We start from the raw sequence: 72,089 nt of genomic DNA, 5'->3' as shown, positions 1-72,089 counted from the left end.
CTCATTGTGCAATAGCAGACATGTCTGAAATTATTGCTTTTCTCTATTTTAAGAGCTCTGGTAAAATGTTTTGGGGTCCTGAGCAGATCAATATCCCTGAGACCTTCATCTTTCTTTATTTTCAGATATTGTATGATGGATGCAGTTTGCCGGTCATGTTTTGGCTCATTTTGTATCTCATTATTGTTGGGATGCCAATTAAGGAAAAAGAAACAATTAAGGAGTCCGAGTCTTCAAGAGCAAGTCAATTAAAATAAATTCAAAAGAAGTTAATTAGCAACAAAAGCAGGTCACCAGGGTTAGAATGAAGACCTGCAGCCACCGTGGTCCTTGGGAACCCCTACATTAGAGCAAAGTAACTGGGGTCAGTGCCTTATGGTACAGGCTCCTGGACTACTGCACTTCTGCTTTCAGACCCTGCTCGTGGTGGTCTGCCACCTTCTTCTGCCGTTTCAACGTTTTAATAATAAAAATAATAATTCTTTACATTTATATAGCGCTTTTCTCACTACTCAAGCTCTCTCCACTGAAAGGCAACAGCAGCACTACCACTGTGCCACCTATAACTCTCCCACGTTCCAAAAAAACAACTCTTTAAATTAATTAGCAATCCGAATTTGCCTAAGTAACTGTGTGAGCCTGGCGCTCCGTTCAGGGTTTGTTCCTATATTTTTCACCCCACCCTGCAGGGATACGCAACGACCCCAACACAAACCCGCAGAGCTAGAAATAGCGGGTTTAAGAGTAATTTTGTAACATCTGAGGGTCTGATGAGAGAGAGAGAGAGAATCTGGGGGCTGTCTGAAGGCGGCAAAGCTGATCGCAGCACCAGTCTGAGCGGCGTGGCTCGGTGTTGGGGGGTCGGAACACGATCACAAGTAATAATAATAATTCTTTGCATTTATATAGCGCCTTTCTCACTACTCAAAGCGCTCAGCAATTGCAGGTTAAAGGCCCAACAGAGCACAGTCTCTTTTTGGCATTTACGGGATTCGAACCGGCAAACTTCCGATTGCCAGTGCAGATCTCTAGCATTTAAATGCATCAACCTGGGTACTTGGTCACCTGTTAACTTCAGGTGGAATCCTGGATTGGACCATCTCGTGGAGCAGGGGAGGCTGCAGGAGTCCATCTAGCCGGGCTATATGTCCACAAAGTTTCATGTCAAACTCCCACACCCATACTGACTGGCTTGATCGCCGCGTAGGGTGCAGCGACTTGGCGATCGCCTCAGGTATACAAGGCCGGCATTGTCGTGTAAGTTTTATTAGAGAAAAAAGTGAAGTGTGAACCTTAAGAATAACACAGACAATCTATAGTGTCTTATTTATATACTTCTTGCTTAAGGCACTGGAGCGCAGTGAAGATCGCGATGATAAAAATGTAACTGTGAAGAGTCGAATCATGAAAGCTACTGATGCTTAGGAACGAATGAGGACGGGCTAGAGGAGTTGTAGCGCAGGTTTTATTACGTCTGTTTGTGAGACACTTTGGAATTAAATCTTTAGCAATGTATTAAATGTCTACCGCTGCCGATCATTTAACTTTACCTTTCTATGTCTGTGTCTCCGATGCTGTGCCAGTTTGGGAATTATTAATTATTATTATTATTATTATTATTACTGTTAATTTCCTCCCATTCTCCAAAGACATGCCGGTTAAGTGGATGTGTGTGATCGTCCTGTGATGGACTGACGCCCTGTCCAGGGTTTATTTCTGCCTTGCGCCCTGCTGGCCGGGTTAGGCTCCGGCTCCCCCCGCGACCTTCTTCTTCTTCTTCTTCTTGTTCTACTTCGAGAGAGAGAGAGAGAGAGAGAGCGAGAGAGAAAGAGCGAGAGCGCGTATGCGCTAATAAGGCGTTGCCGCACCCACCACACTAAAAAATACCTGAGTGACTTAGAAAATGACTGACTGGCTATTACCATGATTTCTTCTTCTTCTTAGATTATTATCGATGCTGTGGCCTCTAAGTTTTGCCCACTCATCCCAGCATTAATGACGGGTCGGTGCCCATGCACGTCACATTGCACTGTTAACGTATATTGGAGGGAGGCGCTACTGAGGTTCGGACTCAGCGATGCTATTCTTGTAACTGCGCAACTCAGACTGTCCTGCATCTCCCAACGGCCTCGGCGGTATAACGCTATTGGATAGCACAACTTCGGCGGGAGCAGTGGCTGCTGGGAATAAAATTCAGTAGGCAAGCCTTTAAAATACGAACTTTAAATATGCTGGGGTGTGCGGATCGTGATCGTCCGTCTCTTTGTTAATTCGTCTCTATACACGCAACTGGATTAAGGCTCGACCACCTTAGATTGACTTACAGTTTCCACCTGTGCTGTCCTGTTCCCGCCTGTCCGCTGATTGGGTACATCTTCGTCTTAAAGAGCGCTCCCAGTCACCTCAAATCCTTACAACAAACCTATAAAGCTCTTCACAGGGTTTTTCGTTCATACATCATCATCTGCATTCCGGACTCTTTTAGACATTATGGCTAGTGTTTATTGTTTTCTGTTGGTGTTGTAATTTATTATCACCGACAAGAAGCTACGGTAGAAAGAGCCTATGCGCCTTATGTTATACTGTGTTAGACTAGTGAGTGTCTCTGTGTGTGTGTGTGTGTGTGTACTCCAAAATCTGGCGGGGTTCACACAATAAAATGAACAATTCACCATTGTAAAAATAGACAAGAACAAATTGAAAGATTGGGGGGGGGGGGGGGGGGGGGATTTTGGGTCAGCTCCACCCCGTATATTATCACAATGCAGCAAAAAAGCACAAACTACATAAGGACTGAGTCAAATTTATGACTGACTGCATGATGAAGGGTTCGGGTTTTTATAGAGGTTAGAAAAAAGCCAAGCAAAATGACCCCTTTTATTGGCTAACTAAAAAGATTACAATATGCAAGCTTTCGAGGCAACTCAGGCCCCTTGTTCAGGCAGTATTTGCAACCCAAGTTTTCATAACAGTTTTAATCGTACTCCCCTAAATGTTTTTTTGAAAGGAGCCCACAAATACCAATTTATTCTTTTTTAGTTAATGATATATCATAGATGTATATTTTATTATACCTACTTAACTTTTATCGACATTTATCTAACTCTGTATTTATTTTTCTAGTATCAGAATGTAGTTTAAGTTAATTTGTTTTGGTTTCAATAGATGTATTTTTCATATTTTCGATTCTTTCTTTCTTTTTTTCACATCTTCTACCCCCCCCCCACACACACACACATTTTGTTACTTCGTGCCCCGCCCCACAGATTGAGAACCACTGGCTTACAGTAAGTGCCTATAGTGAGTGTAATTACCTGCCTCTCCAGGGGTTGGCGCTGTGTCCCAATGCCTTTTTTCTTAATCCCTTGGCAGACCAGATGATTGACAGCTGTAACACCTCTGATGTCACTTCCTGGACCCGCCTCCTCCTGCATGGAGAACATCCATCCATCCATTATCCAACCTGCTGAATCCGAACACAGGGTCACGGGGGTCTGCTGGAGCCAATCCCAGCCAACACAGGGCACAAGGCAGGAACCAATCCCGGGCAGGGTGCCAACCCACCGCAGGACACACACAAACACACCCACACACCAAGCACACACTAGTGACAATTTAGAATCGTCAATCCACCTAACCTGAATGTCTTTGGACTGTGGGAGGAAACCCACGCAGACACGGGGAGAACATGCAAACTCCACGCAGGGAGGACCCGGGAAGCGAACCCGGGTCTCCTAACTGCGAGGCAGCAGCGCTACCCACTGCGCCACCGTGCCATCCTGCATGGAGAACATATGGTACTGAAATCAGTTCACAGTGGAACTCCTGATTGAAAAGACGTTTTTTGCTTTTTTTGGCTCTGTTGCTTCCCAATTATATGGGGTCACCGGGCGGTGCCCCCAGTCTGTCTTATTACCTCAACCTGAAAAATATAATTTTGCTCATCACAGCCACTTTGGTAGAAGTCTTATTGACCATCAGTTTAACTGAAGAGCCAATTGACCACATCATACCAGTGGTCCTCTAGTCGGTGGCTGCCTATGAAGGGGGGGGGGTCACTTTGGTGCCTGACCTCCTGTCCATTGTCTAAAGTGCTGGTGCGGGACCCTCACACTGTTAAGTTAACTGGTGGGGTCTGACAGAGTGTGGGTGGACATGGGCATGATGCTGCCTTCTGATGAATAAAAGCCCATCCCGGCCGGGCCTTGTGTGTGATGAAGTCTTGGGTCCTCAAATCCTGCCAGTGGGTCCCCTAACTGATGGGAAAGACGTAAATCGAGAAGAGCTGGCACACTGGGCAGCACTGCTGGCCTCACTCTGCTCAGGCTTTGGCATAACTATGGAGTGGGTGGTCGTGCTTTCTCAGTGGAGGTCTTCCCACATTTCGGAGGGGGTGTCCTTAGCTTCCTCTCACATTCCTTTCAAGGCGTTTGACTCTGGTGGGGGCGTCAGTGAGATGGACAGGTGGGCATGTGAGCTCTGAAGTCAACGCCTCTCTCAATTATTTCTGCTCTTCTTCTTAAAAAGTCACAGATGAGCGGGGTGAGCGCCTTCAGCTGGAATCTTTAATATTTAATGCACCTTCACTTCTGGGACTCATTAGGAGGAAAACTGCAGACGGGTGAACATCGCTGGCTGTCTAAAAATACTTTAAAGACCAAGAATTTCCTCCTCCTCCTCTCCTTCTGTGTCTTCATCATCAGCCCTCATCTCTCAAGGAGCTTCACTTCAGTGGGGAGACGTGAGGGTCCGAGGTGGAGGACCATTAAGAGACACAAAGGCTTTGTGGAGGCCGCTTACTGGGCTGAGACGTGCAGAAATTTGGAAAGTGAAAATTACAATCGTAGTGAAGAAACACAATTAGAATGATGACGATATCAGGGTAACATTAAGTGACACAAATTAGAATCAAACACCGTGCCATTCTTCAACGGGCCATCCCAGGTACAGAAGCTGCTCCTGTAAAGGACCTCATTGGCTTCCGCTGAGTCCATCTTGTCGACAAAGTTCTCCTCCTCATCGACTTTAGGGCTTCTCTTGAAGTTGTCCTGTCTTCAGTCCCACTTGGGGGTAGTGTGACGCTGCTTGAGGCTCTGCTCCTACCTCACTGACAGGACACACGTCACCTCTATTGGTCTCGCGCGGCTCCCGTTTCTCAAGGCTCGCTTTCAGGTCCTCTTTTGTTTACCATCTCCTTGCTCCTCTGGGCTCTTTGATTCGTTGGCCGAGTTTTTCAATTTCATTTTTGTTTTTTTGCCCAAATGTTTCTAAGCATCCGTCCCCGCGGTCCCCTTCCACCATCTTGTCTGATAAACTGCCTCCAGGATGTTAAGCAGTGGATGGCACCTCATTTTCTGATGGTGAATGAGAAAAGTCGAAGCTTACAGCTGATTTACGGTGGTCATTACTAAGACCTCACAGACTGTGTGCCATTTTTTATTTCTTGCCTATTGATATACTTCTAAAAAAAATGAAAGGAACCCTTTGTCATCCGAGCATCGCATCAAGTCAATGACACTTGTGGGTTGTTGATCTGCTCAGTGAAGTAGCGGAGGGGCTTGTTCATCAGTTTCAGCTGCTTTGGTGCACTAGAGGGGCGACTGTGAGACGACCTACAAAACAGGAATGAATGGGTTAACAGGTGGAGGGAGGCCACTGACATTTTTCCCTCCTCATCTGTTTTGTCACTCGTTTTGCATTGTCAGTGTCACTACTGGCAGCGTAAGGCCATACCTGGACTCTACAGAGGTGGCACAGGTAGTCCACGTTTTCATCAGTACCACATGCCATTGCCAGAAGGTTTGCTGTGTCTCCCAGCACAGTCTCAAGGACATGGAGGAGATTCCAGGAGACAGACAAGCAATTGCTCTAGGAGAGCTAGAGAGGAACCCTCATAGAAGGTCCTTAACCCATCAGCAGGACCCACCGGGCAAATAGGAATAGGATGAGCACTGGCAGAGCCTACAGAATGACCTCCAGTAGGCAGGCAGGACACTGGTGTGAATGTGTCTGACCAAACAATCAGAAACAGACTTCATGAGGATGGCCTGAGGGTCCAACGTCCTCTAGTGGGCACCGTGGAGCTCAATTGGCATTTGCTATAGAATATCAGAATTGGCAGGTCCAATTCACAGATGAGAGCAGGTTCACCCTGAGCACATGTGGGTCTGGAGAAGCTGTGGAGAACGTTATGCTGCCTGTAACATCGTTCAGGTGGTGGGTCAGTGATGGTCTGGGGAGGCACATCCATGGAGGGTCGCACAGACCTCTACAGGCCAGACAATGGCACCTTGACTGCCATTAGGTATCTGGATGAACTCCTTGGACCCATTGTCACACCCTATGCTGGTTCCTCCTGGTGCACAACAATACCCGGCCTCATGTGGCAACAGGATTAAGGAACTCATACCATTGACTGCCCCCCCCCCCCCCCCCCCCCCCCCCCCCCCCCCGCTCACTCGCCTGACCTCAATCCAATAGGACACCCCTTGGTGGGACATTGTGTTTCGGTCCATCCGACACCTCAGCCTGTCCAGGAGCTCAGTGATACCCTGGACCTGATCTGGGAGGAGATCCCCCAGGACAACATCCGTCGTCTCATTAGGACGTTATCAGGACGTTGGCATATAAGCTACTGAGTACAATTTGGAGTTACTGCAATGAAACTTCAGCCAAACGGACTCGCCTGCCTGCCAGACGCATAATTTTTTTCCCTTTGATTTTCGGGGTGTCTTTGAATTCAGCCCTCTCTCTGTTGGTTCATCATTTTAATTTCCATCCTTTTATTCTTAACACATCACCATATCTGCGGTGGGTTGGCACCCTGCCCAGGATTGTTTCCTGCCTTGTGCCCTGTGTTGGCTGGGATTGGCTCCAGCAGACTCCCGTGACCCTGTGTTCGGATTCAGCGGGTTGGAAAATGGATGGATGGATGGACATCACCATATCAGTCCACATCAGTAGAGAGAGCCAGCAGGATTTTTTTCCCATTGAAATCTGAGTTTTCAAAGTGTGCCTTTCATTTTATTGAACAGTTTATTTATATTTATTTTGCCTTTTTATATTTAGTTTTTTATTCTCTTTCTTTATTTTCTATATTCATGCATGTGCACCTTGCCAGCTCCGATCAGGTATGCACTACCACCTGGAGGCAGGAGGGGGCGCCGTCATTCACTGTCTTGTCTCTTCCCTCCACAGCTCAGAGAAGACACTCCCCCATCACTCTCTTAAGCCCCGCCCCTTTCCGGACTAAAGCGAATAGGAGGCGTCTCACTTACAATCAGAACTCTCAGCAGGGCGGAGCTCCCGGTTAGACGCAAGCCGAAAGGAACGCTGCTTAAGCTCCTGGTTTATGTTCTAGCGCCCCCTAGCAACTGTTTATTTCTTTACCTTTCGATCATATTTGGTCAACATACAATTAAATGCGGTGATTCTTCTGGCACACCTACTAGTTTTGGAATGCTGTAAGTCACTCTGTTCCACATTTGTCATCTGAAAAATTTTGGCTTCTTTGTATGTCTTAGTGAATTCTCTTTTATAGGTCAGAGATAATGCATGTGATGGATAGTCGGGCTTCCCAGCCAGGAGTTAACACCTGTTCAGTTACCTGGCCAGGAGTCCAGTATAACGGAAGGTCAGGAAGGAAGGTATGATGTTCTCTCTCTTGGCCAGTAGGCAAGCATGGAAGGGGGCTCTGTGGTGCACCGAGTGTGGCATTCCAGCAGCCGTGGATAGGAACTTCTCAGCCGGCTGGGGAACCAGCATTGTGAAGTGAGTGACTTGAGTGTAAAAGCATCCTGACCGGGACGGCCATTAATTTCTTTCCTGTTTGGGAGGCTAGAAGAAACATGGGATTGTGGGAGAGAACCCCAAAGCCTCCAAACATACACTGGGTGGCAGCATCCCTTTTGGTGAGCCCCTATGAGGATGCCTGCAGATCAGTAATGGAGTTGTGGTCCCATAGGGGGCTGCCAGGGGGAGATATTTGGAGATCCATGTCCTGCTCCAGGGTGGTTCCCCCTGCCCATCCTGGACACAATGTGTGTTTCTGATCACTGGAAGTGCTCCCATGCAGGGTGTGTTTGAATAGGAGCCTTTCCACTTTGCCTGGGTTGGGTGGTGGGGTGTGTGTGTTTATGATGACTATTTTCATGTATTGCCACCAGCGCTTCTTGCTCTGCCAGCATAAAGGAAGGAAGGTGATCCATCCATCACGGCACCAGCCCACCAAAGCTTTTTATCTTATTGATAATCGCACGCAGACACGGGCAGAACATGCAAACTCCATGCAGGGAGAACCCGGGAAGCGAACCCAGGTCTCCTAACTACGAGGCAGCAGCGCTACCCCACTGCGCCACCGTGCCGCCCTTTAATGTTATTAAGATGAAAAAATATACGTTTTTATATATATATATATATATATATATATATATATATATATATATATATATATATATATATATATACGTTAAATAAATGTTTAATAAAAATTTTGATCGCAGAAAATCCATCGTTCTGGCCCCGGATACACCGCTGGTGCGAAATTGCGCTAAAGAAAAGCGTCGTTTGTTTTGATTGCCTAATGTCTCTTTTTGGAACAGACCCCTGGAGCAAGAGGCAGTCCATCACATGGTCCAATAACAATAATAATAATATGGCCAGTGCACTCCAGGAAACAAGCTGCCGCTGCCGATGACATGGAGGAGTATAACACAACTAATGTGAGTTCCCTGATACTGTGGGACAGTGAGGGTGAGAGGGTACGACAGGCAGATGCCAACACATGACCGGGCACAAGTGGTCCACCTCAAATGATGCCCTGAAGGTGTCGGACGAGCATTTGCTGCACATGTTGATTGTCTAAATAAGGGAGTCAGTGTGATCTTTGTGATTTTCTTAGGGCGACCTCTGTCTGTTGGTGACGGAATTGCAGGCAACAGTGAACTAAAGAACTAAAAACTGCGGGTGGGCCGCAGTTCTTGCTAATTTCCGAATGACGTTAAGCACTCCTTTAGTTATTTAGTTATAAGGATTTGTGAAACACTCGCTAATTAACGAGCGACCTGAAGTGCAAGATAATGAAGTATTTAGCGTTATAAAGCTTTCGGGAAACGCACCTCTGAATGGCTTCAATGAGTCATGTCCAACATTTATTTTTACAAGAGAAATAATTAATAATGCATCGAGTTAATGCAAATTACTCGGAAATATTTCAGGTCTACTGACTGATCAAGTAGTGATCGGCCAGTAGTGAACAGCGGCTCAGCAAGAGATGGTCTTCAGACGATTCACTAATCAGAAAACTGTCGTCTCCAGACCCCCGACCTTTCAGCATTGACAAATGGACAGGAACAGTTTACATTTCAGGGCTCAGCTCATGTTGTGTGCAGCGACACAGAAATAAAACAATAAAAAAACAACGGAGGAATAATGAAAGATGTACATGAAGAAAGCAGCAACAAAAACATTCTGTGACACATTTAATTATTTACACTTGCATTTTAAGGTTGTAATCTTGCATTTATTAACTGTGACTTTGCACAGTACTTTATTTTATTTTCATATTTATTTATTTATTTTTGTGCAAAGTATTCCTCTAAAGTAGCCACTGTTTGTCCACGTGTTCACAGCGCAGAAGGGCATCCTATGGCGAGGCTGGTATGTGCGAACGCTGACGTGGATCACGTGGACAGGACCAAAGCACGTGACGTCTGTCGATCACTGGTGGAGTTGATCGTTTACCCCTGCAGGAAAAATAGATTAATCAATCAATATATCTTCAGTTTTGCCTTTGGCAATGCCAATAACTAATTACAACAATTAACAAGATGCCCACCCAGGGACGCCAAATTAATGGAGGTTAACTGTGAGATTTCTGTTTCACTTTCCAGTATAGATGGCAGAAATAATGAAGAGATGTGTACAATTTATGCATGAGGTTTACAAATCATCAAAAGTCCATATTAAACACCTTCACTTTCTCTGTTGTGGTCTCTGGGATTCACAAATAACCCATACACACTCTTGCTGTAAAAAAAAACAAACATATATATATAAATTAATAATAACATTAAGATAATAGAAAACATAAACATGCAAGGATATACAGTAGATAGATAGATAGATAGATAGATAGATAGATAGATAGATAGATAGATATTTTATTGTTTTGTTTTCTCATTGCAGAGCACTTCATTCAAATGGATTTGGACCTGTATAATACATTTATGATATACAGATGGAGTATCAACACGACTGCTGAAGTTCTGTGTGTTGGACTTCTCTAGCGCCTTCAACACCATCCAACCTCTGCTCCTTAGGGACAAGCTGACAGAGATGGGAGTAGATTCATAACTGGTGGCATGGATCGTGGACTATCTTACAGACAGACCTCAGTATGTGCGTCTCGGGAACTGCAGGTCTGACATTGTGGTCAGCAGCACAGGAGCACCACAGGGGACTGTACTTTCTCTGGTCCTGTTCAGCCATCGGACATCCAATACAACTCGGAGTTCTGCCACATGCAAAAGTTCGCCGACGACACTGCTATCGTGGGCTGCATCAGGAATGGGCAGGAGAAGGAGTATAGGAACCTCATCAAGGACTTTGTTAAATGGTGCGACTCAAACCACCTACACCTGAACACCAGCAAAACCAAGGAGCTGGTGGTGGATTTTAGGAGGACCAGGCCCCTCATGTACCCCGTGATCATCAAAGGTGACTGTGTGCAGATGGTGCAGACCTATAAATATCTGGGAGTGCAGCTGGATGATAAACTGGACTGGACTGCCAATACTGATACTCTGTGCAAGAAAGGACAGAGCCGACTATACTTTCTTAGAAGGCTGGCGTCCTTCAACATCTGCAGTTGTATGCTGCAGATGTTCTATCAGACGGTTGTGGCGAGCAACCTCTTCTATGCGGTGGTGTGCTGCGGAGGCAGCATAAAGAAGAAGGATGCCTCACACCTGGACAAGCTAGTGAGGAAGGCAGGATCTATTGTAGGCACGGAGCTGGACAGTTTAACATCTGTGGCAGAGTGACGGGCACTGAGCAGGCTCCTGTCAATTATGGAGAATCCACTGGAGCCACTGAACAGGATCATCTCCAGACAGAAGAGTAGCTTCAGCGACAGACTGCTGTCACCGTCCTGCTCCACTGACACACTGAGGAGATCGTTCCTCCAACATACTATGTGACTCTTCAATTCCACCTCGGGGAGTAAACATTAAAATTATACAAAGTTATTGTCTGTTATACCTGCATTGTTATCACTCTTTAATTAATATTGTTTTGTTTTTTTTTTGTATCAGTATGCTGCTGCTGGAGTATGGGAATTTCCCTTTGGGATTAATAAAGCATCTATCTATCTATCTATCTATCTATCTATCTATCTATCTATCTATCTATCTATCTATCTATCTATCTATCTATCTATCTATCTATCTATCTATCTATCTATCTATCTATCTATCTATCTATAGTGTGTCCACCAGGGGGTGCTGCAGTTTCTCAAACCCCTGACACAAATGCACAGACACAAATTCCAGTATGAACAAAGAGTTTAACTGTGTGAAACTCTTACACACGAGTTTCCCACACCACAAGCTGTAACTCCAACATTCAGCATCTCTGCCGTCTCTCCTCGCTCCTTCAGGCCAGCTTTGTCTTCCTCCTCCCGACTCTGGAACCGTGTTGAGGCAGGCTGCTCCTTTAGTGTAAAACCTGGGAGTTCTGGTGTCCCGTGACTGTGGTTCGGCAATAAATCTGAGTGAGGCTCAAGTCCAATAAAGTAGGGCTTACTAGTCCCCTCAGTGTCCCTTGGTGCCACCCATGGAACCCAAAAGGACTGACCCAAAGAACGACAAATCCCCATGTGGCCTGTGGGTATCTGTAGTGGTACCCTAACCCAGGTTGATTGGGGAAGACAAGTCCGGCTGGGATGCTGGTCCCAGTGTGAAACCTTTCACAACAGCATAATATACAAATACAGTATGCAGACAAAGGACAATAACAAAGAACAAAAAACGTAAAATTACAACAGCTTTGTTGAGTATTTTCTCTCTTATTGGAAAAGGCACATAACTTATGAATTCTGATCTTTCAATTCCTGTGCTCAAGGTGGACCAGTTCTCTAGCTAGTTATTAAGCTTCTAGCACCTGCAGGCCTTACAGATAAATGTCAACTGGCTGACCCTCCTCTGACTCACAGATGATATTGTACTCCTTACAAAAAGCACGGCAACTACAGACCATGCTGAATACTCAAGATCACAGAGGATCGGCTGTCAGTTTGTAAGTCAGCCATACATGCAGTCAGATGATGAAGCTCCCAGTCACATTACTATCAGAAACAATGAAACAGAAAAGGAGGTGAACATGAGGCGGATCATGAAAAGGAGATCTCATGGAGAATAAGAGCTGGATGGAGGGCAGGGTGTTCGACTCGATCAATAATAATAATAATAATTCATTACATTTATATAGCGCTTTTCTCAATACTCAAAGCGCTATCCACACAGGGAGGAACCGGGAAGCGAACCCTCAATCTTCCACAGTCTCCTTACTGCAAAGCAGCAGCACTACCACTGTGCCACCTGTGAGGATGTGTTGAAAGTGAAGCTGGACAGGACCATTGGCTGTGACCTCTCCAACAGCACAGTGTTGCCTGCTATGCTATATGCAAGCAAAATCTGGCATACAGTAAAGAGGGAAGAGCAATCGAACAAAAAAAACACACTGTGGATTAATAAAGATTTAAAAAAAAACTGATGATAAGGCATTAGGAGACAGCTAAAGGGCATGGGGAATTGTAATACCACACCAGACCAGCGGGTGGCAGAGTGTGCTGACTGTCTCTCTCTCTCAGTTTCTTGCAAACCAAGTGATGATGTCACTTCTGGTTCCAGTGCCTCTGATGATGTCACTTCCGGTTCCGGACTAGATGACATAATTCCCTTCCCCAGCCCTTAAAACCACCATCTTACCACCAAAGCTCTGTTTTGGGCTCTGCCTTGTGAATATCTCTGATCAAGTATTACTAAACTTCTTATATACGGGTGGCTGCCCAAAACGTTTATGATGTCTGAAGTCTCATTTCTATCACAGCTTATAAGACTAAGGACTGCAAAGTGAATCGTAAAGCATATGAGAACATGAGAGCAACCATTAAGAAGGATATCAGGGAGGCTAAAAGACAGTTGGAGAGGAATAGAGCAGATAAGGCGAAAGACGACCCTAAGGGATTCTTTAAATAGTAAGACAACAATCAAGGAGGACGTGAAGGGCAGCAGGAATAGTAAAGGAGGATTATAAAATACAGACAGTGAGATAGCAGACGCCCTAAACTTACGTTTTTATGAGGTGTTTACAAGTGAGCAAGTGGATAACCTCAGAGCAGTAACAGGGACTACTAAGGAGGTACTGAGGGATTTTAAAATTGTAGAGGGAGAAGAGCTGTGATGATTAAACAACCTGAAATCAAACAAATCACCAGGACCAGATAATATTTACCCTCATGTTCTTAAGGAGGCCAGCGAGTACAAATATAAACCCTTGACACGTATTTTTAGGAAGTCACTGCACACTGGAGAGATTCTGAAGGACTGGAAAATGACAAATTTCATCCCATTATATAAAAAGGGTGACAGGGCAGATCCAAGCAACTACAGGCCAGTAAGCTTAACGGGCATCACAGGAAAATTAATGAAAGGAATTATTAAGGAGAAGATTGAGCAACACCTGGCAAGTACAGGACAGTCAGCATGGGGTCAGAAGAGAGGATACGAGCAGAGTGGAGCAGATGAGATTATTGATCAAGACTTTCAGAAAGCATTTGATAAGGTGCCACATGAGAGGGTGGGCATCAAACTAAAAGAAGTGGCAGTTCAGGGTGTGGAGTGTTGATGGGTGCAGAATTGGCTCAGACACAGGAAGCAGAGGGTGACGTGTGAGGAAGTCAATCAGAATTGGGTGATTTTAAGAGTGGTGACCAGCAGGGGGCAGTGCTGGGGCAGCTGCTATTTTTAATATATAGAAATGATTTAGATAGGAATTTAAGGAACAAGCTGGTGAAGTTTGCAGATAATACCAAGATAGGTGGATTAGCAGATAATTTGGAATTCGTTATATCATTACAAAAACTCCCATGAAGCCCTGCACCATTGCAATCTAGGGGGGCTGCTATCTAGGTAACGCTCTGGCTATGCTTGCTCACCCGGTTCTTCCAGCATGGAGGCATCCCAGCTTGGCAAGGGCCCCGGCCACACGCCACAATGCACACCCACAATTTTTTATTTATTAATTCTTATTATTTTCTGAGTTGCGGACTTACTATGCCACATGTATGAGTGCCCAGTTGGCTGCAGACAGGGGTTCCTCTCTGCCCAGGACAGATACCTGCCTTGTGCCCAGGGCTGCCAGTAAAGGCTTTAGACCCCGTCTTAGGTGAAGCATGCTTAAAAATGGCTGGCTGATTGTTTCTTTTGATGCCAAGCTGTTGGGGGTCGCCAATAATAAGAGTGTGATTTTCAATTGAAATTGCATCTCACACTTACTGCGCCCGGCTCTGCACGTCCTCGACGAAAAGCAGCTTGACATGAAGGTGGCACCTGCATGACTCTCTTATAATAAAGAGGCGTCATTTTGCCAAAGCTGCCCATTTGCATATTTATTGAAACAACGTCTTCCATAAAATCATTATGATAACAGCAGCGGTGGCCTTGGATACGACAGCCCTGACTCCCATTCATTTTCCTCGTGGAGGGCTTTCTCATTCTCTCAAATAAAAGTGAATCACGCATAGATCCAGCAAAATTCATAACGATGAACGCAGCCTTTCATCCATTTCAATAACCCAGGAGGAATCCCAAAATGACTTCCTCAATCGGCAATTGTTCTTACAGCCCCGCTGCGAATGGATTTTATATTCAGTCAAATAACAACAATGAAGCCCTGGATCCTCTGAGCGTCGATCTCTTCAGCCTGGAGCCCCAAGAGTGCAAGTGTTGGCTCCGAGTGTTACAAGAACAAGCAGGATGGGATGCCAGTCTGTCTTTGGGCAGTGCGTACCTGATGGGCACGGCCAGGAATACAAGAACAGCCTAAAGAGACTCACTCACCAGGGCATCGGGAGTATGCCAGGGAATCTACTGAAGCTGAGAGTTTAGTGCAGTAGGGCAGCGGTGCACACCACCGGACCACCTTCTCACTTTTAGAACAAGGCAGGGGGCTTCCATTTGGCCAATTTGGTTAGGGTCACACTTGACGACTTTTCAGTTGTAGACTTCATTTACTTAACCTTAGCAAGTTGGAGGTGGCGTGTGGTGTGGTGGTTAGTGGGGTCTGACATCCCCAGCGACTCAACGAAGCTAACCCAGGACTTGCCCCGATACAATCAGGCCAAAGAACTGGTGAAGACGCCCCGTTTATATATTAAACTGCCATATTTATAATACATGTTAAGCATGAGGATTCATTCTGAGAGAAGATGTGAAATACTGTACACTGCATTGAGACCCCTTGACTAAATCTGCTATTTCTGCTCATCAGTCTGTGCTCAATAACCCATAAGTGACAAAGTGACAACATGGTTTCAAAAATCAGAAACTGAAATCTCTCATTTACAGAAGTACTCAGACCCAATGCAGGGGCCCTCCAAATTGTGCTTCCTGATTGCTCTAATTCTCCTTGAGATATTTCTAGAACTTGATTAGCACCCACTAGTGTCAAACGGAATTGACTGGACATCATTTAGAAAGACACACATGGACCTGTGTGCAGAAGATCCCACAATGTGAGTCAGGGCAAAAACCAAGCCACGAGGTCCAATGAACTCTCTGTAGACCTCCACCATGAAATTGTGGTGAACCATAAATGAGGGCAAGGGGATCAAATCATTCTTAAAGCTTTGGGAGGAAGAAGAAGAAGAAGAAGAAGAAGAAGAAGAAGAAGAAGAAGAAGAAGAAGAAGAAGAAGAAGAAGAAGAAGAAGAAGAAGAAGAAGAAGAAGAAGAAGAAGAAGAAGAAGAAGAAGAAGAAGAAGAAGAAGAAGAAACCAGGACTCTTCATAGAGTTGGCTGTCTGGCCAAAATGAATAACTGGGTAAGAAGGGCCTCAGTTAGAGAGATGACCAAGAACCCAGTGGTCACTCTAGCAGAGCATCAGACGTCATCTGCTGAGAGGGGTGGTCCTGTCAGAAGGATAACCATCTCAACATCACTACATCCATCAGGTACTTATGGCAGAGTGGACAGACGGAAGCCACTCTTGAGTAAACAGCATATTACTGCCCCTTTGGAGTTTGCCAAATGGTATTTCAAAGATTCTGGTCTTATCAGGCAAAAGTGAACACTTTGGGTAAAACTTCAATCACTATGTCTGGTGAAGATGAGGCACAGCTAATCACCTGCCTAATACTACCCTCATGGTGAAACACTGTGGCGGTAGCATCATTGTATGGGAGTGCTGGTAGAGAGAGACTGGTCAGAATTGAGGCAAGGATAAATGCTGCTAAATACAGAGCAGACCGTGAAGAACACCTGTGACCTCAAACTGGGACAATGAGAGAATGACCCAAAGCACGCAGCCAAGACATCACACAGTGGCTTCAGGACAAGACTCTCAGGGTCCTTGACTGGCCCAGACAAAGGCCAGACTTAAACCAAATGTGAGAGACCTGAAGATGGCAGTTTAGAGATACTCCCTATCCAACCAAATCGAGCTGGAGAGAATCTGCCAGGAAGAATTGGATCAACTGCCTAAATCCAAATGTGCAAAGCTTGTGGAGACTTACCATGAAGACCAGAAGCTGGAACCGCAGGCAAAAGGGTCTTCTACAAAGTACTGAATGAAGAGTCTGAAAACTTCAATGAAGGAGAGATATCAGCCGTTGATTTTTAAGAAATATACAAACCTCTCTGAAAACATCATTATGGGCTGTTGAGTGAAGACTGATGGGCAAACACTGCAAATGAAATATACAGCACGATAAATTGTACAGGAAATGATGGGGTTTGAATACTTTCTGAATTCTCTTTAAGTACATTTAAAAGAGACGCAGGTCTGCCTTACACATCTATCTATCTATCTATCTATCTATCTATCTATCTATCTATCTATCTATCTATCTATCTATCTATCTATCTATCTATCTATCTATCTATCTACAGTGTGTCCACCAGGGGGTGCTGCAGTTTCTCAAACCCCTGACACAAATGCACAGACACAAATTCCAGTATGAACAGAGTTTAACTGTGCGAAACTCTTACACACAAGAGTTTCCCACACCACAAGCTGTAACTCCAACACTCAGCATCTCTGCTGTCTCTCCCTGCTCCTTCAGGCCATCTATCTAATCAAATCCTGCTGACTACACTATCTATCTATCTATCTATCTATCTATCTATCTATCTATCTATCTATCTATCTATCTATCTATGATGCCTTTCAAATCTATCTATTATATAGTGCCTTTCACATCTATCTATCTATTACATGATGCCTTTCAAATCTATCTATCTATCTATCTATGATGCCTTTCAAATCAATCTATTATATAGTGCCTTTCACATCTATCTATCTATCTATGATGCCTTTCAAATCTATCTATTATATAGTGCCTTTCACATCTATCTATCTATCTATGATGCCTTTCAAATCTATCTATTATATAGTGCCTTTCACATCTATCTATCTATCTATCTATCTATCTATCTATCTATCTATCTATCTATCTATCTATCTATCTATCTATCTATCTATCTATCTCACTGCACTAAGTGAATTCAATTCGATTTATTTGTATTTACTCCTTTATTGCGCTCAGGTTTTGAGAGCTTATGTGGAAATGTAATGAAATCGGGCAAAATTACTGAAGCACTGAACATTTATATACATAAATAAATTTTAAGTTAAACACACTTTGAAGCATAACGAATTTTCAATTATTTGCATAAGCAAATGATAACAATTTAAAATGCCCCCCTTAACATAATCATTTTTGTAAAACCAGTTGACAACGGAAGATAGGACATTAAGAACCCGCTCCACGGTCGATTACAACAGACAAAGCGACAGTTTTGAAGACCTTAGCCAACTGTCAGCGCACCCCCTCCTTGGTGGTCTACAATTCTTATCTCATCACAATGAGATATGTCTCTAATAAAGCGGAGATGCTATCCCATAATTCTTAATACCCTTTCTATGTGATCAGATATTTACGCCACAATATGAAGATTCATAGTTATTATCGTGACGCTCGGTAAATGAGGGCGAAAACAAGATCGTCTACTCGATTAATAAGTGGAGGCGGGCAAGTGCTGCAATGTCATGTATTTCACCCAATCGGCTGTCTGCGTCTCTGCGCGTGTCCAGCTGAGCCAATCAGCAGGGTGGCGGTTTACGAGAAGCTCCGCATTTTCTAACACGCGCGCCGTGTAAAGCACACGGTATCTCAAATAGCAAGAACATCTCCTCAGTGAGACTTTTGAAAGTTGAAGTAAGTGGTAATGTAAGTAGGGTTACGGTGATTTTCCAGCGATGCTGAGACAGAATCATTCAAAGAGCTGAAAGTGCGTTTTAACAGCAAACAACTCGAACACGCCGAAGTGCCACTCGTGAAATGTTTATGCTGCAAACTTTTTCTTTCTGGCAGGCGAATGTGACAGCTTTCAACCTTCACGTACACGATGACCGGCGGAGCGCTATAAACTTGTGTGAGCAGTAGTTCATATTAGAAAAAGTATTAATAAAGTTTATTGATTTATTTAAAACAGCGAGGAGGATCAACTATAGGGAGGAAGGGAAGTGGAGAAGTGCTCGGAGTAGCTCAGCATGTACAGTTTTCTTATTGAAAGTACTCCAAAAAACTGGTGTGACCACCTCTGTGTGCTTTTCTACATATCGAGAACTTCTCTGCAAAGCATTAAAGTCATTCAGGAGCGAAGGAACCGACGCCGGACTCTGGTTAGACGCAAGTAGCGCACTCCATTCAGCCGCACTTACAGCCTGCTGGCATCCAGAACACAGAGCTGTTAATCTATAGGCCTACATTTAAAAGTGATTCATTAGTTGAAAAAAATATTCTGTTAAATTAAACCTGCACAGCGAGTCACATCGTAGGCCACCATCTTGTTAAGGGGCAGTTGGGTATTGCCCGGCCACTCGTTGGTACAATGGCCACAATGAATGACAATTGGTACAATGACACACTAATGACAAGGACAGGCAGGAATCAACATAGTGAATAAATCAAATTAATTAAAGAAAATATCACAAACATAGGAAACACAGGGGGACTGCTGCGTTCAAGCTAGCAACTAGCAGTTGTCCTGTGTTTCCTCTTTTTGTGTTTTTTTCTATATTAATTGGATTTATTCACATATTGCATCCTGCTTTTTCCTGTCATTAGTGGTAAGTGTCATTATACGCATGCCGTTGATTGCCTTGACGCACATTTTCATGTCTAATTAATGAGCCTAACTGTGATTTTTAAGTGGCGCTGTTACAGTTGTATAAATTATAGTCGAACGCCATTTAGCCCTTTACATTGCCCATTACACATCGCAGTCAAATCCCATTCATTAGATATGGAAGTGTGCCAACTCTGCCAGTCACTTTCACCCTGCAGGTCCCCACGCTTGGCCGCGCAAAACTCAACTGCATCGTCACAAAGGCATCTGTCTTGTCACAAAATTGTCAAAACGAATGGCGGCCCGACATGACGTAGGCCTACCACCTTTGTACCGATGCAGGCAAGAGCGGCGTTTCGGGGTGTCCCCACGCCTAAGGCGGCCCCGCTTTTGAGGTGTCGGGTTTGAGCGGATTTGTCAAGTATTTGAGATGCTTCAAAGAAGAACCCTTTAATTAATCCTTTTCAAGGTCTAATTCCGTATATGTACGACTTTGAAAACATTCCGAAGTCCACCTTCATCGCCCGAAAACGGTCGCCAGTATAATCCCTTCCTAAAATAGGTGGAGCCCATTAGTCACTGGGTTGGCTTCTCCTATCTATAGAAAAAGACACAGCAGATCCCGATTAGACTCATAAACGACTCTTCCAATCGGAAGGCATGCAAGTAAGGTGAATTTTCGTCTCTGAATCTGGAAACTGGTAAGAGATTTCATGACGATACCTCTTCGTTAATTTCACAATTCCGGTCGAAACGCTGAAGCTCACATTTTATTTGTAGGCCATAAACATGTCCGAATATTAATGCAGAAAAACACGATAACCGGTCAGCGTGAGTTACGACTACGACGTCCTGCATATGGACACTCGGAATACCTACAATTTGGGTACTTTTCTAGACGAGGCTCCGCTACTTTTTGCATGACATCGCATTTCGCACTGTCGTGGTATTGTCATGAATTATGAATTGCACTTTTTTAATAGATTATATCCAGGGCCGGATTAAGACGAAATTGGGCCTGATGCTGCAGCGGAAAAAATGCCTATTTTTTTCTCGGCATTAGTGCCTGTGCATTCGACACTCACCGCACATGCGCACTTAGACCGACCAAGGAGCCTTAATTGCTTGCGACGCAACCAGCCAGCCTTTATTGAACATGAATAGTAAAAACGACGTAGTATCGTAATGTAACAACTCGAGATTAACCTCAAACTATGTAACATCAATATTCAATATCAATTGTCTGAAAAGTGCACTTAATGCAGAAAAGGCTAAACCAGATCAACTTAACCTTGGCATATTGTCACCCTAACTACTGCGCTAGTGCTGCTTATACTTATTGCTGTTTTTCGAGCCTTAGCAAGCGCGAATTCTTCCATCGTGTCAGTGAAGTCAAGGCTGCGCTGCAGCTCAATGCTCATAAGCGCCAGCATTCTTAGCCTTTCCTGCCCCATTGAGGACAGCAGCTCTCCTTTGACTATTCCCGACTTTGAGAAGCTCCCCTCGCCGGAGGCATTGGACACCATCATGCACAGATAGATGCGCAACCCAATCTCGACATTTGGAAATGTCTGAGAAAGATTCAACGATGACCAAAGCCTGTACATAGTAAGCTCTGCTGATTCGTTCACAGTCACCGGTTTCTGAGTGCGCATAAACGCGCAAAGAACAATAGGAACTGTATAATAAGTAACGCTGTGTCTAGGCGTCCGAAAGTCGGACTCCAAATTTCATTCTAAGAATTATTTTGAGGTTAATATAGCAAAGGAAAACTGTTCAGCTTCCAGAAAATTCTCGTCTGTTTTCATCTGGGCCTATTTCAGGAATGGGCCTAATGCTGCAGCATCAATAGCACCCACCTTAATCCGGCCACGATTATATCGTTATATTTTGATCAAGTCTAAGTGTTATCTTGCAAAAAATTAGCTGAATACTGTAATGAGAAAATCCGGTGTATGTTAACATTATTTTTTATTAAATTCGCGCGCAAGTTTATACAGTCCACACATGGTGGGTAGTGGGGTTGGTCAGCGCTTGGCCCCGCCTACCCCTAAAGCCGCCTCTGTGTGCAATGCTGGAGAGTATCAGTTGCTCCAGTTAAAGGATCAATTTTAATGATGCAAATTAAAATACACATTACAAAATGTTTTTGTCTTTCTGTTAACGTTGTGAATAACAAGAGGCGTGTTTTAAATGAGGACACTTTGAGTAAATGTCAGTGGGTGTCAGTTTTATTAAATACATCCAGCAATTTTTTTTTCAGTGATGGCATAAAGCAGTCTGTATGAGTTAAAGCAAATACAACGGAATAAAACTGCGTGGCGTGATTAACGGTTAAGGTGGGCTTTAGACCAGTTCTCAGGGTTTCAGCTCCTGATTATTGCGAGTTTCTCTCCCCACCTGTGACTTCTATCCCCCTAACGACCCCCACCAACCACCCCGTTCGCAAGCCCCCTCTTCCTTGCGTTTCGGCGTTACAGTATATGGTGATCGATAGCGAGGAAACTAGCTGACAGAAGTTAATTCAGTGGTTGGATTATTTATTTATTTATCCATTCATTATCCAACCCGTTCAATCCTAACACTGGGTCACGGGGGTCTACTGGAGCCAATCCTAGCCAACACAGGGCGCAAGGCAGGAAAGAAACCCCGGGCAGGGCGCTAGCCCACCGCATGGCACACACACACATACACCAAGCACACAACAGGGACAATTTAGGATCTCCAATGCACCTAACCTGCATGACTTTAGACTGTGGGAGGAAACTAGAGCACCCGGAGGAAATCTTTTATTTATTTATTTATCCATCCATCCATCCATTATCCAACCTGCTGAATCCGAACACAGGGTCACGGTGGTCTGCTGGAGCCAATCCCAGCCAGCACAAGGCAGGAACCAATCCCGGGCAGGGTGCCAACCCACCGCAGTTATTTATTTATCCATCCATCCATTATCCAACCCGCTATATCCTAACTGCAGGGTCACGGGGGTCTGCTGGAGCCAATCCCAGCCAACACAGGGTGCAAGGCAGGAAAGAAACCCCGGGTAGGGCGCCAGACCATATTTTTATTTATTTATTTATGAGTGGAGTTTGCACACGAGCTGTGTCAACAAGTACAGGTGACTGGGCGCGAACAGGTCGCCATCCGAACGAATCCCCATTCAGCGTCGTATGTTAGGCTCCGTCTGTAAAGATGTCGGGTCTCGAGTGGTGCCTCTGGGGGACAGGTAAGCCCTAGATGATGTCTCCCGTTTGTTGTTTGATCAGCCAGGCAATTGAAATCTTGGGATATGCTGCACGACGCTGCGCTAAGGCTTGTCATCGCAGTCTTTTCTCGGGGGTATCGCACCCGGTTTAGCCCCTTCACGTGTTTGCCGACTTTTTTTTTTTTTTTTTTTAAACACACAATGCATTGCGATGAAATCGAAGACCTCGGACTTTTATGGATGCATAGTCAACTGCTAAGTGAAAAATAACCTCTGATAACGAGCAGAGTTGAGGAAAATCTGACACCTTAGGGAATTCAATAAGCCCCCACGCACATTTTCACATCATTTCTTATGTAGGCGTTTGATTATATTAATTTTAAGTGTAGTTGCATTTTCGCAACATACGATTGATACTGAAAAAAGACTTCACACAAACGGAATAGCATCACCATCAAATGCACCGTTTCTTCGTTTTTTGCCCCCCCCCCCCCCCCCCCCGCCTTTCTTCATTGCGAATGGACGACTGTTGCCGTCGAGGTTGGGTTTTGTTTTGTGAATGCAGCGCTCGCCTGATTGCCTTGTCGCTCCGCCCCGCTGCTGGCTGATTGGTCCGCTCCGCATCGCGTCCGCCGCCTTTATAGCCTCCTCTGCTGTCTGCACGGAGAGGCTGCTCAGCGCCCGTCTCTCTGGACTCGATCGCCGTCGTTAATTCCAGCACTCTTTGCCTCCTCTGACGTTAAATGTCAAACTCTGAAGTAGCCCAAAAATAATTCATGCAAGTATAACGTTTCATTTGTGTATCCTTCAGCACGGGCTTGGCGGCTGCTGCGCTGCTCATCCTTCACTTGCTGTCTTCGCTGAGACGCCTGTCTGTATTTGGTAAGTCTATCTTTATAATGCGCATCTATCTGAAAAACGCGATTTGTTTTGAAAATAAATAAATAAATAAGGTCACAAACTCACGTTAAGTTTTCATTTCCTTTCATCACTATACATTGTGCGCATGCACACCGCAAAATCACCAAAATGAATCAATATGGAAATACTGTATGCGCTATTAAGGATTATTTTAACACTGGAGGAGTTTAACACTTGGTAATTTTGATGCGAAAAGGTGTTTTTTAATTTCAAATTCATTTTTGCTCTTACGATTTCTTTCTTCCACCCTTCCAATGACTCCAATGACCCCCCCTTCTCCATTATCATTTCGGCAGATCTTACCATTTGTTTGTCTATCTGCGATATTTAATGATGGCTTAACTTTCTCGTTTTTAAAACTGCGCAACTACATCCATCCATTATCCAACCCGCTATATCCTAACTACAGGGTCACGAGGGTCTGCCGGAGCCAATCCCAGCCAACACAGGGCGCAAGGCAGGAAACAAACCCTGGGCAGGGTGCCAGCCCACCGCAGGGCACAACTAAATTGCTAATGATATCTTCATCACTTCAATGAGGGGTTGACGAGCCTTCTCCATGCAGGTTGGTCCTTCTCAGCCGGACCTTTATCCTTCATGTCGTCTTCTCCTTTATCTCTCGACCTCTGGTTTGATTTCCTTGCACTTTTTCTTTCCCTTTCCCATCACTTTTTTGCCCACCTATTTATTGTCTCCCCTTATCACATAACCATGCTGTTCCAACCTACTTTCCTGTAGTTTCTTGGTTACTCTTACAGTAAATCATTTGTCTTCCAACATTTCTCATTTTCTGCCACATCCATCTTCTCTGGCGCTCCCTTTATTGCCTATCACTCTTACAAATGCGCGTTCTTCAATGGCACTTTACTGAGTTGTGTGGCTCCTCGTAGAGCCATTGCTCAACAAAGCACCATTTCATTGTGAGACGAGCTCTTTGCCTGTGAAGTTGTCTCTTGGTGCTTCCTAATACATAGAAAAAATTCTAAAATCTATAATGTATGACAGGCTACCTAGCGGGGCACTAGCAGAATTAGAGAACTTTGCCCATGTTGCTATATGTACGCAGCAAAAACCAGGAGCCATTGGTATTTCACACATCTGTTGCCATCTATTCTCAGTCATTTACTGTGTAAGTTTAAGGATCTAAATAGATAAATAGTTCTTTCTGGATCCTTCACGTGGATGGGTCTTTTGGGAACCAAAAACGGTCCACCTATGGTATCGCTCTCACAAGCCATTCTGGCACCTCCATTTTTAAGAGTTGTAAGTCCATACATCCTTATGGCTTTCTAATGGTGTTTTACTGGGTTGGGTGGTTCCTTGTAGAACCATTGCATAACAAAAAATATACTTATGTGAATATGTCTTTTGCATATCAAGATGGCTCATTGGGGCTTTGAAAAGGTTCCTAATGTGTGGGGAAAAAGTGAAATCTTTAAAGTACAGTTGACTACCTATACACACTTAACAGTTCTGGTTCCTTCATGGCATTTTACTGTTTTAACCAGTGACTGACAAAAAAGAACCATTTAAAATCTGAGAAGCATTCTTTAGATATGTAAGAAGTTCTTTGGGTTTTCATAGAGTTTGTATTTGTAGGCCGCCTGAGTCCATTTAAGATCAGGAACCCATTGATATTTCACACATCTGTTATCATCTGTTCAAGGGTATTTTAGGGACCCTTTTACAGATGTATACAAATTAAGGTTCCTTCTGCGACTTTCACATGGATGGTTATTTTGGGGACCAAAAATGGTTCCCCTAATTCATTGGTCTGAAGAACCACTCTGACACTTTTTATTTCTAAGAGTGTGTCGCAGGATGCAAAGAATTATGAAAAACTGAACTCCGCCTGTGTTATTTTAACCAACGAGAGTCTGCTTAAAATCAGGATTCCTGTGGGATTTAAATCTGTTATCATCTGTTTATGGTTATTTATAGACCCTGACATGGTTCTTTCAGGAATCTTCTTATGGATGGTTCTTTTGGGAACTAAAAATGGACCCTTATGAAATTGCCCCGAAGAACCATTTTACTACCTTATTTTTAAAATTGTGCATCATTGCAAGTTTTATCACAGTCTTAAAACTAAATTTTTCGGTTGCACAATACTAACGATACCTTCTATTAAAGCTTAAAAGAGCATTGAAAGAATGGACCCATATTTATGTTTAAAATGTGTTCGCTTTGCTGTGTGGAGACAGAAAATTAGGAGCCGTCATCTGAGGGGCGCCATTCATGAAAGTCAAGGGCAGCGCGCTGCGGAAACCAAGAGGGACCAGCCTCCCAATCCCGAACCACCATTTGTCGAACTCTGATGATACTGAGGGGGCGCTGTTACCCTTTTGGCATTAGAAAAGTAAAAATGCGCACGTTTCGTATACTAAGAGGCGCGCGCTCCTTTAAAGCCCGCGGCCTTTGTGCTACTGATAGGACACGCGCTTTAGATAGTATGGGGAACTTAAGGGTCGTTGATGTCTTTAATACCGACTACCCGCTGTGGACAACGAGGGGCGACGTCCGTACACCCCGCCCAGAGCTCCAAACCGGCACTGGGTGTGTGTGTTTTTTTTTTTATCAGAAACGTGTTGTGTTCTGATTATGCTCGCCAGATAAGGCTAGCGATTTTATAAATCATGAATTACTCTAAATAGAAAGACATTTTTACAAAGTGTATGTAAAGTATTTCAAATAAAAGTTCTTATTGGTGGAACGTTTTATAAAATAGAAATAAACGGTGATCGAAGTACGCTGTAACAATTGTAGATAATGCTGAGAAAAATAAAAGATTCTTTTACAATAATAACAATAATTGTTGCAACAACATCAAATAATTATTTACACATTGATACAATCATAATGACACGGTCATGGTAAGCGTTTTACAAAAAGCGCAGGTTCAGTCATGGCGGGGGTTGGGTTTGCATTTGAAGCACGGAATGATAATTCACAGAAAGGACTGAAAAGAGCGCAGCGAGTCGTAAAGAAACAAAGCGCATTTACGATTTCAGCACCACGAGGTGAGGACAGCTCCGGGCGCGGCGGCTTCCATTGCTCCGCCAGATAACGATGACTTCTAACAGCCTTATCTGTATGGTTTGTATAAATCCCGTTGAATAAAGATGCGTGCAGCTGATGTAGACGCTGCTTCCGAAAAACAACATAAAATGTCATTTTGGGGCTTCTCGGGAATTATTGAAAGGTTGCTTTTTCCAGTAACGAGATGAAGCATAGTCATATCACCTATGTCCATATGTTCTATCTCTTTTTGCTGTTCCTTTATTTCACCGAGTAATAATTTCCGTTTGTTTCCGCTAATGCGATCTTTACTGTCAGTTTATTGAGACTTTCGAACTTTAGTACTTTCATAATCTGTAACCTGCTCCACATGTGTATCACGCCAACGTTGTTGAACCTCTTTACGACGTTCTACTTTGTCTTTTCTACTTCTACTGTTTGTCTATTATTTCCACCTCCGCTTGGACCCGTTAGGTTTTCAGTTTTTCTCTTGGCACAATGTCTCGTGTATATATATATATATATATATATATATATATATTTAATATGGTTGAAAATAGTTTTACTGTCAAATAATGCAAAGAGTACGCGACACATGTTTCGCCCTAATTCTGAGCTCATCAGGCATACGCACTCACTGCACCCCCTTTCGGGAATCGAACCTTGGACGTTAGCACTAGAGGCGAAGCCTCTTAAGTTGCGCCATGGTGTGTGGTTCGTTTATTTGACAGCATGTAGATCGGGGTAATTACATTTACGGCATTCGTAGTCTGAATCACAATCTGATTGTATGGGTGGTTACCTACCAGGTAACGCTTGTGGTTGGTCAGCAAGTCGGCTAACATCCGCCATGGTGCCTCTTTCAGTTACGAGAAGCAGATCATAGAATGGTTGAAAATAGTTTTACTGTCAAATAATGCAAAGGTAACCACCCATACAATTAGATTGTGATTCAGACTACGAATGTCATAAATGTAATATATATACAGTCATATGAAAACATTTGGGAACCCCTCTTAATTCTTTGGATTTTTGTTTCTCATTGGCTGAGCTTTCAAAATAGCAACTTCCTTTTAATATACGACATGCCTCATGGAAACAGTAGGATTTCAGCAGTGACATTAAGTTTATTGGATTAACAGAAAATATGCAATATGCATGATAACAAAATTAGTCAGGTGCATAAATGTGGGCACCCCAACAGAGATATGTTATCAATACTTAGTTGAGCCTCCTTTTGTCCTCTAGACGCTGTCCTCCTATAGCCTCTGATGAGTGTCTGATTCTGGATGGAGGTATTGTTCACCATTCTTCATACCAAATCTCTCCAGTTCAGTTCAATTTGATGGACAGCCTGCTTCAAATCATCCCATAGATTTTCTATGATATTCAAGTCAGGGGACTGTGACGGCCATTCCAGAACATTGTACTTCTCTCTCTGCATGAATGCCTTTGTTGATTTCGATCTGTGTTTTGGCTCATTGTCTTGTTGGAATATCCAACCCCTGCGTAACTTCAACTTTGTGACTGATGCTTGAACATTATCCTGAAGAAGTTGTTGATATTGGGTTGAATTCATCTGACCCTCGACTTTAACAAGGGCCCCAGTCCCTGAACTGGCCACACAGCCCCACAGCATGATGGAACCTCCACCAAATTTGACAGTAGGTAGCAGGTGTTTTTCTTGGAATGCGGTGTTCTTCTTCTGCCATGCAATGCGCTTTTTGTTCTGAGCAAATAACTCCATTTTTGTTTCATCAGTCCAAAGCACTTTGTTCCAAAATGAATCTGACTTGTCTAAATGAGCATTGGCATACAACAAGCGACTCTGTTTTGTGGTGTGAGTGCAGAAAGGGCTTCTTTCTCATCACCCTGCCATACAGATGTTCTTTGTGCAAATGGCGCTGAATTGTAGAACAATATACAGATACAGCATCTGCAGCAAGATGTTCTTGCAGGTCTTTGGAGGTGATCTGTGGGTTGTCTGTCACCATTCTCACAATCCTGCTCATATGCTGCTCCTGTATTTTTCTTGGCCAGCCAGACCTGCTGGTTTAACAGCAACTGTGCCTGTGGCCTTCCATTTCTTGATTCCATTCCTTACAGTTGAAACTGACAGTTTAAACCTCTGAGATGGCTTTTTGTAGCCTTCCCCTAAACCAGGAGACTCAACAATCTTTGTTTTCAGATCTTTGGAGAGTTGCTTTGAGGATCCCATGCTGTCACTCTTCAGAGGAGAGTCAAAGGGAAGGAAGCACAACTTGTAATTGACCACCTTAAATACCTTTATATCTCATGATGGGACACACTGGTCTATGAAGTTCAAGGCTTAACAAGCTCATCACACCAAGTCGTCAGTATTGAGCAGTGACAGGCATTCAAATCAGCACAATGACAAGGGACCCACATTTGTGCACAGCCAGTTTTTCACATTTGATTTAATTTCATACAACTAAATACTGCGTCACTAAAAATGTTTGTTCAGAAAGCACTGCAGTGCTCCTAGGAAATGAAAGACATGCCACTGATATCTTTATTGTTGAAAGGAGAGTCAATTATTATGTAGGCTGAGAGGGGGTCCCAAACTTTTTCATATGACTGATATATATAGAGTGAGACTTGCCAGGACACCACCAGTTGGAAACCACATCTTTATAAAATGCTCACGTTTATTATGCATGAATACACAGTCCTGCACAACACACAGTACTCCCAGACACCAATCACCCCTGATTTCGACTCTCTCAATGTCTTTGGCCGCCTTTCCTCTCCTCCTGGGAGCTTCGTCCTGCTCCCGCTCCCGACTCTAGCTCCCCAACTGTAGGAAGGCAGCCCCTTTTATTCCTGCCCGGATGTGCTCCAGGTGTCTGATGACGTCCTTCCGGCAGCACTTCCTGGTGTGGCAAAAGTGCTGCCCTTTGCACCGGAAGCACTCCAGGCGTCCCTGGCAGGTTCTTCCACCATCTTGCGGAGTGTGGCGGAAGTAAAGGTTTCCTGGGTTCTACGAGGCTTAAAGCGCCCCCTGGAGACGGCCACGGGTCCCAATGAGTTGGAATGTCTCTCCTCCTCTCCCGTGGTCCTCTCCTGCTCCAGGGCGGTTGCCCCCTCATGTCCCGGAAGACATAAAGGTCATCTTCCGGTCCCTCTAGGCGTCCCGGCCGGGTTAGAACCCCAGCCATCTGTGACAATATATATATCCTAACTACAGGGTGTGACCCTGAATTGGCTTCAACAAACCCCTGTGACCCTGTAGTTAGGATACACACTGTGTGTGTGTGTGTATATATATACAGTGGTGTGAAAAACTATTTGCCCCCTTCCTGATTTCTTATTCTTTTGCATGTTTGTCACACAAAATGTTTCTGATCATCAAACACATTTAACCATTAGTCAAATATAACACAAGTAAACACAAAATGCAGTTTGTAAATGGTGGTTTTTATTATTTAGGGAGAAAAAAAAATCCAAACCTACATGGCCCTGTGTGAAAAAGTAATTGCCCCCTGAACCTAATAACTGGTTGGGCCACCCTTAGCAGCAATAACTGCAATCAAGCGTTTGCGATAACTTGCAATGAGTCTTTTACAGCGCTCTGGAGGAATTTTGGCCCACTCATCTTTGCAAAATTGTTGTAATTCAGCTTTATTTGAGGGTTTTCTAGCATGAACCGCCTTTTTAAGGTCATGCCATAGCATCTCAATTGGATTCAGGTCAGGACTTTGACTAGGCCACTCCAAAGTCTTCATTTTGTTTTTCTTCAGCCATTCAGAGGTGGATTTGCTGGTGTGTTTTGGGTCATTGTCCTGTTGCAGCACCCAAGATCGCTTCAGCTTGAGTTGACGAACAGATGGCCGGACATTCTCCTTCAGGATTTTTTGGTAGACAGTAGAATTCATGGTTCCATCTATCACAGCAAGCCTTCCAGGTCCTGAAGCAGCAAAACAACCCCAGACCATCACACTACCACCACCATATTTTACTGTTGGTATGATGTTCTTTTTCTGAAATGCTGTGTTCCTTTTACGCCAGATGTAACGGGACATTTGCCTTCCAAAAAGTTCAACTTTTGTCTCATCAGTCCACAAGGTATTTTCCCAAAAGTCTTGGCAATCATTGAGATGTTTCTTAGCAAAATTGAGACGAGCCCTAATGTTCTTTTTGCTTAACAGTGGTTTGCGTCTTGGAAATCTGCCATGCAGGCCGTTTTTTGCCCAGTCTCTTTCTTATGGTGGAGTCGTGAACACTGACCTTAATTGAGGCAAGTGAGGCCTGCAGTTCTTTAGACGTTGTCCTGGGGTCTTTTGTGACCTCTCGGATGAGTCGTCTCTGCGCTCTTGGGGTAATTTTGGTCGGCCGGCCACTCCTGGGAAGGTTCACCACTGTTCCATGTTTTTGCCATTTGTGGATAATGGCTCTCACTGTGGTTCGCTGGAGTCCCAAAGCTTTAGAAATGGCTTTATAACCTTTACCAGACTGATAGATCTCAATTACTTCTGTTCTCATTTGTTCCTGAATTTCTTTGGATCTTGGCATGATGTCTAGCTTTTGAGGTGCTTTTGGTCTACTTCTCTGTGTCAGGCAGCTCCTATTTAAGTGATTTCTTGATTGAAACAGGTGTGGCAGTAATCAGGCCTGGGGGTGGCTACGGAAATTGAACTCAGGTGTGATACACCACAGGTTATTTTTTAACAAGGGGGCAATTACTTTTTCACACAGGGCCATGTAGGTTTGGATTTTTTTTCTCCCTAAATAATAAAAACCATCATTTAAAAACTGCATTTTGTGTTTACTTGTGTTATATTTGACTAATGGTTAAATGTGTTAGATGATCAGAAACATTTTGTGTGACAAACATGCAAAAGAATAAGAAATCAGGAAGGGGGCAAATCGTTTTTCACACCACTGTATATATATGTGTGTGTGTGCTTTACTGAAGCTTTTATTCAAGAGACGCACAAAAGGGACTGTTTAGGAACACGTGTTAGAGGACAAAGTCACACAATTGATCACCACAAATGAAGAACTCAGAACAAAATGTCATTCGAGTTTCACTTTTTACTTAAAAGAAGCAAACAAAACAATTATTTGTTAGACAATAAATTACCAAACAGGAGTCTTCAAATGCTTCTTAAACAGTTTGAGGGACTTGACATCTCGGATGGAGGTGGGCAGCTCATTCCACCAGCTAGGAGTTAAACATGAAAAGAGCCCGAATTGAAATTTGATAACATCCAGAGGTGGCGTCACCATGCACTGTATAAAAATCCACTAAAATGATTATATTTACAGTATATTTTCTCAGTAAAAAACTGTAATACAATAAATGGTTAAAAACAATGATTTTCCATCCATCCATTTTCCAACCCGCTGAATCCGAACACAGGGTCACGGGGGTCTGCTGGAGCCAATCCCAGCCAACACAGGGCACAAGGCAGGAACCAATCCCAGGCAGGGTGCCAACCCACCGCAGGACACACACAAACACACCCGCACACACACTAGGGCCAATTTAGAGTCGCCAATCCACCTAACCTGCATGTCTTTGGACTGTGGGAGGAAATCCACGCAGACACGGGGAGAACATGCAAACTCCACGCAGGGAGGACCCGGGAAGTGAACCCAGGTCCCCAGGTCTCCCAACTGCGAGGCAGCAGTGCTACCCACTGTGCCACTGTGCCGCCCAAAACAATGATTTTTAAATACATAAATGCATGTAAACTTACATTTAAGCAGTCTTTAAGTCAGTCAATATCAATTAATTGTTTCATTGTGCAAGACTATTTTATGGATAATTGTTGCATTGCCGTATACTCACAGTAGTACAGCATTCTAAATTTGCATGAAGTTTGCATATTTGCATAAAGGAACGCCCCTTTCAAGCAAAACTGCAAATTCTTCCTAATAATTCCCATACTTGTGCACTGGGAGAAACAAAAACTTCACGATAGTTAGCCAAATAATGTTTCAGTGTGTTCTAAAGTGTGTGATTATGGAAGCTGATTTATGCTGAGTTACGTGTGATATGCTGATGAGACTGTTGCATACCCTACATCAGAAAAGCAATCTTTCATTTTCCAAGGACAACATGAATTTGTGCATTTTGTACACCCAATAACACAAATACTGTTAACTGTTTTTTATTATGTCAGAATACTTAAGTATAACTTTTAGTCTCTGCATATGAAGTGTGTGTTATAAATTAGAAATTGTGTTGCTGAGCTTTTTACCTTAAGTTGTTTTGAGCTGAGGTAACCATAAGGTGTACATTTTAAACATGATGAAGTAATTTCATATTAATGAAGATCTAATTCTAATTGTTGACTGAATTGGATTTCCTGATACAAAATATGCACTGGTCTATGCTGGACAGTTTTTTGACAGCTCAGCTGCTAGTCATTTAACCTTTAAACTTCAGCCACCATTCATCAGCAGACCTGAGAGGTCAAGAAGGACCTCACATACAAAGAGGTGCAGACCAATCTTCTATTCTGTAATTGGGCTTCGAGGATCTAAACTTAATATGTGCCACTATGGATATCAATGGTAGTGATGATGTGCCCACCACAGCTATTGAAAATCAGATGTGCTGCTGCCTTCCGAATCCTCAGCGACAGCTTGGTGGCACAGGCCAGTTCTCCTGCCAGCATGACACTTGTGGTAGTCTAGATGTGACAAGACCAAAGCCTGGACCAGGAGTTGTGCTGCATATTCTATTATGTATGGTCTGGTCTTGATAATTTTGGATAGAATGGATCTGCAAGACAGAGAGGCCATTGCAGCATGGCCAGTGAAGGACCCGAAGGTAGTAGTCAGACTCAGCAGGTGCTTGTGATACTGAGCCAAGCTGAACAGAGATGATGGACAAGCTGGTATGACAAGTTGGTGTACTGTTGCCAAGTTGAGCTGAAGGTGGTGCTCCTTCATCCAGGTTGAGAGATCAGTGAGACATGCCAAGATTTTAGCTGATACTGTATGGGTCTGGTCCTGCCTTGTGCCCTAAGCTAGCTGGGATAGGCCTTACCCCAACCACAGTGCTACTGTATATTCTCCGGTCTGGATTGTTAAAAAATGATATAACATGACTGTGTGGTCCTCTGGAGGGAAGGACAGTTGCAGCTTTGTGTCGTCAGCAATGGAACTAATAAGCTAAACAATGGGACTGGATGATGGGTGGCCAGCGAGATGATATATAGAGAGAAGAGGAGAGCAGAGGACTCCACACCAGTCCTTGAGACACCCTTGACATCTCTTCAGGACAGGACACATGGTAGGATCTGTCTCAGAGGTAGATCAATCACCACCGTGTTCCCATGTTTAATAACAGGCTTTAACTCCTATCATCATGAAAATTATATCACGCATACTTCTCAGTATTTTGATTGCTCAGAGAGCTGTAATATCACGAATGTAATGGATTCTGTGTCCTGTCGGAGAAGAGAAAGCCCGTTTAAGACGCACGTAGTGATTCACACACAGAGCACGTAGAAGATCAAATACAAAACACAGCTAAATGTAAACTAAATGTGCTACTTTAGTTATGATGGGATTTGAGAAACTAGTAAATTAAACGGTTTTAAGATGAAGTTTATGATGTTCTACTTTAATGAAAAAATAAACTACGTGATTAAAGTGGAAATTTTGAGATTAAAGTTGACATTTCATGCTTTTTTCACAGTGTGCGCCTTTTTTTTTTTCTCTGTACCCTAATAAGCTTTCATATGACACTCAGACGATGGGCTATGACTCTCCTTTTCATGGCGACTTTGATACGTGACAACTTCTTCTTTATTTCTGGCACTGTGCAACTTTGTGCAATTGAGCTTTCGAGTTTCTCCAACACTCTATATGACTCAATCAACTTCCTTTTGTAGTTAATATCACTGTTTAAACCAACAACTAGTACGTTTTTCTTTGCCTCCATTTGGTATTCGCTGAAATTCTTCTATTTTCCCTCGTGCTTTTGCCATCGTCTTTTCACAGAGGGCTGAGCTTAAGGGCTATTTATATTGATTTGCATATTCAAAGAGGCGTAATTCTGGGAGGAGTTGGGGCGGGACCGCAGACGCGTGCACGTGCGTTACTTTTCACACTGACCGGGATTTATGGAGCTGAAGAATATGGAAGTTGGCGTTCGCACAAGTTTATGCATCTGGATTTTTTTGTGCGTAAGCACATTTCCACTTTTGTGCTGACATCATGTTATAGTGCGAATTCTACACACGGTGTTATACATGAGGCCCCCGGTGTTTTGTTTTGCCTGTGTAGCACAAGTCCGGCATTTAAAACAAATGCTCATACCCTTATAGAGTCATCTAACTTTTATTACAAACAACAAGTAACTAGATACAATACAATTCGTCAAGGCTTGTATGAATACAAATGAACTTCATAACATGCATGAAAACCCCAAAAACCACGAGTGAAATAAATTAAAAAAAAAATCTATAAACAAACACTGCGCCAATAACACAAAGTAAGTCAATCTAACAATACGTTTTGAAAAGAGTAAAGAAAAAACGTGACAAGCCCCCTTGTATCTAAAAAACAAAACTTACAACATCCTGACTCTTAGTACACACCTATACAAAATAAATACTTTAAATTCCCCATTCAAATCCCTTTAAAACCCAACAGTTAAGGCGCGGATTTCACTTCCTTACTACGAACAGCCGGCTCAACGTCACTCTCCTCGCACACCTGCCTTGAGACGGCTACGGGGCCGATTTCTACAGGTGGGTGCGACTTCATCTCTTAAAGAGACACTCACACTATTTAGGCCATCCATCTTTATTAATCCTACACCTGGGATCGCTCATTTCTGACAGCCTTCAGAAATCGTGGGGTAGATGTCTTAATGAAGCCTCTGCAGGGTATGGTTACTATCTGCCACCCTAATTTTTTGCCTGTCTCAGCCAAATCTTTCGACTTCTCGCTTTTCCTCGTCCTCCCCTCCGCAGTGATCACAGTCCTGACAAAGACACCACCTTTAAGTGGAAACTTCTACTGCCGGTCCAGATGGGCTGTCAGGTTCTACGCATTTCCAGAAGTCAGTCCGGGACCATTCCCTTGTGGCCCTAGAAGTCTGGTTTATAGTTGAAGCCTGGCGCGTCGACAATGACGTCAGACGCAGAGGCACGCCCCCCGGGTGCGCCGAGCTATGCGGATAAGGCGCCGTGCATCCAAAGTGGTGAATTTGGATAACAAACTGGTTACGTCGGCGCCAGAACGACTGAATGTGACGCAACGGTTTATCAAAGTTCAAGACAGACCTGCAAAAGTATGTGCATCACGTAGGTTCTACACGCACGAGAATATTATACTCGCTTTTCCTTTTACGGCTTTTGGTTACTCCATCTTCTATGTTTTTTTTCTCTGTGATAACGGGAATAACTCTCCATCAGCAAAGTCTGACTTCCTGGACTATGACATTGTTAGCCATGCATCACTGACCTCACACTGTCACCCACTGACCACAAAGATCATCAATGCGATAATCAAAAGCACCACAATAAGTACGAATGTGTTTCGGCCGTGCGCGCGCTTTGTCTTGCCGTCTGAGCGCAGACTTCACGAGGTAAACACAAACGAGCCCACGAGTACCGTAGTTTATTTATGGAAATGTTAACATTTCTCAATTTATTCTATATGCATCATTTAATGCCCGAAAGAGACACAGCCTGATGCAAAGATTTCACAAGACGGTCATTAGTCGTGCATGGATACAATGGGCTGTACAAGATTAAAAGTCACACATGCAAAATATACAACTTATAAAATGTTGACAGTAAATACCTATGCAGTAAACTGTAATAAATGCATTAATGTCGGCCTATGTGATCGGCAGTGCATTTTGATTCATTAGATTCGCTGTACGGGCTGCCTCTTCTTAGTGCGGCGGTTCTCAAACTGTGGGGCGCGCCAATCCCCCGAAGTAACAAAAAAGGGGGCGCGAATGTTGCCATATGTGGCGTAATTTGTCTATTCGTAGGAAAATGTTAAACTTGTAGCGGTGTATCAGCAGCAAAAAATACAGGAATCAATTTTATTAGGGTTTCAAAAAAAACGTTGTTGGCGCGATTAAAACTGTTATGAAAACTCGGGTCGCAAATACTTAAAGGTTGAGAAACGCTGTCTTAGTGATTGACCATACAGATGGAGAATTGCTGACCAATCTCCTGTTTTCAAGATTAAACATTTAGCAGGCCCGCACATGGATAGAACTTCACGGGAATTCTTATTAAACCACAGAAATTCAGTATGCGCATGTGCAGAATAAAATAGCACATGGCAAAAAGGGGAAGTAACAGACATTACACGATAAACATTTACCTGCTCTGTCTGCTTCTGCCCTGCCGCGTCTTTACATAACGGTGAGGACAGCTGCTGTGACTGCCCAGCGCAGCCATCTCAGTCCCCTCCGGCCCACTTCTGCTCTCCTTCCTCCGTTACTCCTCTCTCACTGCCAGTAATGTCTGCCAGTGGCTGAAACTGCTGTTTTAAACCTCCTTACTGCGGGGTCACAGTTGTAGTGAAGGCTTTGCCACCTTACCAGAGTTTCACCTTACTGGCTGTGGCGAAATATGTCCAGGGTCCTTGGCAGAGCGGAGTGGGTGCAGGGTATATAATCTGAAAATTGTGCAGCTCTGACGAGCGGTCGCGGAGCACTTAATGGGGGAACGGAGCGATTATGATCGGCTCAACTGTCCCTCACTGACGATCCACGGATTGTTTAGTGCTCCTGTCTTCACAAAATGGATCAAAAGTCTAAGTAGTCTGGAGAAGGAGGAAGAACGAATATTATTATCAGTAGTAGTTTGATCATTATTATTATTATTATTATTAATACTATAGCGACTTCAACAACAGGTTCGAAAAGAAAGAAAGAAACGACGAAGTAGGGATCACAGAACAGTTTACTGGAACAATAATACAAATAAATACAGGATTGTAACAGCAAAAACGAACGACTATGGACTTTAACTATTTATAATTGACTATACGCATGACTTCGCTTGCAACAACGCCTTCCTCCTCGAACCCTTTCCTCCCCTTTCAGCGTCAATCACACCCCCGCTGGCGCCGTACAACAGTCACTTCCTCCCGCCGGGCTTCAACCTGGCCGGGACGCTACAATACTACTATAGGGTGGTCCAGATCTCATTATGCAATTTTCATTACGCTGTAAGCAGGGCCGGATTTATATGAAAAGAGGCCCTAGGCTATTCCACTTATGAGGCCCTTTCACCTTCCATTTTTAAGTTTGTAAATTACATGAGAGATAATAAAATACGTAATACGCGTTGATCTTAACCAATACATTTTTATGTTTGTTTATTAGTCATATGCGTAGAATTTCTCCTTATTTTCGGTTCAGTGTTTTAGTGTTCACTGTTTTTAGAATAGTGTAATTTTAATTTTGCTAACAATTTGAATGTAGGCCCCTTTTGATCTTGAGGCCCTGTGCTGAAGCCTAGTTAGCCTATAGGAAAATCCGGCCCTGGCTGTAAGTTATTAAGTTTATTACATAGAGAATTCACAGCATCTGCCCTGCACAGAGAGATTTCACTTCAAATTCTTTTTCTTGCCGATAGATGGCAGCACCTGCACTGCATTCCAAAATGGCGGAGAGACGGTTGTCAGTCGAACAGTTGCATAATTAGATCTGGACCACCCTGTACTATACTACTACTACTACTACTACTAATAATAATCCTCTTTAATAAAATCTCTGTGTGCGTCCAGGTTTCTGTGTGTGTGTGTCTTCTGGTGAGGTGCGCATGCGCTGGGCACAGTGCAATGTACGATATTACTGTCAGAGAATGTTACAGGCGTTTTACAGAAATACAAACCAGTATTACTGCGAGAGGAAATTAAAGGTACACAATACAGTGACGCATATTACAGCCACATACAAGCCAGTATTACTGTCAGAGAAAATTAAAGGCATATTACCGACGCGCACGCCTATATTACCACCAGAGAAAATTAACAACAACAACATTTATTTATATAGCACATTTTCATACAAAAAGTAGCTCAAAGTGCTTTACATAATGAAGAGAAGAAAAATAAAAGACAAAATAACAAAGTAAAATACATTAATTACAACATTAATTAACATAGAAAGGAGTAAGGTCTGATGGCCAGGGTGGACAGAAAAAACAAAAAAAAACTCCAGAAGGCTGGAGAAAAAAATAAAATCTGTAGGGGTTCCAGGCCACGAGACCACCCAGTCCCCTCTGGGCATTCTACCTCACATAAATGAAATAGTCCTCTTTGTAGTTCGGGTTTTTCACGGAGTCACTTGATGCTGATGGTCATACAGACTTCTGGCTTTTAATCCATCCATCATTGTTGGAACATCATGGTGCTTTGGGTAGATGGTGGCGCACGCCACCACCAACAGGACACCGGAAAAGGAAACAGAAGAGAGAGTAGGGGTTAGTACAAATTTTGAATGAATAGTTATTATAATGAATTGGATATACAGAGTGTCAGGATTAAATTACAGTGAAGTTATGAGAAGGCCATGTTAAAATAATGTGTTTTCAGTAGTTTTTTAAAGTGCTCCACTGTATTAGCCTGGCGAATTCCTACTGGCAGTCTATTCCAGATTTTAGGTGCATAACAGCAGAAGGCCGCCTCACCACTTCTTTTAAGTTTTGCTCTTGGAATTCTAAGGAGACACTCAGTTGAGGATCTGAGGTTACGATTTGGAATATAAGGTGTCAGACATTCCGATATATAAGCCGGGGCGAGATTATTTAAAGCTTTATAAACCATAAGCAGAATTTTAAAGTCAATTCTGAATGACACAGGTAACCAGTGTAGTGACATCAAAACTGAAGAAATGTGTTCGGATTTTCTTTTCCTGGTAAGGATTCTAGCAGCTGCATTCTGCACTAGTTGCAAACGATTGATGTCTTTTTTGGGTAGTCCTGAGAGGAGTGCGTTACAGTAATCTAGCCGACTGAAAACAAACGCATGAACTAATTTCTCTGCATCTTTCGATGATATAAGAGGTCTAACTTTTGCTATGTTTCTTAGGTGAAAAAATGCTGTCCTAGTGATCTGATTAATATGCGATTTAAAATTCAGATTACAATCAACGGTTACCCCTAAGCTTTTTACCTCCGATTTGACTTTTAATCCTAATGCATCCAGTTTATTTCTAATAGCCTCATTGTATCCATTATTGCCAATCACTAAGATTTCGGTTTTTTCTTTATTTAATTTGAGAAAGTTACTATTCATCCATTCTGAGATACAAGTTAGACATTGTGTTAGCGAATCAAGAGATTTGGGGTCATCAGGTGCTATTGATAAATACAGCTGTATGTCATCAGCATAGCTGTGGTAGCTCACGTTGTGCCCCGAGATAATCTGACCTAATGGAAGCATGTAGATTGAGAAGAGCAGCGGACCCAGGATAGAGCCTTGTGGAACACCATATAGAATATCATGTGTCTTTGAGTTATAATTACCACAACTAACAAAGAATTTTCTCCCTGCCAGGTAGGATTCAAACCAATTTAAGACACTGCCAGAGAGGCCCACCCATTGACTAAGGCGATTCTTAAGAATATTATGATCAATGGTGTCAAATGCGGCACTCAGATCTAAGAGGATGAGAACAGATAAATGGCCTCTGTCTGCATTTACCCGCAAGTCATTTACTACTTTAACGAGTGCAGTTTCTGTGCTGTGATTTGTTCTAAAACCTGACTGAAATTTATCAAGAATAGCATGTTTATTGAGGTGCTCATTTAACTGCATAATGACTGCCTTCTCTAGAATTTTACTTAAGAAAGGCAGGTTAGAGATGGGTCTATAATTTTCAAGAGCAGAGGGGTCGAGATTATTTTTCTTAAGTAGGGGTTTAACTACCGCAGTCTTAAGACAGTCTGGGAAGACCCCCGTATCTAATGACGAATTTACTATGTCAAGAACATTATCACTAAGCACGCCCGATACTTCTTTGAAAAAATTTGTTGGTATTGGGTCAAGGACGCAGGTGGAGGGTTTCATTTGAGAAATTATTTTATGTAAATCAGGTAAATCTATCCTAGTGAAAGACTTTAATTTGTTTATTATGGGGTACTGGAGTTTAGGAGGATCCTTAGTGTTGGGGAGATATACTATGTTATTTCTAATATCATTAATTTTTTGATTGAAAAATACAGCGATAGCCTTGCAGGTTTTACTGGAAGTACTTAGGAGGCATTCCTTTGAGTTACCTGGTTTAACAGATGATCAATTGTCGAAAATAAGACTCTGGGATTACTAGCATTGTTATTTATAATCTTAGAGAAATAGCAGCGCCTCTCAAGACGGACTGTGTTATTGTATTCTGTTATTTTAACTTTTAATATTTCATAGTCAATAGTTAGTTTAGTCTTCCTCCATTTACGCTCAGCTCTACGGCATGTTCTCTTTAAATCAGACACTCTTTGGGTCTTCCATGGTATAACAATGCTAGAAGATTTTTTAACTGTCTTTTCAGGTGCAACTAAGTCAACAGCAGCCCTCACTTTAGTATTAAATCTTTCCACCTTACTATTTACATTCTCCTCGCTATTATAGTTGGCACTATAAACAGACTGATTGGTTAGAATGTTTGAAAGTTTTAAAGGTATATTACGGACGTACAAGCCAGCGGACATACAAGATGGTATTACTGTCACAGAAAATTAAAGACACACAATACACGGCGGCAGCCCACGAAGAACGGTCAGCTCAGCAAGTAAACATCAACAAAAGAAAGGCAGAAAGACAAAGAAAAATACGACCAACAAAAAGAATGAGGTCAAGGTCCCTATAGACTGTTCCTACTAATGTTTATGCACTACTGTTCTAGCGCCCGTTATTGTAACGGTCTTAATGACTAGTAATAATAATAAATAATAATAATAATGATGATCATCATCATTATTATCCTCATTATTATTATCATCATCATCATCATCGTCATCATCACCATGACAAAGAAAGAATCGGGCAGTTGAGCTAGTATTAGCTGAAGGAGGTGCGCGTTCAGAACGTCTCGCGGTTCGGTGACTGATTGGCACTCCAGCAGCAAACTCCTTTACTGGTGCAATCGTGGACTTCAGGAATCTTGCGGGTAACCGATGGAGGTGCCGAACTCAAAGAGTCGCAGCGGATGCCCAAAGAAGGTGGCTGGAATGTCAATCAGTTAAGGGGCGCATTCGCCAGCGTCTAAAGCCCTGACAGGCATGCTTGGGGTAGAGGAGAGTGAGACGGGAGATGAGGAAAAAGCAGTTTGATCCTTGATTTTAACGTCCTCACATTTGCACCATACATTGTTTTGGACACTTTTGACTTTAATAAAAGCATTATGTGCTTTTGCCCCTTACTTGTGGGTTGTTGTGTACCCTCATTAGCCCTGTTCCATCTGAGCTAAGACTATCCATGTGCTGGGAAAAGGAAAAATGCCCAAGGCTGCAGGCAGCCACACTGGCCAAGGGGAAAATGGCAGCCTTGATCCCCGTAATGTAGTATTCTTGTGCGCTTATCTGCCTTCTGAGCTCTTACTGACTGTGGACTTACAACAAAAAGCACAAATTCTCCACAATGTAAGGTGATCCACCTGCATAGACATCCTCAGGAATGTATTATGGATCGCTGATCGTAAGATAAATACGAGTCTGACCAACCTGCCTAATCTTCGGTCTACCTTGTTGTCTGTCATCTCCTTCTCTTTATCAGATCTCTTGCCTTGGACGCAGGTGATGTGTTGTTGTGCCAGTGGCCATTGGTGTCTTGGCTGACGTGCCAGGAATCTTCACCTCTGGCAGCTCTCCAGGGCACTGGTTGAGCGTTTGATGAACTCGTGTTTTATATCTCAGTCGATGGCATTATGAATATGTGGTATGGATAACTGGAGTAGGGAAGCTCAAGTTATTTTAAGATACTATTATACTTTGTATATCCGTTATATAATGTCTTTCATATATCATTTCTCTATCCATCCATCCATTTTCCAACCCTCTGAATCCGAACACAGGGTCACGGGGATCTGCAGGAGCCAATCCCAGCCAACACAGGGCACAAGGCAGGAACCAATCCTGGGCAGGGTGCCAACCCACCGCAGGACACACACAAACACACACACACACCAAGCACACATTAGGGCCAAATTAGAATCGCCAATCCACCTAACCTGCATGTCTTTGGACTGTGGGAGGAAACCAGAGCGCCCGGAGGAAACCCACGCAGACACGGGGAGAACATGCAAACTCCACGCAGGGAGGACCCGGGAAGTGAACCCAGATAGGTCTCCTAACTGCGAGGCAGCAGCGCTACCCACTGCGCCACCGTGCTGCCCCATTTCTCTATTATATACTGAATTTTATATCTATCTGTCTCTCTATCTGTTGCAGTGCGTTTCACGTCTGTCTCTGTTATATAGTGCCTTTCATATCCATCTATCATGTGTTAAATCTTTCAATTACAGAGTGGCTTTAATATCTGTCTGTATATAATGTAGTGCTTTAAATGTTTCTATTTTATAATTTTTTCATATCTTTCATATCTATCAGTCCATGAAATAGTGCTTTAAATTTGTGTATCTTTCCATTATATAGTTCCTTCATTTATAACAATGCCTTAAAGTTTTCAACTATATAGTGTCTTTCATATTTACCTATCCATCTATAATATAGTGCCCTAAATCTTTCTGTCTTTCAATTATGTGCTTCCTGTCATATCTACTTAGTGCTCTATGAAATACTTCTTTCAATGCATCTGTCTTCCAGATATATATAGTGCACCTATAATAATTTAAATCAATCAGTATAGTGCCTTTAATATCTAGCAATTTATATATAACTTATGTGGACACCAGGGGGCATACCAGAGCCTGCCAACACACAGCTCTGGGTTCAAAATGAAGTTGTCTTATTTGGACAGGCTTCCTTGCAATTCAATAAACAATTGTCCTTTCCCTTCTCCTTCCACACCTCTCAGGTGAGCCTTGTCCTTCGCTTCCCAACTCCAGCTCACCAAATGATAGTAGGAGGTGGGGGCTTTGATGCAGGACCTGGGAGTCTTTCTGATGTCGGGACACTGCATGGAGGAAGCACCTTTGGTTAAGGTGGAAGCCCAAAAAAGTAGGGACAGTCATTTCTTACAGCTCCCCCTGGTGCCACCCATGGAACACACAGTAGGACTGCCACATGGGACTACAATTCCCAGCATGCACTGTGGGTGTCCAGTATGGGTGTGCCAGTCCTGGAATGCTGCCATGTAGTGTATCAGGTGAGCACAGAGGACTGTCTACCTCTGTCCATCCCTGCCAGATAAGGGTTTGGGGGTTCATCCTGGTTGGGATGTCAGTCCACCCCTGCCGTCCATCACATGAGCCAAGGACAGGTAATAGAATACATTTTAAAACATTTGGCATCTCCTATTTTATGTTTGTACTAAGCTTTGCTTCTGTGCCCTCGCATGTCTCAAACCTTCTTGCCATTCATCCATCAGGTTCTTCACTCGATCGTATTCCTGTAAAGCCTTCTTCTTAGACTCTATCATTTTGAGGCACGTGGCTTGTCTCCTGTCCACTCTTTGAGTACCACCAACACTACAGGAGACCCCATAACCCACTATGAAAACCTCATTCATATTCTTGCAAATACTTCAGATGTCTGAAGGTGACTCGCGGAGTTCCTCCTACATCTTCCCTTGTTATCTTCATGTGTGTGTGTCTACCTTCACTGCCTGGTGTGTCCCACTTCTAAATCAGATTTACCTGAGCAACCACAACAAATGATGACCAAGCAGACCAAAGCCAAACTAACCAATCAGATTGCTTCTCAACAAGCAGACCAAATTCAAACTGACCAATCAGATTTCTTCTGGGGGAGAACCAAACAAGCAGACCAAAGTCAAACTGACCAATCAGATTGCTTCTCCACAAGCAGACCAAAGCCAAACTGACCAATCAGATTGCTTCTCAACAAGCAGACCAAAGCCAAACTGACCAATCAGATTGCTTCTCAACAAGCAGACCAAAGTCAAACTGACCAATCGGATTGCTTCTCAACAAATAGACCAAATTCAAACTGACCAATCAGATTTCTTCTGGGGAGAACCAAACATGTACACCAAAGCCAAACTGACCAATAAGATTGCTTTTGGGGGGACTGAACAAGCGGAGCAAAGCCAAACTTACAAATCAGATTGCTTCTCAACAAGCAGACCAAAGCCAAACCGACCAATGAGATTGCTTTGGGGGACCGAACACACACAGTGTTTTATCATGAAAACAGAAGTGCCATGACTTTTTCTGCCTTTCAGTTATACAGTGCCTTTCATATATTTGTATGTAGCATTTGAATAATAATAATTAAAAAAATAGCAAAATCAGAAAAATCCTTCATATGCAACTCGGCAAGCACGCTGAAGCCCCCACTGTATGTTTTGGATTCCGGGCGAATGTCTGGATGTTTTGATACTGCAGGTTGATTTTAAATGCAGAAACCTGGCAGAAACGAAATGAAAAATACGGCATTAGTCAGAGCATTTGATGAGGAGCAGTAATTAGCCTCTGATTAAGAAACTGATTTTAATTACACCCTCACGGTCGAGTGCTGCTTTAGACAACAATGGGTTTTCATTAATAATGATAGGACTGGAAGGAAGCCAGCAATGAAAGCCCATCACTCACCTGAGGAGGCCGACGTGATGTGAGTCTGACCTGCACACTGCGCTAAGCTGAACAGCTGGCCAAAAGAATTAAAAAATGGCAAGATGGGGTTCGTTCATTCATTCATTCATTCATTCATTCATTCATTCGTTCGTTCGTTCTTTTTCCACTACATATCTAAAACCATCAGACTTAGCAGTGTGACCCATACGTCCTTTTCTTCAGCCTATAGTGTCCTCCCAGCAAGCCCTGTGTTCTCCCCGGGGGTCTCCTCCCAGCTGGCTTTCACAGGGAGGCATTTGTATCAGAGGCCCCTAACCCCCTCACTTGGCTTCTCTGGATGTGAATGTACTCCAAGCTTCTCTGGGATCTCCATATCTCTGATGAAGAGCCGGGCCACCTTGTGGAGAAAACTCACTTCAGCCTCTTGTACCTGTGATCTTGTCCTTTTGGTCATTCCTCAAAGCTCACAACCATTTGTGAGGGTAGGGGCGTAGATTGACCTGGGGGGAGGTAATCATATACCCGAGGACCCCTAGTGGAAATGAGGGGGACTAAAGCTAGAAAGCACTTGCTGGAATTTGGACCAAACTATCAAGAAGAAGCAGAAACCTTGAGAACCTTCAAGAAGGATCTGGATGAGATGTTGGGACAGTTTAGCTATTCACTAAACAAAGGGGCTTGATGGACTGAATGGTCTCGATTCTCGTTTGTCCAATGCATTATGTCCTTAATGAGGTGTAGTTCTATATAATATCAACCAAAGAAAACATCTGGAGAAAGCACACGACCGAGTCCCTTGTCATGTGCAGTCAGCCCTACAGCAACAGGGCCGCTCTTGTGCTCTGTTCGTCCCCTACGTGGATTTGTAGTTAAGTTGAATTCATTCACTGTGGGTGTTGGACTCCATCAAGAAGTCCTGCGCCTTCCGGTCTCCTCTGTTACCTGCAAGGGGTGCTTCCTTGAGGTTGTGAGGTGGAAAAAGGAGACAAGACTGATAGCAACAGCACCCCCCTCTCATCCCAGGGTGGTACCACATACCTTAGGGGAGCCTGCAAGGTAGTTATCTGACATATATGCCTGACAGTAGATAGATTTGAAAGGTCCTGTCTCTTAATATTGTCACAAGAATGGACAGGAGACATAAAAATAGGTTTGGGGCAGCCACCCGTGTGTTATGCCCTGGCTGCAAAATGGTTACATTTTGAGGCGTTGTGTCTGGTTCAAAGAAGACCTGTGGCTAAGATGGCAGCTTTAAAGGCCTGGACTGGAAGTGATGTCGTCGGAACAGGAAGTGACGTCAATGTTGATGCCAGAACTGGAAGTGACATCATCATGAGCGCCCCGGGACCAGATGTGAACTCATCGTAAGCAATGGGACTGGAAAGTGATGTCATTGCAAGTTCTGGGACCAGAAGTGATGCCATCACAGGCACCAGAACCCTGTGGGATTTCCTGTGAATGGTCTGCAGTGGATTGAGAGAAAAAGTCAGTGCACCTCGCCAACCTCTGGTCAGGCATGGAATTGTCACTATTTGGACCCTTTAGCTGCTTCCCATGCGCACGTGTGTGACAATATATAAAATCCAACATCTTCTGTCTGTCTGCTTTTCACTAGAGAACTACTTAGTGGATTTAGATCTATTTTTTTTCTAGAATTTGCTTGAACATTCCAGTTGATTTTGCCATTTCTCTCATTGCGCTCAGTATCATAGTTCTCTTGCACGAGTGATATTTTCATGCTAATCCGAGAGAGAGGCTGAGGGCCGAGGGGAGGGGGAAGCGTGACGTCAGGCGGAGCTGGGCGGGGCCTCCTCACTGTCCTGTTTTACTACTACGTAGGTGAAGCCGTGGGGGATGGCTAGTGTGTGTATATATATATAATATATATATAAATGGGTAGACAGATGAATGAAAGGCACTGTATAATAAATAAATAGATGGATGAACAAAAGGCACTACATAATCAATAGACAGACAGATGAAAGGCACTATATAATAAATAGACAGATAGATGAAAGGCACTATATAATCAATAGACAGATAAATAGATAAATGAAAGGCACTGTATAATAGATAGATAGATGAAAGGCACTATATAATTAATAGACAGATAAATAGATAGATGAAAGGCACTATATAATAGATAGATAGATAAAAGGCACTATATAATCAATAGACAGATAAATAGATAGATGAAAGGCACTATTTAATAGATAGACAGATGAAATGCACTCTCTATCTATCTATGTAATCAATTGACAGCTAGATAGATGAAATGCACTATCTCTCTCTCTCTCTCTCTCTCTCTCTCTCTCTCTCTCTCTCTCTATATATATATATATATATATATATATATATATATAGATATATAAAATCCAATGTCTGTCTGTCTGTCAGTCTACTTTTCACGAGAGAGCTACTTCATGGATTTAGATTTTATTTTTTTTTCCTATACTTTTCCTGAACATTCCGGTTGATTTTGCGACTTCTCTCATTGCGCTAAGAATCACAGTTCTCTTGCAGGAGTGGTGATACATTTGCACGAATCCGAGAGAGAGGTTGTGAGCTGGGGGGGGGGGGTAAGTGTGATGTCATCAGTGGGGGGCCAGGCAGGGGACGGTTTCAATTCTACACAGGTGGAGCCACAGGGGACGGCTAATATATACTAGGGGGCTCCGCCCCCTGCTCACTTCATTTGCCCACCCCCAGGTTTGGTATACCGGATATACAATTTAAAGAGACTGTTATTTTCAGGGGAATTGTTCCATATGCATTATTTTCACTTTTACTTGAAAACTTTTGTACAAACAATAGTAGTCCTTTATTTCCGGCCCTGGACATTGTTAAATCTCTTTCTCGCAGGACATATAGCATTTCTCGCGTTATGAAGGGGAGGCGGCTGAACTCACGTTAAGGAGAAGCGGTCGGATCATCTGCTGGCTTGTTGCTGCTGCTGCCGGCGAGCTGCGTGTTCTGCTTGTCGTGGTTTGCGTCGATCATTTCAAAGCCTGTACATCAGCTGTCCTTTTGCCACTTTGCGTTTCTGCTGCTCGCATTGTGGGGTTGGGGGGCTGAGCGCACGCTAAGGAGATGCGGTCGGATCATCTGCTGACTTACTGCTGCTGGCGAGCTGTGTGTTCTGCTTGTCATTGTTTTAAGAGCTGGGAGGACATGATGTCTGACTACCAAAAGCATTCCAACAACTGCTAGGTTAGATGTCCGTGAACTTACTTTAAATGTTGTCTGACTGCCTTGTCTCGCGTGATGTTAAATTGTCTTCCAAGAGGATCACATCTCGTCTCCCTTGTCTCCCTCCCAAGATTTTTTTTTATAATAGAGAGATATATATAAATAGGAAAATCACTATAAAAGAATGATAGATAGATAGGAAAGGCGCTATATTACAGATCTTGATGAGAAAAGAAATAATAAGTTGGTTAAGTCTGACAATAAAACCAGAACTTGACAGTGGGGCAAGATAATGGAGGGTCACATTAGAACAATCTGGACGAGAAGAGGCCACTCAGCACAACAAAGCGCTCCAGTCCTTTCCACTTAATTCTAAAAAAATATCAAGTTGAGTTTTGAAAATCCCTAAAGTCCTCCTGTCCACCACACTACTTGGTCACTTATTCCATGTGTCTGTGGCTCTCTGTGTGAAGAAAAACGTCTTTATGTCTGTGTGAAATTTATAATTCGCAAGTTTCCAATGGTGTCCCCGTGTTCTTGAGGAACTCATTTTGCAGTCACCATCTCAATCCACTGGACTCATTCACTTCATCATGTTAAACACTTCACTCAGGTCTCCTCTTCATCTCCTTTAAAGGCTCAGCTCTTTTAATCTTTCCTCATCACTCATCCCCTGCAGTCCTGAATCAGCTGAGTTGCTCTTCTCTGGACTTTCTCCAGTGCTGTTATGTCTTTAAGGAAACCAAATCTGCACCCAGGACGCCAGATGAGGCCTCACCAGTGTGTTATACCGTTTGAGCAGAACCTCCTGTGATTTGTACTCCACACATCAAGGCGCTATATAACCTGACAGTCTGTTAGCCTTCTTAATGACTTCTCAACACTGTCAGGAAGTTGAGTCCACCATGACTCCTAAGTTTTCCTCATAAGGTGGACTTTTGGTTTTCAGAGCTCCAATTGTGAATTCAAACCCAAGAAGACCTAAACCTAATGCCAGCGTTGAGCTCAGCTCTTCTGATCTTTCCCCATAGCTCACCTCCTGTAGCCCCCCATGATCAGCCTGGTCGCTCTTCTCTGGACCTTCTCTTGTGCTGCTATGTCTTTATGGAGACCCAAACTGCACCCAGGACCTCAGATGAGGCCTCACCAGTGTGTTATAAAGCTTGAGTGTCACCTCCATGGTCTTGTACTCCACACGTCAAGGCGCTATATAACCTGACAGTCTGTTAGCAACTTGAATGACTTCTTCACACTGTCTGGCAGTTGATAGTGTTGAGTTCACTAGGACTCCTAAATCCTTCTCATAAGGTGTACTTTTAATTTTCCAATCGCCCGTCGTGTATTCAAACCTCACACTTTTACTGCCTACGTGTAATTCTTTACATTTACTGACGTTAAATTTCATTGTCCACAAATCAGCCCAAGCCTGTCTGCTTTCCAAGTCCCTCTGTGATGTTTCAATGGCATTTCGATTATCTGCCAATCCACCTATCTTGGTACCATCTGCAGACTTCACCAGCTTGTTCTTTATCCATCCATCCATCTATTTTCCAACCCGCTGAATCCGAACACAGGGTCTCAGGGGTCTGCTGGAGTCAATCCCAGCCAACACAGGGCACAAGGCAGGAACCAATCCCGGGCAGGGTGCCAACCCACCGCAGGACACACACAAACACACCCACACACCAAGCACACACTAGGGCCAATTTAGAATCACCAATCCACCTAACCTGCATGTCTTTGGACTGTGGGAGGAAACCGGAGTACCTTGTTCTTTATATTCCCATCCCAATAATTTCTATACTAGGGGGCTCCGCCCCCTGCTCGCTTCGCTCGCCAACCCCTGGTCTTGGGTAACCCGAAATAACGGGCTCGTGTTTGTATATCCGTCAGTGGAGGTCGTTCGTTTTGAACTCGTGCCTTCGCCTTTTGCATCATCTTTGTGGACCTGTGGGGCCTCCGTAGCCTCTCACGTTTGACTCTGGGGTGCAGCGCAGAATCCTCTTTTTTGTGTGGTTGTGTCGTTAGTGGTAGCTATGGGCGCGTTGTTGCTTCATTTCTCATTCACGTTAGTTGAGCTCTTTCGGTCTTGTGCCGTGACTCCAGACTTCTCTTGCGGTTTATGAGACGCGCGCTTGTGCAGTATGTCTCATGGTCCCATCGCTGTGTCCCTGCGTCCATATCCGGTCTATTCTCGGTTAGTAATATGGATATTAATAATAGCAGCAGTCCCAGCACTGTCCCTTGCTGGTCACCACTCTTAACGTCACCCATTTCTGATGAGGTTCCTCACACCGTCACCCTCTGCTTCCCGTGCCTGAGCCAATTCTGCACCCTTCGACCCTCCACACCCTGAACTGCCCACTTCTTTCAGTCTGAGTCCCCCGACTCATTCCACAGGGACCTCCACAGATTCCAGAGTGGGACGGTTTACTAGATGATGAATTGAATGCAAGTAAACGTCGGGTTAAAAATGTTTGATTTTAATGCAGAACTGCATGACTGACTTCAGGTAAAGCGGACAGAATTTTCCGGCAGGTAAGGGATGATCCTCACTGGTGTGGCACTGGAGAGTATTGATGAGATGCTCGTTAATTAGAATTTCACTGGACACTCTGTGTGATAAGAATAATCTAATGAACTCGTGAACGTTTAAAACTTGAAAGCACACCTCATAATCATAGGGCTTTAAATCTTTTACATTTACAATGATATAGTGCCTTTCATGTCTGTCAGCATTTTGGTTCGGTTTGATATCTTGAGCTGCTTCAGACTTCTGCTCAGACTCCCTTTGTCTTTTAATATTCAAACATATCACTAAATTCTCAAATACACTTTTCTTAGTTCTTGGGTGGCAGCCTCCAGCACCCAGAGGACACCCTCACCTATGGACAATCCAGTTTGGGGATGTGAGAGCACCTGCCGCCAGCGGGATTTGAACCTGGGACACTACAGCAATAACGGGGCACTGCCGTTCATCCCAGAGACTCAACTAATGAAAGGTTCACTGAATCTGATCCGCTTTTGCCAGCCAACTGAGGCGGCCGAAATGGTAGCGGTTCATCTAATCCTTCGTTTGTCCGTCTGGTCTTGAACCCTTGTCATTACCAGTGACTCCTTCATTTAGTTTGTTTTTTTCTGCCAGCCTTGTCTCTGCCCTTCTTCCTTTCCTCGAGCTCTGAGATGTGACGTTCATCTCGGTGACCTTCTGCAGGCCTTACACTCGGGTCTCTTTACAGGCCTGGCCAGTGCCGTCCCCATGCAGAGATTAAATCGACATTCTTCTCCTAATTCAATTCCAGCGTGCGTTATAAAATAACAGTCTGAGGCAGAGAAATGCTGAAAGCCGTAATTGAGTTTTAAAAATTTTAATTGGTTTTGCATTAGATTACCGTGAGCCTCTGTGCCCGCTGCTTATGCTGCACTCGCTAGACGAGGGTAAGTGGCTGGAGAGCACCGTAATTGGTGTCATTACTGGGGAGGTAAAGGCGTCGTATCTGAGCCAAAGATTTACCTGCTGAAGAAAACATCGTGGGGCTCGGCGCGCTCTCTTCTCCAGACGGGTCTCTGCGCCGAGCGTTAAACGTTTTTTCGGCTTTCTTAACAACTTGAGAGAAAACGAAGGAATGAAAGGTAAAATCCATTAGGCGCATTTGAGCACATCCTTTAAGATTAATTACGGCTTTTATAGACCCAAACACGACACAGAAAACCTCCTAAAGAGCTTTAATGCTTCAGACGCCATTGACATGCACTGGCGCAGTTTAATGTGCTTATCCGAGGATAATTGGACTGCCTTCTGCTGCCAGCTCTTCGAAATACGCACCTGTTGGACTGTCACTTGGCACGCTGGCTGCACGGGCTGAACATTCACCGCCTCGTCTCTACCCTCGAGCGTTCGTTATGCCTACTAACCGTGCTATGAGCAGGTCCCAAGCACAAAGAGATTCAAAGCACAAAAATAACCACTAGAGGGGGCAAGCCCAGCTAGTAAACATCATTTTTGGGACAAATGTCATGGCTTGGTGGCCCGGACCAGCCCATGATTCATTTATTTTAAGGTAAAGCAGAGTTGGCAGATGACGTTCTGAAGATGTTGTATGTGATGGCTGTCTTGTTGGTCAGGTAACTGAATGAGCCTTCCATGTTTCATATGGCCTGTGCTATTCATTGCAAGAGCAGTCACATCATTACATGTGGCGGGTGACACAGGCGCTGACCCTCAGATCACAAAGAGGAGACCTGTGGAGCACACCATAGGACCCCTCAGACACAGGTGAGGGGGTCTGGAAGTGTCAAGTGGTTCAGCTGCCCTACCAGCCAATGAATACCTGCAACATTGTGATGGAATATGTATGAGTCTCATTAGCATAGTCCGTATGAATATGTATGAGGCTCATTAGCATAGTCCATATATGGCTGTTCCACAATGGCAACTACAGTATGTGGGGTTTGAGGTTCGTCCACAAAGGCACATTTACATGATGATTGCGATTTATAAAATGTATATTGGGTAGAAATTAATGCATGCCAGGTTTAATAAGTCAGATTTTTAATTTTTTTTTTGGTATACGCATTTTCCTGTTTTTTTTTTTGGTGCACGCACATCCACACAAAATTTTACAAATAAGACCCCAAGTCACATTGGTTTTGACCACTCAGGTTGTGGTCACCTCTTTTGCTATCCGTTGAGGCTTCCAGATCTGTGCAGTAAGCTGCTGGAAATAATCTACCAGTCCATAGTAGCCAGTGTGGTGGTCTATGCTGTGGTCTCCTGGGGAAGCGACCTGAGCACAAACCAACATTTCTTTCAATAGCACATTGGACACAATTCAGCTCAAAGTTAGAGAAAGGTACAAAGAACAAAAAAACAATTAAGATTAGGCAATAATATAAAAGAATACAGTAAGTGAAAACTAAGCAAGGTAAGGTCAGTTGGCTGGGAAGACAGAAAAAACAAGATACAAAAAAAAAAATCTGCAGGGGTCCCAAGGTCAAAAGACCACCCAGCCCCATTAGGCCTTTTACTTAATATTAATTTTCCTAACTCAAACCTCTGAGTTTTCATGCTTCGCATGATAGGAATTTGATGAAGATGGTCTCGTGGACGGCTGAGACCCCCACCTTCAGTCCATAATAGCAGCCCAAGGCCTGACTTCTTAGGAACGTCTGCTCCATCACCGGACACACAGGGAGGAGTGGTGGCAAAATCGGATGCCATCATGAAAGAAGGCGCTCTCTTGGAGTTCCTGTAACAGGTACCAGGCTCATTCCTGCACAGTGGGCTAAGATTCACCTCTTGGGGGTCTTTTCTGCCCACCGCTGTCAGGCAATTCAATCCTCTCTCCTGATGTACTCTTTATGAATTTCCCCTTGGGATTAATTGTGAATTTCCCCTTGGGATTAATAAAGTATCTATCTATCTATCTATCTATCTATCTATCTATCTATCTATCTATCTATCTATCTATCTATCTATCTATCTATCTATCTATCTATCTATCTATCACGCAGTACCTTTCATATTTGTCCATCTGTCTGAATGTCTCTCTATTATATAGTGCCTTTTGCTTCTAGCTATCTATCCTAATGACCCGGTCATATCTATCTATTATATAGTGCCTTTCATGTCCATCATCTGTCTTGTATATAGTGCCTTTCATATCTATTTATCTATCTTGTATATAGTGCCTTTCATATCTATCTATCTATCTATCTATCTATCTATCTATCTATCTATCTATCTATCTATCTTATGTTCATTTTGAAATTTCTGCACAATATACATGTATTGATTGTTTGATTCATTGTGAGGGTGGCACAGTGGGCCTCACAGTTAGGAGACCCAGGTTCGCTTCCGGGGTCCTCCCTGTGTGGAGTTTGCATGTTCTCCCCGTGTCTGTGTGGGTTTCCTCCCACAGTCCAAAGACATGCAGGTTAGGTGCATTGTCGATCCTAAATTGTCCCTGGTGTGTGCTCGGTGTGTGGGTGTGTGTGTGTGCGTGTGTGTGTCCCCTGCAGTGGGCTGGCACCCTGCCCGGGGATTTGTTCCTGTCTTGCGCCCTGTGCTGGCTAGGATTGGCTCCAGCAGACCCTCGTGGCCCTGTAGTTAGGATATAGCAGGTTGGATAATGGATGGATGATTCATTGTGTGAACACCAGGGGGCGCCAGAAAGCTCCACACCCAAGACACACAATAACAGCACACGTCATATGAAGAAACTAAAAAATCCACACAAGCAGATTTAAACACAATCCTCTCTCCAGTAATAAGGCACAATATACAGAAATCCAACTTCTTCTTCTTCTTTTGGATGCTCCCGTTAGGGGTTGCTATAGCAGATAATATACAGAAATCCAACAATACTAGCAATTCTTCCTCCTCGTCTTCCTCCACTGAGTGTGGCATGCTGCCTCCCGACTCTGACTCTGCTGAACTGCGGCAGCAGACCCCTTTTATTTTCGTTTCCAGGAATTCAAGTGTCTTTTGTGAAACACCATTGATAAAGTAGGGAGCTCCCTCTAATGGGGACTCAGACAGGACTGCCCTTCTGTACTCAGGTGTTCCCAGCTGGGGTCCCATATGAAGACCACTGCCATGTAGCATATAGGGGATGGAACAACACCCGATTCTCTGCTTCTGCTAGTCCATCAGTTATTTTATACTGACTGGGCACAAAGTTATTTTTTCATCCTGCTGGCCAATCCATCCGTCATTCCGTCCTGGTAATAAACCAAAGCTCCTCCCCATTTCTGATTGGCTGTGAGTCTGCATCCTTGTTTTTTATGCTTCTCCTGCTGTATGCATCTGAAATTCCCCTCGGGTTCAATAAAGTTTATCTCATCTAATCTGTTTTATGGCCACAAGCACTGATTCAGATGAGCTTTCTGAAGTCAGCAGCAGCTTGTGCCACTCTGTGCCTGCTGCTGTGGGCCTCATCTGTTTAGTGGAGCATCGGCGATTAGTAAATGAGGAAGAACTGAGGGCAAGTGAGGACACAGCAACAAGAAGAAGACGAGCAAAGCGTGTTTGTATTGAAACACAACGAAGAGAGTCCAAAAGTCTTTGACGGATGATTGTACATTAAAAGCAGAGCACGGTGCGGAAATTAAAAACCCAACCAATAAATCCAAGGAAATAAATACCTTGCTCAAAAAAATGAAAGGACCCCTTTGTAATCCAAGGAATAGCAATAAGTCAGTGACACTTGTGGGCTATTGATCTGCTCAGTGAAGTAGCAGAGGGGCTTGTTCATCAATTTCAGCAGCTTTGGTGCACTGGAGGGGGGGGGCAACAATGAGACAACCCTCCAAAACAGGAATGAATGGGTTAACTGGTGGAGGGAGGCCACTGACATTTTTCCCTCCTCATCTGTTTTGTCACTCGTTTTGCCTTTGGCTATGGTCAGTGTCACTACAGGTAGCATGAGGCCACACCTGGACGCTACAGAGGTGGCACAGGTAGTTCAACTTCTCCCACTGCCAGAAATTTAATGTCAGTAAATGAAAGAATTACACATAGGAAGTAAAAATGTGAGGTTTGAATACACAATGGGCGGTCTGAAAATTAAAAGTGCACCTTATTAGAAGAATTTAGGAGTCCCAGTGGACTCTAAGCTATCAACTGCCAGACAGTGTTCAGAAGCCATTAAGAAAGCTAACAGACTGTCAGGTTATATAGCGCCTTGATGTGTGGAGTACAAGTCACAGGAGGTTCTGCTCAAGCTTTATGACACACTGGTGAGGCCTCATCTGGAGTCCTGGGTGCAGTTTCAGTCTCCAGGCTACTAAAAGGACATAACAGCACAAGAGAAGGTTAGGTTTAGGTTTAGGTTTATTTGTCATATATAGGTTAACACAGGGTCAACATACAATGAAATGTGTATGACGAGAAAAACAAGTCACTCAGCCTAGATCCAATAAAGCTAAAAAATAATTAAAAAAAAAATTACAAGTTAAAAATAGACAAGCCATATAAAATAAAATGTGTACGTTTTAAAAGAAGTTATAGAGCAATATGAGTTGAATGAGCAGCAAGTACAAATAGATAGATAGATAGATAGATAGATAGATAGATAGATAGATAGATAGATAGATACTTTATTAATCCCAATGGGAAATTCACATTCTTCAGCAGCAGCATACTGATACAATAAATAATATTAAATTAAAGAATGATAATAATACAGGTGAGAAACAGACAATAACTTTGTATAATGTTAAATGTTAACGTTTAACCCCCCGGGTGGAATTAAAGAGTCGCATAGTTTGGGGAAGGAATGATCTCCTCAGTCTGTCAGTGGAGCAGGACAGTGACAACAGTCTGTCGCTGAAGCTGCTCTTCTGTCTGGAGATGATACTGTTTAATGGATGCAGTGGACTCTCCATGATTGACAGGAGTCTGCTCAGCGCCCGTCGCTCTGCCACAGATGTCAAACTGTCCAGCTCCATGCCAACAATAAAGCCTGCCTTTCTCACCACTTTGTCCAGGCGTGAGGCATCTTTCCTCTTAATGCTGCCTCCCCAGCACACCACCATGTAGAAAAGGGCGCTCGCCACAACCGTCTGATAGAACATCTGCAGCATCTTATTGCAGATGTTGAAGGACGCCAGCCTTCTAAGGAAGTATAGTCAGCTCTGTCCTCTCTTACACAGATCATCAGTATTGGCAGTCCAGTCCAGTTTATCATCCAGCTGCACTCCCAGATATTTATAGGTCTGCACCATCTGCACACAGTCACCTCTGATGATCACGGGGTCTATGAGGGGTCTGGGCCTCCTAAAATCCACCACCAGCTCCTTGGTTTTGCTGGTGTTCAGGTGTAGGTGGTTTGAGTTGCACCATTTAACAAAGTCCTTGATTAGGTCCCTATACTCCTCCTCCAGCCCATTCCTGATGCAGCCCACGATAGCAGTGTCATCAGCGAACTTTTGCACGTGGCAGGACTCCGAGTTGTATTGGAAGTCCGATGGCTGAACAGGACCAGAGAAAGTACAGTCCCCTGTGACGCTCCTGTGTTGCTGACCACAATGTCAGACCTGCAGTTCCCAAGACGCACATACTGAGGTCTGTCTTTATGATAGTCCACGATCCATGCCACCAGGTATGAATCTAATCCCATCTCTGTCCGCTTGTCCCTAAGGAGCAGACGTTGGATTGTGTTGAAGGCGCTAGAGAAGTCTAGAAGCATAATTCTTACAGTGAATGACAGTTATTGCACAGATAATGTTTTATGAGTTCAGATGCATATTCCATAAAGTGCAGATGCATGTTCCAGTCAGTATTCAGAGTGTGTGCAGGTACAGTTTGTGTGTGAGTATTGTAATGTACTGTAGATGTAATGTAAGTGTCATGTAAGTGTTCAGGTGTTGCTGTTGAGGAGTCGAATGGCCTGGTGGTAAAAACTGTTCTTAAGTCTTGTAGTCCGAGCAGCCAGACTCCTGTATCGTCTGCCAGATGGTAACAAGGAGAACAGCTGGCGTGCTGGATGGCTGTGGTCCTTTATGATGCTGCTTGTCTTACGCAGGCACCGATGGAGGTAAATGTCTTCAATGGCAGGGAGACTATTGCCCGTGATGTGCTCTGCCGCCTTCACCACTCTCTGTAGTGATTTCCAGCTGTTGGCAGAGCAGCTCCCATACCAGACGGTAATGCAGCCCATCAGCAGACTCTCGACCACACTCCTGTAAAAGTTTGAGGTGATGTTGGCATTCATGCCAAACTTCCTCAGCCTCCTCAGGAAGTAGAGCCGCTGGCGAGCTTTCTTGACCACACTGTCTATGTGAAGGGTCCACGAGAGATCCTCGGTGATGTTTACTCCGAGGAACTTGAAGCTGTTAACCCTTTCAACTTCTACTCCGCTGATGTAGATGGCCTGGTGTTCTCTGCCTTGTTGTTTCCGATAGTCCACGATCATCTCCTTGGTTTTGCTGACGTTAAGAGACAAGTTGTTATCCGGGCACCAATTACTCAGTGCCAGCACCTCCTCTCTGTAGGCCGTCTCATCGTTGTCAGTGATAAGGCCTATGATGGTTGTGTTGTCTGCAAACTCGATGATGATGTTTGTGCCGTGTTTTGCAACACAGTCGTGGGTGAACAAGGAATACAAGAGGGGGCTAAGCACACAGCCCTGCGGCGCTCCTGTGTTTAAAATGAGTGATGAGGACGTGTGTTTGCCGACTCTCACCCCCTGGGGCCTGTTTGTGAGGAAAGAGAAAATCCATCTGCAGATGGTCGTCCCCAACCCAAGGTCGTCAAGCTTCAAGACGAGTTTTGAGGGGATGATGGTGTTGAATGCCGAGCTGTAATCTATGAACTGCATTCTTACATATGTATTTCCTCTTTCCAGGTGGGTGAGGGCAGTGATTATTGTTAGCGCAACGGCATCCTCTGTAGATCTGTTTGCTCTGTAAGCAAATTGGAGAGGATCCAGCGTGTCGGGTAGGGAGGAGCAGATGTGACCTTTGACCAGTTGCTCGAAACACTTCATAATGACCGATGTCAGTGCAACCGGGCGATAGTCATTCAGACAGGAGACCACCGGTTTCTTGGGGACAGGAATGATGGTGGATGCCTTGAAGGAAGTGGGGACCACTGACTGCCTCAGGGAGAGATTGAAGATGTTGGTGAACACACCTGCTAGCTGGTCAGCACACGCCCTGAGGGCACGGCCTGGGATGCCATCTGGTCCCGGAGCTTTGCGAGGATTGACCTTTTTGAAGGACCTTCTCACATCAGACGTTTCAAGGATCAGAGTGACAGACTCACTGCCCCCTTGAGGATATAGCACCTGTTCTTTGTTGGCTGCATCAAAACGAGCATAGAAAGTGTTGAGCTCGTCTGCAAGACATGCAGTGGGCCGAACACTGACTGTGTTTGTCTTTTTATAGTCGGTGATGCAGCACAGTCCATTCCACAGGCGCTTGGTGTCAGAGCTGTGGTAGCTTGACTCCACTTTGTCCCGTTTGGCCTTCTTGATGGACCTCCGGAGGTCGTATCTGGCTGCTTTGTATGCATCAGAGTCCCCTGAGCCAAAGGCAGAGGTCCGCGCCTTGAGCTTACCCAGGGTTTCTGGTTAGGATATATGCAAATGGAGGTTTTAGTGACAACATCGTCAATGCACTTGCTGATGTATCCTGTGACAGAGTCTGTGAATTCATTCATGTTGCCATCAGCTGCATCCTCAAACATCTCCCAATCAGTTGTTTCAAAGCAGTCCTGTAAGACCCCCTCAGCCTCACTGTCCCATTTGTAGATGTTCCTGTAAACTGGTTTTTCCTGTTTAACTCTTTGTTTATATGCAGGCAGCAGCAATATAGGGCAATGGTCTGCTTTTCCAAAAGCTGGTCGAGGGAGAGATTTGTAGGAGTCCTTCAATAAGGTGTAACAATGATCCAGTGTTTGATCACCTCTTGTGGGGGGAGAGATGTGCTGATACTTTGCTCTGTTAAAGTCACCCAACACAATAAATGCTGCTTCAGAGTTAGCGTTCTCTAGTCCACTGATAACATCATACAGTTCATCCATAGCTGAAGCTTTATCAGCTTTATCAGCTTGTGGGGGGATGTAAACAACGAAAGGAGAACTGAACTGAACTCCCTCGGGAGGTGAAAGGGTCTAACTTTAATGGTCAGCAGCTCAAGAACTGGTGAGCAGTGCGTTTTTAAGACACACACATCCGTAGCCCACGAAGAGTTAACCGACTTGTCTGAGTCCTTCGTTCTGTCTCCTCGATAAACTGTGGACCCGTCTGGTGTGACTACGCAGTCAGGTACGCTGGGCTCCAACTACGTCTCTGTGAACGCCAAAACGCAGCAGTTCGTGATGTCTTTCTGGTGCTTTATCTGTGTGCGCAGCTCATCTAATTTGTTGTCCAGAGACTGAACGTAGGCGAGCAGGATGCTAGGCAGAGGAGGCTTGTTGTTTCTCTGTCGGGTTCGGCACAGAACTCCGGCGCGTTTCCCCCTTCTTTGTTTTCCTTCGGCGTCACACGAGTAAGCAAAAGACTGCAGGCAGTACAGTGTCCGCGATATCAAAAACTGTTGTAAAATCCGAACTGGCTGAAGAACGTACTTCCAATAGTGTTTGTCGGTCATACTGAAAGTGTGATAAAGTAGTACGCACAAAAAGAGTGAGTAGTAAGAATATAAATAATAACTTTTTGCTGAGATGACTCCAGAGAAGAGCGACTAGGCTGAGTTCAGGGCTACAGGGGATGAGTTATGAGGAAAGATTAAAAGAGCTGAGCCTAACGCCTGCATTAAGTTTAGGTCTTGTTAGGTCTGAATACACAATGGGAGGTCTGAAAATCGAGAGTCCACCTTATGAGGAGGATTTAGGAGTCACAGTGGACTCTAAGCTATCGACTTCTCATCTGTGTTCAGAAGCCATTAAGAGGGCTGACAGAATGTCAGGTTATATAGCGCCTTGATGTGTGGAGTACAAGTCACAGGAGGATCTGCTCAAGCTTTATAACACGCTGGTGAGGCCTCAGCTGAAGTGCTGGGTGCAGTTTGGGTCTCCAGGCCACAAAAAGGACATAACAGCACAAGGAAAGGTCCAGAGAAGAGCGACTAGGCTGAGTCCAGGGCTACAGGGGATGAGTTATGAGGAAAGACTAAAAGAGCTGAGCCTTTATAGAGATGAAGAGGAGACCTGAGTGAAGTGTTTAAAATTACAAAGGGAATTAGTCCAGTGGATCAAGACGGTGACTTTAAAAAGAGGTCATCAAGAACATGGGGACACAGTTGGAAACTCATTAAGGGGAAATTTCACACAAACATTAGGAAATAGAGAACCACAAACACTTGGAATACGTGACCAAGTAGTGTGGTAGACAGGAGGACTTTAGGAACTTTCAAAACTCGACTTGATGTTATTTTAGGAGAATTAATTGGACAGGACAAGTGAGCTTTGTTGGGCTGAATGGCCTGTTCTCGTTTATATTGTTCAAATGTTGTAATAAATCCAGACAGTGTGCAGAAGCCATTAAGAAAACTAACAGAATGTCAGGTTATATAGCGCCTTGATGTGTGGAGTACAAGTCACAGGAGGTGACACTCGAGCTTTATAACACACTGGTGAGGCCTCATCTGGAGTCCTGGGTGCAGTTTGGGTCTCCATAAAGACATAGCAGCACTAGAGAAAGTCCAGAGAAGAGCAACTCGGCTGATTCCAGGGCTACAGGGGATGAGTTATGAGGGAAGATTAAAAGAGCTGAGCCTTAAGGAGATGAAAAGGTGACCTGACTGAAGTGTTTAAAATTAGGAAGGGAATTAGTTCAGTGGACCAAGATGGTGACTTTAAAATGAGGTCATCAAGAACACGGGGACACCGCTGGGAACTTAAAGGTTAAATTTCACACAAACATTAAAACGTTTTTCTTTACCCAGACAGCCACAGACACACAAATTAAGTGACCAAGTCATGTGGTGGACAGGAGGACTTTAGGGACTTTCAAAACTTGACTTGATGTTATTTAAGATGGTTAGGAGTGCCAGGCTTTGGTGGGCTGAATGGCCTGATCCTGTTCTGATGTTCAGAAGGTGCCAAAGCATTGGGAATCCAGTAGCTAACAAGTCTGAATTAAGGTAATCCTCCACACTACAGGGCCTTCATAGGATGTGTCAGGATTTACTGGAAGAGGTAGAAGTACATAATAAACAAGGAGAGTCGCATCAGTTATCTGCAAATGTACATATTCTCATATTTGCTATTTTTACCCTCTGATGGAAGTCCATAGAGGGCTAGAAGATGATCAAAAATGAAAAATAGCCTCATATTAGTTATCACCAACCTTCAATTAGTCTATAAAGATACCCAATATGCTGAAGTTTGAAATGTGTCATTTTTTAACCTGCTAGGACTGGTTCTTAGGGGGCTAAGACCACCAGTAAACAATGAAATATTAAAAAGATGATCATATTCATGATCAGCAACCTCAAAACAGCAGAAAACGACACTCCACGTGCCTTTACTACCAGTCCTGTGTAAAGGGGTGACTGTGTCCCCTCGTATCCCATTAAGGGAGTTGCTTGATTTATGCTAAAGACTCCTGTTGGTTTGCTTTTTAGCTTAAGGGTTTAATTTCCTGCACAAAAAAAAAATATTCAAAAATGGCTTACAGGGTTTTTGGGTCCAGAAGGCCCAAAATAGGGGAGAACCTCAAAAAGGTCAACATCTTGACCAGTTACACACCAAGCCGAGTCGAATAGTATATGATATGGTTGGTTGTGGTTGTACCGTCAACTTATTGTGAACAAGGAATTCTAAGAAGTTGCACAAGCACTTTCCATAATGCCCACTAGAGGGGGATATACCACCAAACCCCAGCTAGAGGTCAGTAGACAAGGAAACCATAAAAAATCAAAATGAGTTTACTTTTTCACAAAATATGCTCTGTGATGCCATCGAGTTCCAAAGAACCCAGAGGCAAAATGGAGAGGCATAAAAACTCAAGGCCATCCAAGGTAAACAGAAATCCCAATGCAAAGTAAAAAAAAAAAAGCAGAAGATGGCAGTCAAAAATCCAGAGGTATCAGAAAGGGTAGAAAGTGCAGAGAAACACAAGAACTCACCAAACTCTCTGAGCGCATTCAATGAACCACCAGGAACTGTGAGAGATCCTCTGCAGTCATTGGGCAGAAGGCAGGTTGTTGATTAGCAGGTGGCCCCGCCTCTTGATGAGCCACCCACAAAACACATGGCACATCACCAAGGCACAGAACACAATGCAGAGAAAAAAACAAAGGAAATAATTAACTTGAATAAGTGACACAAAAATAAACGAAACAGGACATGAAGTAAGACTTTGAAGCCCAGCCAGGTGAGGAACCCTGGCAGAAATATAAAAGTGTTAATGCTGCTCAGGAGTCCCAAGCATGTGAGTCCCAAACAGTACCAAACATTCCCACTAGAGGGCGAAATCACAAAAAAATATCAGACTAGTAACACAAAGAGCCACAGAATGTTTATGAAATAAAAGATTTATTCTTAATGAAAATACACGGAAATAAAACGTCAATTGCAAAGGCAATTCTAGGTAAGCAAAATCAAAAAACTGGAGCTGAAGCTCAAAAATCCACCAATAACAAGTAGCACAAAGAAGAAACAAGAAATGCTCAGCAACTCCCTAGGGCCTCCTAATGAACCACGCAGAACTGTGGGAGACCCCCACCTTTATAGGGCTGAGGGTTCTCCTTGGCGGCAATGAAGGGCAGGTGGTCCCGCCTCTAGGGGTGGAATGTGACAAAATCACAATCAAGGAATAATCCTAATAATTATCAAAAGTAACATTATCATAGATAAAATAATCAACAATGGACCAAACAGACGTAAAATGAGACTTTGAGCTCCAGCTGGGAGGACACCCTGACTGAAACCTAACAGTCAGGTGGTGCCAGGCAAAAAAAAAAGTGATGAGATTTCAGTGTTCAGAAGTGTTGTGATTCTTAGTAAAACAATAAAATGCACATGTTAAATATTAAAAGTCTCATGTAATAACCATTTTTTATTTCCATTACACTCTAAGACCCCAGATAGCCCAGCATACCTGAGATGCGCCTAGTTATCGGTTCTCCTGTTTCCCGTTTTGGGCAGCCATTCAGCTCTGTGCTCAGCTTCTCCATTTATATCCTGATTGTCTCATTTGGCCCACCCCAGTGCCTTTGCCTGTTAGCTGTAGCTGTACAAGTGGCCGGACCCCCAAGGACATCACAAGCTTTCAGCAGTTTGCATTCTTTTCTTTGCTGTGAGCTTCTTCTGGTGTGCAAAATCCGTAATTTTGTGTTCAAAATCCCCTTATATTTTGCATGAGGCAAACAAGATGACCTTAAACACAAGAGACTTGCATGGGCAGTTTTACAATCAAAGTTTCCTGTTGTCTTGAATTGTACAAGTAATCAAAGCACAGAGAAATCTGCTGAACTGAAGACTAAATTGGCTTACAGATTGGGAAAGGAAGACATGTTAATGCCTCAAGCTGTATTTGTGACTTTATAACCTGCGATGCCGTGAGACTAGAAATTGCCAAACCAGTTTACTGCTCGGGACAGGAGGGCTCTTAAAACTTTATTGTTTGAGAAACGGACAAACTCAAACAGAATAAAGAGTCGGAGCGAATTCATCCATCATATTGACCGCCAGCCATTCAGGTGTACGTAACAGTCACGTGTTTCGAAACTCCCACGTGGAATTTTATCATAAATACGACGGACTAAACAACAAAAACAGAGTGACATCAGGAGAGGACAACAGCGACAGGTGGCCATTTTCATCTGATAGTCAGCTAATGCATTCTGTGAAGATTGATTGCTAAATGGGACATTTATCTTTGACATCTTTAACCCATAAACTGCCAGATTTGTGGCGTAGAAGTAAAGGGAGGTTATACTTAAGTTATGTAACAAACTCATAGATCTGACCTAGAGTACTGTGTGTTGTTTTGGTCTCCAAGTTAAAAACAAAGCACAGAGCAGCGCGTGAGAAAGTTCAGAAAAGAGTGTCCAGGCTAATTCAGAACCACGGACAGCAATCAATGCTATAAAACTAAAGGAGCCGTAGCGAAACTCTCTGAAGAGCGACTCCACTTTTTCAGGACCACGGACAGCGATCACTCAGTGCATGAATTAGCATGGTCGGATGTAATGGCTTTGTTGTTGTGTGCGTGGAATCGTCTGCCAATCTTCAAAATGGTGCATTTATTCTTCTGTTTAATGGGAGAGAGAGATATTACTGCCCTGTACAAAACCTGTTTTCTTTGTGTCATCACACAGCATTGAGCCCGTCAGCTGCTCCCAGAGCATGTGTGTGTGACAATCTCTATAAGTGTGGGTGTTAATGTTACGGTGCAACAGTAGACCAACCCAGTAACGAATCTGATGATTACACATATTCCTCTATTAAACAGGTAAAAGGGTGTAAGACGCTAGATGTCTCTGTTGCCCCTTTAAACCCAACAGATAGACACACTGAACACAGTGTACAATCACCAAGAAGGTTTGTAATTCTTCATCTTCTTCTTGCAGTAGTGCCCTCCGCCATCATACACAGTCAATACCAATAATAAAAAATGCAACTCCAACCCAAAATTTCTCCTCCACACCTACCAGCAAGCCCTGTCCTACTCCTCTTGACTCCGGCTCACTTGCTGGGTCTCCAACAGTCCTTTATATAGTGTCTGACCTGGAAGTGCTTCAGTTCTTCTATCCATCTATGTGACTTTCCTGCACTTCCAGGTCAGATGGAGAAGTTGAGGTTTCCATCAGCCCGGAAGTACTTCAGAGCTTCTGTCCCCGTGACTCAAGGGTACTTCTGGGCCAAATGAAAAGTATGAGTCCCCAGGTCCCCCTGCAGTGTCTCCCGGCACCACTCATGGTACCCATCAGGGCTGAGAAGCTAAACTCCAGATCCCATGGTGCCCTGTGGGAATGCTGCAGGGAAATTGCCATCTGGCGTCCTTGGGGGAGGCAGTGTCCCACAGTAGCTGCCTTCCCCCCATCCCTCTCCTCTTTGGGCATCCTGGCCGGGTTGAGCAGCCGGCCGTCCACCACAAGGGTAAGTAGATGGAAATATCACGCTAATACAGAGCTTCTCTAACAGACCGACTGTTGACTGCTTCTCCTCTTGTTCTGTCCATACCTACAGGTGACCCAGAGGACAACATGAAAGTAGCAGACAAGATGAAATCTGGATACCCACTTATCAGGGGCAAGCAGAAGGCCACCAATTACTCCAGGTAATCGTCTCACCGGTACCCCCTCCTCTGTTCCTCTCTGTATCCGAACAGCACCAGAGTTCAATGTTCATTGATGATGTGAGGCATGGCTGACCTCACGTGCAATGGCAATGGCAGCTTCTTCAACCAAAGTGATAGGACACCTTTGAATGGCAGCAGTAACACCAGGCCACACTTCTCAGACTACGACTGCCAGCCTTCCATCTACATTCTCTCTGTTTTGGTTGTGGCTTACAGTGTGGTGACCATGGTGGGTCTCTTTGGAAACTTGTGCCTGGTCATCATCATCAACCGGCAGAAGGAAACGCACAATGTGACCAACATTCTCATTGCTAACCTCTCGCTGTCTGACGTGCTCATCTGCCTGATGTGCATTCCTTTTACTGTGGTCTATACGCTGATGGACCACTGGATCTTTGGAGAAACCATGTGCAAAGTCAGCTCCTTCGTCCAGTGCTTGTCCGTGTCGGTGTCCATCTTCTCTTTGGTCCTCATTGCTGTTGAGCGATACCAGCTGATTGTTAACCCCAGGGGCTGGAAACCCAACATATCCCACGCCTACTGGGGCATCGCCCTGATTTGGCTTGTTTCAGCTGCTCTGTCCATTCCATTCCTCATTTATCACCACCTGACCGACGAGCCTTTTAAGAACCTCTCCACCCACTCGACCTTCTATGGGGACAAATACGCCTGCACAGACTCCTGGCCTTCAGAAGGGGACCGCTTGGGCTTCACCACCTGCTTGCTGGTCGTCCAGTACTTTGCTCCCTTGTGTTTCATCTGCTTGTGCTACCTGAAAATCTTTGTGTGCTTGAGGCGGAGAAGTGGCATGGTGGACCGGCTGCGAGAGAACGAGACTAGATTGAGTGAGAGCAAGCGCATCAACATGATGCTTATTTCCATTGTAGTGGCCTTTGCGGTCTGCTGGCTTCCGCTCAACATCTTCAACATCATTTTCGATTGGAACCATGAGGCCCTCCTCAACTGCCACCACAACTTGGTCTTCACCCTCTGTCACCTGGTGGCTATGGTATCCACCTGCATCAACCCAATCTTTTACGGCTTCCTCAATAAAAACTTTCAGAAGGACCTCAACATGATGGTGCACAACTGCAAGTGTAGCTCTGAGCAGGAGGAGTATGAGAACATCGGCATGTCCACCATGCAGACCGACATATCCAAGGGATCCTTGAAACTAAACAATGGGCCTATGAACACCTAAAGGATTTGGTTTGTTCATTATTTTGGTTGAGTAACTTTTTGTGGATCATGTTTTCTCACTGTCTTTGAAGATGTACAAATGATTCATCTGAAAAGAGTACAACTTCTTGCCAGTGTAGCAAGTGGATCAGCGCCTCGATTTCTATAGACACTCATTACTGAGCAAACCTTAAGCTGCTTCAATCATTTCAAAGAAAGACTGCAGCCACATGGTGTTAGGGTCTAAATCAGAATCAGATCCTGATAATGTTCTCAACATCATTGAGGTTTTATTGGGATCCCATCCTCTGTTAAAATGGGGGATCATGGAATGGCTGTAGGATCACAGGGTTTACAGTTGAATGATAAGAATAGGAAACTCCTTCAATGAGTCTACTGAATGAGACCGAGAGTCATGGCCGAGGCCTGAGAATCAGCAGTTATCAACACTTATTGCACATGATATCTAAAATAAACAGATTAACAAAAAAAAAATAGAATTTTACACGGACAGATTACATTGCACCAGATTTGTGAAGTACAAGTAAAGGGAGGTTATACTTAATTTATATAGAAAACTTATAGATCTCATCTGGAGTACTGTGTGAAGGTTTGGTCTCCATGTTAGAATACAAAGCACAGAGTAGCGCGTGAGAAAGTTCAGAATAGTGTGACCAGGCTAATTCAGGACCATGGACAGCAATCAAAGCTATAAAACTAAAGGAGCCGTAGAGAAACTCCAGAGAAGAGCGACTCCACTGATTCAGGACCACGGACAGCAATCAGTGAATAAGTAGAAGAGCAACGGAGAGAAAGTGCGACTTGGCTGATTTCAGGACCACGGACAGCAACCACATACATATACAGTAATCCCTCGCTGTGCTTCGACTTTCGCGGCTTTACTCTATCGCGGATTTTATATGTAAGCATATCTAAATGTATAACGCGGATTTTTTGATGCTTCGCGGGTTTCTGCAGACAATGGGTCTTTTTACTTTTGGTACATGCTTCCTCAGTTGGTTTGCCCCGTTGATTTCATACAAGGGACGCTATTGGTTGATGGCTGAGAAGCTACCCAATCAGAGCATGCAGTTAAGTCCCTGTGTGCTGATTGGATCAGTAACAGCGCGCTGAATTCGATTCCGCTGCGTTAACTAGGAAGTCTTGTCTCGCTCATCCAGCATCAACGTGTTTCGCTGTGTAAAGAGATTAACTTTTTTGCTCTTTTGTGTTTATCTTTTTGCATAGTCAAGCCCTTCGTTATGGCTCCAAAACGATCTGCTCCTGCTACTGCTTCAGGGGCCGTGCCCAAGTTCCAAAGGAAGATGCTAACGATTGCCGAAAAGGTAAAATATTTGGATATGTTTTATTTAAAAAGGAGGAAAAGAATATAAGATCTACGGCCGCAGTGTCCTTTAACCAGGGTGCAAAATGAGTTGTAAGTGGACGTAATAAGGTGGGTGTAGGAAGAGTGTATAAAGCCTTAAAATATATATAAATAATAAAATAAATATAAGGTCGCTACTTCACGAATTTTCACCTATCGCGGGGGGGCTCTGGAACGTAACCCCCGCGATAGGTGAGTGATGACTGTATACTGTATATATCTCTCTATTATCATAAAAAAATTCTTGAGTTGAGGCGTGATCTTCTCGGTAGACACTTTGAAGTCCCACGAGACTACTTGCACGTCACGCCCTATTTACAATTTCTCAAAGACACTTTAACTTCCCGCGAGACAAGGAAGTGAGACAAAAAGACAGCTGCAGGCTTTTAAATGATCGACACACACCGTGACAAGCAGCACAGGGTCTGTGTGTGTGTGGTTGGTGTAACTCATTCACCACAGCTTTATTATTGGCAAATATCCATCCATTATCCAACCCGCTATATCCTAACTACAGGGTCATGTGGGTCTGCTGGAGCCAATCCCAGCCAACACGGGACGCAAGGCAGGGAACAAACCCCGGGCAGGGCACTAGCCCACCGCAGGGCGCACACACACACACACACCAAGGACATTTTAGGATCGCCAATGCACCTAACCTGCATGTCTTTGGACTGTGGGAGGAAACCCACACAGACACAGGGAGAACATGCAAACTCCACGCAGGGAGGACACGGGAAGCGAACCCGAGTCTCCTAACTGTGAGGCAGCAGTGCTACCCACTGCGCCACCCACTATTGGCAAATATCAAGAAATAAAAAATGAATGAAATGAAAATAACAATCTCTTTACATTGTATATCCGGTTAACCAAACCTGGGGGTTGGTGAGCGAAGTGAGCAGGGGGCAGAGCCCCCTAGTATTTAAATATATATGTCTGTCTGTCTGTGTGTGTATGTGTGTCCCGATTTTGAGAGGGTGTTCACCCTCTGATGCACTGATATCCTGCAGTCCAGGGATTGCACCCATTTCTTACTGGGATAGGCTCCATCTCCCTTGTGACCCTGCACAGGATAAGTGAGTTTAGAAAATGGACAGACGGATTGATATCCTGTATATTCTTTTTTTTTTTTTTTAATTTCTAAATTATGTCTTACACAAGCATTAGACCGGTTACAGAAAACGTAAGTCATAAGTACAAGTATTTAGCATCTCTTCTACTTGGATTGAATTACAACACAGTAAAGGATCGATTATATTTAATTCAGTTAATGCATGACATATTTAACATGATCAATTCAGACTGGCCTACTGCATAGTGAAAAGCAACAAGGATCGCCTCCTGCATTAAGGTGGCGCAGCTTTGCAGTAAGGAGACTGTGGGAGATTGTGGGTTCGCTTCCCAGTTCCTCCCTGTGTGGATCGCGCTTTGAGTACTGAGAAAAGCGCTATATAAATGTAATGAATTATTATTATTATTATTATTATTATTATTATTATTATTATTATTATTAAGTGCTATTCATTCTTATTATTAATGATGCGCTAGTAAAGTGCACAATGAACGATCCTGCGAGTTTCTTCCATGCTGCCCTCCTTCTAAGTGCTCCGTTGGTATCTTTGCCGCTGTCGTGCAGGCCTGCTGTTCAGTTTTCCATATTGTTGGTTGTATCTGGCTTATGCTCTTACTTCGTTACGACGATTGTCAACCATCTGACGAGATTAAACCCGTTTGGTGACGCGTGGATATTTAACGTGGGTGTAAGCTGCGCACATAACATGAGAGATGGCAAGTGTCAAAGTTATCAGCGATTTAGCTACTGGTGATCTCCTCGGCTCTTCTGTTTTATTTGCGAAACTTTCAAAGGAGTTACGCAAAAGGCGTAATGATGCGTAAGTTATGATTCTGATAACGTGAAAGTATCCACATTCTCGACGAGTTGTTCAAATTCTACACATTGTATTCTTTCAGTTCTGCACTTATACCTGGTAGTGGCGCCTCGTTCAATCTGCTGTTTAACGTTACTAAACATAAAGGCTGAACGCACTGATACAGAATGAAACTCCTGATTCCATATTTTATTAAGGAGCGGGGACTGGGTGTGTCATGGTTTCCCAATGCTGAATGCAAACGCATTTCCACTGATCATAACATACGACAACTCTAAAGCCAAACCAATGCAGCCTTCGAAGCCACCCCTATAATAAGGCACTTTATTACTTGTGGGTTTAAACCGCAGCTTGACTTGGGGTGTACTGCGGTGTCACAGCTCTGTCTACGACCACTTAGACAGCCGCCGCCTGCATATAAGAAAACTCAACGGAATTAGAAAGTTTTATTCAGCCAATTAGATCGCCTTTTATTTAGGATACATAAGGAGCCTTTTGCCTTCACACGTTGCGTCTGCTTCAAGTCCTCGCCTACCTGCCACGGTTACTCTTAGCTCATTATTACCTCTGCGTCCTCCAGGGGAAACAGAACTCAACACGCACAGGTCTGGCATGTCATTTTGTTCTTGTCGAAACCAAATATGTTTCTCCCTTTTTTTCCAGAACCGACTTCGTTATAACGAGCGCAAACGCGTGTAGCCGACGGATTAAGCGCGTCACCGCCGCAGTACTACGCGCTTGCGCGGTCTCCAGTTTGTGAGCCCCGCGCCAGAATATGTGATTGGTTTGATGTTCCCTGTTTTGAATAAAACTGACATGATTGGTGATTTTGGTGATGCGCTGAATGACGCTGAATCGCGTCACATATTGCATGTCCAACGGGGAAAATATAAAGTGGCCTCGAAAAGTCTTAACGTTTACCTAAAAGCGAAAACGGAGCTTCACCGCCTGCTCGTGTCAGCGGGGGTACAGCTTCAGCACAAGCAGGCAGACACAGACAGCGCCGATTTGATTTTATGTTTTTTTTTTCCGAATTCAAATAAATGGCAAAAAATTCATACGAAATAAATATTCGTAAAAATCCACTATTTGTGCTTATCCGAATACCGTGTTCACATTCGTCTCCACCCCTACATTACAGGGTAAGGGAAAACATTTAATCAGGATGGAAACCAGATCCAGAATCTTCTTATATAATACTAACGTGGCTGTCCGCTTGGATTTTAAATATCCTGTAGCTCGCAAACCATTTGACCGATTGACCTGAAATTTGGTACACATATACTACGGTGGTGCAGTGGTGGCACTGCTGCCTCACAGTAAGGAGACCTGGGTTCACTTTCTGGGTCCTCCCTGCATGGACTTTTTATGTTCTCTCCGTGTCTGCGTGGGTTTCCTCCCACAGTCCAAAGACATGCAGGTTAGGTGCATTGGCAATTCTAAATTGTCTCTAGTGTGTGCTTGGTG

The 72,089-nt window shown here is 43.9% G+C and overlaps 1 protein-coding gene across 1 annotated transcript; it reads left to right on the top strand.

Moving 5' to 3' along the window:
- The first annotated feature begins 23,232 nt into the window (after positions 1-23,232).
- LOC114644494 (neuropeptide Y receptor type 6-like) lies at positions 23,233-67,556 on the top strand. The gene is made up of 2 exons (XM_028792580.2): positions 23,233-23,498; positions 66,056-67,556. The coding sequence occupies exon 2, from the start codon at positions 66,232-66,234 to the stop codon at positions 67,366-67,368; it is 1,137 nt and encodes a 378-aa protein (XP_028648413.2). The 5' UTR covers positions 23,233-23,498; positions 66,056-66,231; the 3' UTR covers positions 67,369-67,556.
- The last annotated feature ends 4,533 nt before the right edge of the window (positions 67,557-72,089 follow it).

Source organism: Erpetoichthys calabaricus, chromosome 11, assembly GCF_900747795.2.
Source record: "Erpetoichthys calabaricus chromosome 11, fErpCal1.3, whole genome shotgun sequence".
In the NCBI taxonomy this organism is placed as follows: Eukaryota; Metazoa; Chordata; class Cladistia; order Polypteriformes; family Polypteridae; genus Erpetoichthys; species Erpetoichthys calabaricus.
This window is presented reverse-complemented; position numbering and strand designations above follow the sequence as displayed.

Coding starts and splice junctions, on each gene's coding strand:
- LOC114644494 (XM_028792580.2), top strand. CDS start 66,232: ATGGCTGACCTCACGTGCAATGGCAATGGCAGCTTCTTCAACCAAAGT.